Below are 72,089 nucleotides of genomic sequence, written 5' to 3'. Positions count from 1 at the left end.
TTGTCTTACCTAATGATAGCCTTGTATCTTATCAAGTATTTGAATTTTAATTTGGCTTGATACCCTTTCTTGTATACATCACACAGCTATCATTTACTTGCTGGTATGCATTTGTTTCAACTAAGTTATTATCTGTACAGTAAAATCTGAAAGACAGAATTGAATTCTGGATACTTTTTTCATTTGAATTCAGTACTACATTCTTGTAAATGGTAATAGTTGTGGGAAATTGAGCAAATGCGAGTCCCTTCACCTCTTTGACATTTCTGCTTTCTTATGTTGATCAGCATAAATTGTCTTCTGAAATCAATAGCTGAGAATTGTAAGAATTCATTTGTTTGTGTATTCTCTCTAGAAAAAGTTTTCATATTTGCAAGAAACATTTCTTTCTAAAGTTTTATGACTTTTTTTTTTGCAAATACCTTTCTTGTTCTCTAAATTTCACTGCAATCTTCATGGGATAAATGACTCCATTTGTGTAGATCAGATCAGCAAGTACAGTCTATCTCACATAGGGCAACTTTATGGGTGTCCAATCTATGCAGTCACGCAGGGTTCATAATTAGAAGGGCCCTACACTTGGTTTAATGTTTTGCTATCACTGTTGTTATAGTCTTAATTTTTAAACAAAGAGCCCTGCATTTTCATTTTGAAAAGGGCCCCACAAATTATACAGCTGTTTCTGGTTTCAGAACTTGATCATTTCTGACGCAATGATTCTTGGTGAAAATGGAGAAGGTCTGATGTCAACAAAAAAATTAAAATCCCTTATTAAAAAAAAGAGAGAATATAATCAGTGGGGGAATATGCTGTGTTCTTCTACTGGAAGACTGAACAATGAGTATGTGTCTATTTTCCTCTTCCAATATATTTTTGGATTTAATGCAATTCTAAGCAAAATCCTAGTAGTCCTTGCGTGTGTGCATGTGTGTGTGTAAATAGAAGAGCTGATTCTGAAAATTATGTGGAAATATAGAGCTAAAGAATAGTAAGGCAGTATTGAAAAAATAATTATTATAATTTGACATCGACAAAAAGATAGACAAATTATACAAATGTAACAGAACTGAGAATACAGAAACATCTAGACAAATCAAAAAGACCCTTAAGTTATCTTCAAAGACTTTACTACATAATAATAGAGAAAGGGAAGATTTTTCAATACATAGTGTTGATTAAAACGAATACACAAGAAGAAATCATATTTTGAGTAACATCTCATATAATATTCACAAGTTTCAGGTTTCCAGGACCTAAAGTCCTTAAGTAAAATGTAAAACAATAAAGCCTTTGAATATTAACACAGGAGCACATCTGAATGAACTGCCAGGTAAATTTCAAAACACACACACACACACACACACACACACAATGTAGTAATCATTAAAAGTACAAATTTCCAGTCACCAAAATACATAATTAAAAGAATAGAAAGGCAAATAGATGTTACACACTTTTTCTGATAATTTTAAAAAGAGTATGGAGGCAAGTCAGAAGGTGGTAAAACCCATAACTGACAAAGACTTAATTAAATAATAAAAGCACCTATAAACATATTGAAAAAGGGCATAAAGCCAATGCCAAAATGGGTAAGGTGTTTTCATTGACAGACAGTTAAAAAATACAAACGGTCAGGAAACATACATTAAGTTGCTCAATTTCAACAACTAGTATGGAAATATGAATTAAATCCATAATGAGATACTATAATATACTGTGAGAATTGCTAAAATTAAAAAGACTGAGAATCTCAAATTTTGGTGACAATTCACAGCAACTGAAATTCTCATATACTTCTAATGGAATTATAAACTAGTACAACCTCTGTGAAAATTGTTTAGCAGTATTTACTAATGTTTAACATATGCCTACTCTATGACTCAGTAATTCATTCCAAGGTATATATACGCAAGTACGTGTGTGTGTGTGTGTGTGTGTGTGTGTGTGTGTGTGTGTGTGTGTGTCTATCTACTATCTATCTACATTTACCAAAAGATAAAAGACCTGGCCAAGAAGGTAATACTGGGCAATATTGAAATGATTAAAATTTTGAAACAATCCAAAGTCTTATCTACTTTAAAATGGATAATTTCTCATATTCATATACTAGACTCTACGGAGTGGTAAAAATAAGTGAACTATTGCTGCACAATATGATATAGGTGAATTTCACAAATAGAATGTCATAAATGAAATGTTCAGCCAAAAAACCCAGAGCCAGAAATATATTTGGTTGGTCAAAGTGTGCATTTCTGGCATGGGAACAGCATGAGCAAACCATAGAGACAATAAAGTACAGGAAACGTGAAATAGTACTGTTCATCTTAATTATAGGTGGTACATAGTGGATTCAAGAAAGATGAGAGTGGAAAAATAGGTAGTGGTTAGCTTAAGAAAAGTCAATACACTCCTATGTGAAAAGCAGTATATATTAACAGTAACTCTTCATTTTGTCAGTTGAGGACACAAATCTCATGGCAAAATTTAAAATGGAAATATAAGAAACTCACTTCTAACTTATACAATATTTTATCAGTTGTTTACATTGTAAATGTAAATTTACATGTACATGAATAGTGAGCTTGCATTTTCTTATGAAACTCTCAGTTAAAAGGAGTTTCTTACATCACTATTTTATTTATGAGTTCGTTATTCTAGATATAGAAGCCACAATGTGACAAAGCCCAACTTTCTGAAAAATAGATGTAAACACACAAAAAATAAAAAGAGCTCTAAAGTTCTGGAATCTTTCAAAGTGAAGCTGTGTGGAGCAATGACCACAGCTATAAGTCCCATCATCTGTAATGCCTTGGCCAATCTTGCCATCTCAAGTTTTCCAGGTTAAAAAAAAGTACTATTGGGAGTAAAAAGGAAATGAATATAAGTGAGATATGGATGTAAATAAAAGCCATTAGGGAGGTTACTCCACAAGATTTTATTAGATGTGCAAGTTGTGGTAGAGAGTAGACTTAAAGATAATTCTGAGATTTTTCAGCCAATAATGAGCACAATTGGTTAATAACCAGAACAATTAGTATTTATAAAGATATACAATATCTTGGGAAATCTTTAAAAGTAGAATTCCATAGTTGACTGAAAAATTTATATTTCTCAGCCATCTTGAAGCTTGTTATGAGTTCAGGATCTTGTGTTCTTATATATGGAAGAAATAGTTGAAACAGTGGAATTAAATGTGATTCTGTGGAAAGAAATGGCTATAGAGACAGAGAGACAGAAAGCGTGTGAAAGGGAGAGAGCTAGAAAGAGAAATACTGAAATCAATATCTTGAAAAATATAGTCCAGAACAAGCCAAAGAAAGAGACTATATCTCACGCACATGTATCTTAGACACTATGTGTCTAAGACACCTGTGAATGGCTTAGTATTGTGCTCTACACAAAACCTCTGCTTAATAGTTACCAAATTTATGGCAATTTAAACAGATTTATTCTGATTCCTCTGTCCATAGCAGGATAACATAATGAATTAGGGAACTATGGAGAGAGACTGCTAGAGGCAGGCTGAAAGAAGTAAAAGCCAATAACAAAAATAACAAGAAACAGAATGAACTATGAAAAGCAACAAAAATATACTTAAAAAGCCAAACATCCTATGATCTTAGGAGGGGGCAAGAAATGGTCATCCCAACAACATAATAGCTCATAAAGAGGTTACTGGGTTTCAATATGGAGCACGGTTGATAGTGGTAGGTATGCCTGGAGATTAAGAAATCAACTCAACCTAAAAGGCCTTTCCCTTTATTTGTATTTTAGTAAAGTCACTCCATAACAGAAATACATTACAAGGACAGAAGTACAGTGAGATAGGAGCTGAGAAAAATAAGACTTATTGTTGCAAGAATTTTTCCTTAGTTCAGCTAAGAGCTGTGCTCTTGTTACACAGCCATGAGAGATTAGGTTCACAGACAATTTAAAGCGTGAGAATAATGGGATTTATTGGGCAAAAAGGCAAAACAAGGAAACAGGGACCCTCTGCAAGGCCAGGGTCCTGCTGGTGCACTTCCCACCTGGCAGATTGAATTCCAGTTTCCACCCAGGAAGAAGAGGGGCCAGGCTCTTTCCTGCTGTGAATGGTGCAAACTTCTGTGGCTCCACCCCAGTGTGTACTCCTCCCAACGTGCAGATTGGTTGGAGTTTCTCTGGAGATCCATTCCCACCTGGCTATCTCATTCCCCTCCTCTAAAAAAGTACATCTAACTGCTGTTAGAATAAGAATGAGGGTCAGGATGAAAACTGATTTTAACTGCTTCCTGCTGACAGGGAGTGCTACATGGGGGAAAATGGCAGTCCTCCCTCAGAAGCCTATTTAAGGGTTCCCAGCATAAGGGGCCATCATCCAAAGCTCCAATTGCATGACTGTTTAGAGTCTGATGGGCTGAAGGCGAGACAAACCAGGCTATAGAAAACATGTATCAAAACAAAACAAGGGGAGGGGTAAGGACACCTCAAATGTCCTGAAGCTTTCTACCAGTTTGCACAGGGAGAGGGAGGCCAAAAGCATGACTGGTTAAAAAACAAAACAAAACAACAATAAAACAGCCTTTTGCCAACATGTTGGGTTTCTGCATTCCCTTCCCTGAGCCAATTATAAGCCAATCAGTTTAAGGTTTGGTAAATTAACTTTTCCCAGTTTGGAGGATGCATCTGAGGAGAGTGTCCTGCAGTATGGAGACAAAATTACCTATCAGTGAAGAGAGGACAGAGGAAGAGAACAGAAAAGAAGGCATTTATCAAAAGAGTCCCAGGGTTCAGGATGCCTTCAAAAGGGGTACAGACTGAAGATGAACGGCTACCCATCTAGAAAGTGGGGAACAGGCATCCCTGGTTTCCTTCTCTTTCTAGCAGACACCTTGGGTACAACAGGGAGAGAAGGAAGAACATCCTCTTTTCCTCTTCCATCTTTGCATCCCTGAGTGTTGGTAACCTTGGCAGGTGCTGCCATGGATGCCAAAGCAGCTTGCACCCATAGAGTGAGGGGCATATGGGGTGGTGGGAATTATCCACTCTACCTATGTACACCCTATTTCCCCTGCTATCAGTAGCTGTGAACTTCCTAGGCCTCATTTATTAATTGAGTTTGGGTCAAAAATGTGTCTTGAGGGGTGTTGCTTGAACTCCTTATTATAAGCCGAATGCTAAGGTGAAGCGTGGGAATTGAGTCCTTCTCCAACAAGGGAGAGAAAAGGATGTCTTGTGACACATCCATATAGCTGATGGCTATAATGATGCTTGCTAGGATTTCGGTGCGTGGTGCTTGGCCTTGGTTAGCTCCCTTGGAATTACTTTCCCAAAAGGAAACCTCCTAGTGATGGGCATGCTATTTATTGCTTTCACCTGTTGCAGGTTATATGTAATCCTTGCTAAGTGTTTGCTAAGGATTTGCAGGATAATTGCTCAGAATTAGCATATTGATCCTGATTTCTACATTACCCATCCCTTTTGTTCTTTCTGAACTGTAGCTAGAGATTTCTCATAGGTTCACAGGAGCAAGCAGGGTTGGTCTAAAAATGTGGCAAAAACTTAAAAGCAACTAATGAGTTTAGAATTTAATGACAAATGTATGATGTTGTAAAACATGATTTCTCTCTCTCCAGTACTCATTTTAGTTAAAAAAATAAATCATGATAGGATTGAGTTGTTTGCAAAATGGGCTTTAGGCTTATACTTGGCCTAATTATTGGCATAAAGTGCAGCAAGAATAACTATTTCTACATTGGCCTTTTAGATTGGCTTTCAAGGAACTCTGTTCCACAACAAATCTCAGATAAGACCTTTTAAAGTCAAGCCCAGTCATGGGTTTCTATCCTCAAATACCAGTGAGTTCGGTGATCCTTTTCTTTTAAGGTCCCACAATAAACTTGGAGTTCCTGGACCTATGAGAAAGTGACATTCTTTATTGATCACAGGTCAGGAAACTTGTATAGGGACTGTGTAGGTAAGGGTATGAGGCCAGTCTCTTTATCAGCCCTGCAAGACCAGTTTCTGCAATTGTGTCTTGCTGAAAAAAAAGATTCTTATCACACTGATGCAGACATCTATATTTTGCCATAAGTTGAGAATACTCACAGATAGCTTCAAATTCTAGAGGAACTAGGCAAAGAGAAACAAACATTCTCCAAACTTTGTTCACAGAATAACTTACTCAATTATTAAAGGCCATAAATAGTTCAAAATAAGTTTCCTTGACTCTGAAAAACAAGGATCAGCAATATTCCAAGCAAAAGTTAAAAAGGTTGCTTCAGATTTCTAAGTTCAGCCCATTTAGTTATCGCTTTGACTGTTGGGAACAGGCCCCCAAAACTGGCCATAAACAAAATCTCTGCAGCACTGTGACATGTTCGTGATGGCCATGACGCTCACGCTGAAGGTTGTGGGTTTACCGGAATAAGAGCAAGGAACACCTGGCCCACCCAGGGTGGAAAACCGCGTAAGGCGTTCCTAAGCCACAAACAATAGCAGGAGCGATCTGTGCCTTATGGACATGTTCCTGCTGCAGATAACTAGCCAGAGCCCACTCCTTTGTTGCAGCCCATCCCTTTGTTTCTCATAAGGAATGCTTTTAGTTAATCTATAATCTATAGAAACAATGCTTATCACAGGCTTGCTGTCAATAAATATGTGGGTAAAACTCTGTGGCTCTCAGCACAGAAGGATGTCAGCCCCAATTTCCCATCCCACACCCTATATATCTGTGTGTGTGTCTTTAATTCCTCTAGAGCCGCTGGGTTAGGGTCTCCACAACCAAGCAGGTCTCGGCACTTGATATTTGTGAACATTTTAGCTCTTCATGAGTCTTTCACATTTTTCTTTGTCATTTTCAAATGTCCCAATCTCCAAAGTTATCAGAAACCTGTATTTGAGAGCACCTGTTGTGATTCTATAGATTATAAATCATCTTTTGAAAAAGATTAAAACAAGATAACAATAGACTGAATAGCAAAATGTCCAGGGTAGTTACAGTTAGAAACACAATTGACCAAGAAGTTTGATTATCTCCATGGTTTACAATAACATAACAACCTTAATTATGATTGATAGCACATACTTAGACATCAGTTTTAGAAATCCCATACAATTTTGGAACATATTTTAGTATTACTCACAAAAAATATAACCTAAAAAGACTGAATATCATTTTGGCAATCCCACATACCTAAACATGTCAAATAATACTGTTTATCCCTTTTTCTGGATGTCTCAGGGGTCCTCTGATCTATCAAAGAAGCCAGGCATCAGGAAGGACAATTTTGAAACTAAAGTTAGATCTGGGGAAGGCTGTTTGATATGTTCGAAGTTTAAAACACTTGATATTATGAAATAGAATTCCATGTTACCATAAATATTAATTTGTCCAAAATAATGACTCAGAAATTTTAAATAAGCAAACACCTTTTATAACCCTTTACAAATTTTGCCTAAGAGCAGATTAGCAGGTTAAGAATACCTTGTTGTGCTTTACATTTTAATGCTTAATTTACAGAAAACCCACATAATACCTTTGTGAGTTCAGTTAATACGTTCACACCGAGAATCTCTTCTGTAAGACTAATTTCCACAATCCTTCCACCACTTGTTTAAACCTTCAACTTTATCCTATCTAATTTAAAACAATGCTTTAACCTTGGGCAAAAATTACATTTCTGAGCATTCTTATAACCTTTTACAAAAAAACCCCCACATTTTACTGTTCTTACACAACTTGCATGTAAGTCTATTTCCAGTAGTCTCAATTACATGTTATAATGGCAATTCCTAGTAATTATTAACTTTAATGTAAAACCTGGTAAATTGTTTTAATTGTGTGGTAGGTGCAGCCATGGTTTGACTCCCAGCATAATTAAGGGCATGTTAGTTCCATATGTACCCTGGCCTTACCAATTGTGAATCTGACAAGTTAAATACTTCTCAAAATCCAAAAAGCAGTTTATAACCTCAAAACACTTAGCAAACCTTACATATAATCTGCATAATTTAGTTCACTTATTACAGTTTGATGACATCTGCCTTTTACCAATAATGTTTAAGGCTGTTTTTACTTCTCAAAAATTAAAGTCACATGAACTGAAGGGTACAACAACTTTTATCTTCCCTTTAAAAAATATTTGATCCAAGTGCTTGTCTTTCTTTAGGCCAAATTAATTAGAGTTATTTTTACAGACATCACACACACACATATAACTATACAGACAGGCAGGAGAAAATCCATTCCCCTGGTGGTGCGCTTTAAGATACAGGGCTAGGAAAACATGCAGATACCAAGTCAGAAAGGAATGCATTCCCTAAGGCAGGATTGTTAAGCAAAGCCTTGCCATAGAGTTACAGGCCATGCTCCCAGGATGCAAAATAAGATGGAGGCCTTCAGAGAAGTTTGCTATGAACCATACAGACATGCAAAGCACACTAGATTGGCTACAGCTTAAGACCAGCCTCACAAATCCTTTTTCACAATTAAAACTTTACAGAGAATATAAACAGTGATCCTTATCACTTCTAGCCTAGTAAAACACCTCCCAAATGGAAAAGAAACTAAGTTACCTGCTGATGAGGTAGGGAAAAGGATGCCCGGGGAAACAATCTTATTCTTATGCAACTGGTTCCTTCACCAGGGAGAAAAGCTTAATTACTGTCCAATGAAGTTGAACACCTTGGCTCGGGAAGGGCATGGACACGTGGTATTCCCCACTCCCAGCTGGGAGTGGAGGGGGAGTGAGGAGAAGTCACTCACCCATCTGGCCTGAAACAAGAAAAAGGCCATGGAAAAGCCCCTGATCTTGGGAGTGACAGGGATGGAGGCATGGTTTCCCCTACCCTCAGAAGTCCGAGGATTGAAAGGCTTAGAATTGACAGTGAAAGATTTTGAGTTCCCATTTCACTCACCCCTTCTAAGCCCCATGTTGAGTGCCAAAGATATTGCAGGACTTTTTCCTTAGTTAAGAGTTGGGTTCTTGTCAAATGCCATGAGAGATTAGGCTCACAGACAATTTGAAGGGTGAGAATAATGGAATTTATTGGGGAAGAGAAGAGAAGAGAAGAGAGGAGAGAGAAGAGAGAAGAGGGAACCAGGGACCCTCTGTAAATCCAAGGTCCTGCTAGTGTGCTTCTCACCTGGCAGTTTGAATTCCAGGTTCTACCCAGGAAGAGGAGGGACCATGTTCCTCCCCAACTGCAAATGGCATGAACTTCTGTGGCTCCACCCCAGTGTGCACTCCTCTCAGTACACAAGCTAGTTGGAGTTTCTCTGGAGACCCCTTCCCACTAGGCCGTCTCATTATCAGAATTATATATGCATATATAATTATAGTTATTAGTTGTAATGCCTTCTTTTATAAAAGCTTTTACCATTCTTAGAAAGAGGGTTCAGGTAACTAGCAGTAGGGATGGGTCCTGGGAATAATTTTTCTTTATAGGCTTGTTTTTTTCTGACTCTCAATTTTCCATCAGGGGCAGCACTGAAGGCTTTAGAGCAATGCAAGAATATGTGTATTTAAAAAATTCCCCACATACCATGCTCATGAATAGGAAGAATCAATATTGTGAAAATGGCCATACTGCCCAAGGTAATGTAGAGATTCAATGCCATCCCCATTAAGCTACCAATGACTTTCTTCACAGAATTGGAAAAAACTGCTCTAAAGTTCATATGGAACCAAAAAAGACCCCACATTGCCAAGACAATCCTAAGCCAAAAGAACAAAGCTGGAGGCATCATGCTTTGTGGAACAGAACAGAGCCCTCAGAAATAATGCCACACATCTACAGCCATCTGATCTTTGACAAACCTGACAAAACCAAGAAATGGGGAAAGGATTCCCTATTTAATAAATGGTGCTGGGAAAACTGGCTAGCCATAAGTAGAAAGCTGAAACTGGATCCTTTCCTTACTCCTTATATGAAAATTAATTCAAGATGGATTAGAGACTTAAATGTTAGATCTAAAACCATAAAAACCCTAGAAGAAAACCTAGGGAATACCATTCAGGACATAGGCATGGGCAAGGACTTCATGTCTAACACACCAAAAGTAAAGGCAACAAAAGCCAAAATCGACAAATGGGATCTAATTAAACTAAAGAGCTTCTGCACAAAAGAAAGAAACTACCATCAGAGTGAACAGGCAACCTACAGAATGGGAGAAAATTTTTGCAATCTACTCATCTGACAAAGGGCTAATATCCAGAACCTATAAAGAACTCAATCAAATTTACAAGAAAAAACAACCCCATCAAAAAAGTAGGCAAAGGATATGAATAGACATTTCTCAAAAGAAGACATTCATACAGTCAACAGACACATGAAAAAATGCTCATCATCACTCGCCATCAGAGAAATGCAAATCAAAACCACAATGAGATACCATCTCACACCAGTTAGAATGGCAATCATTAAAGCATCAGGAAACAACAGGTGCTGGAGAGGATGTGGAGAAATAGGAACATTTTACACTGTTGGTGGGACTGTAAACTAGTTCAACCATTGTGGGAGACAGTGTGGCAATTCCTCAGGGATCTAGAACTAGAAATACCATTTGACCCAGCCATCCCACTACTGGGTATATACCCAAAGGATTATAAGTCATGCTGCTATAAAGACACATGCACACGTATGTTTATTGCGGCACTATTCACAATAGCAAAGACTTGGAATCAACTCAAATGTCCATCAGTGACAGACTGGATTAAGAAAATGTGGCACATATACACAATGGAATACTATGCAGCCATAAAAAAGGATGAGTTCGTGTTCTTTGTAGGAACATGGATGCAGCTGGAAACCATTCTTCACAGCAAACTATCACAAGAACAGAAAACCAAATACCGCATGTTCTCACTCATAGGTGGGAATTGAACAATGAGATCACTTGGACACAGGAAGGGGAGCATCACACACCAGGTCCTATTGTGGGGAGTGGGTAGGGGGGAGGGACAGCATTAGGAGATATACCTAATGTAAATGATGAGTTAATGGGTGCAGCACACCAACATGGCACATGTGTATATATGTAACAAACCTGCACGTTGTGCACATGTACCCTAGAACTTAAAGTATAATAAAAAAATTTAAAAAATAAAAATAATAATTAAAAAATTCCCAGTGAATACTCTCTCTCTCTCTCACACACACACACACACACACACACACACACTTTGGCACTCAGTTATCCAAACTTCAACTTTAAAATTTAGTGATAAAGAATACTGTGTTTAGCAACAGTAGTAGATAAATGAGGTCTTAGCTCTTCAAATAGTATTAACTACTGACATATGATCACCAACTTTGTACTTAAAATGGCATGATCTTTTTTATAGGCCAAAACTACAGTTAAAAATATTTTCTCTTATTGAAGTATTGTAGGTGATATTGTATGATATGTATAATTACATATAGTATGTATATACAATGTTACGTATTATATTGTGAAATGCTTGCAAATGGCTAAAATATGACTAACTCCTCCTTTTCCTTATTTTGCTTTTTGATCACTATCAATTACTCTCAGGACCTGAGTTATAAATTTCACAAGAATTTGAACTTTATTTTTCTGCAGAGGGTCACATGATTCATAAGTATGAATCTTATCTATCATTTCATATTATTTAATTTGTTTTACCCTTAGCATTTACCAAAAGCTATAATTTACATCCCTCTATTATCCTATCATCTTTCTACATACCATCTTCTTCATTTAAAAAAGACAAACTTGTTTGAAGTTATTAAAGTAAATCATGATCATGGAAAAACTCTGAGGTCATAAGGGATAACTTCTCTGAGAAACATATGTTTGACCTAGATTGAAAGTTTGCTCTATAAAAAAGTGCCTCTATTCTTATGCTCTGTTAACATTGCATTACTATAAAAAGTTACACTAACAAAATCCCAGCAGAATATGTACATTGCAGCGGTTACTAAGGTAACCCCTTTAAAGTCCTCTACATAGAAAAAATTAAAAATATATTATTTGAGGGCAGATAAGTTAAGTCTGTCCCAAGGCTTTCTAAGAGTATTTTTGTGGCAGCAATAAATGACTGTAAGAAAAATATCCTGGATCTAAACTGAGTCTAAGTCACAGGTACATAATTGACTGATATAAATGAAAATAAAACAGCATAGGATAAAATCCTTCTGAAGTCCCTTTTAGGTGCCCACAAGGAAGAGTGGCATCAAGGAGGACTAAAAATGAGGAAATTAAACTATACTGTCATATTCATCCCTTAGGGTAAATTCACTACTGAGATAGAAAGAGGCTGGGAATAATTTGCTCACTATACAACTCTTTCTACTCAAACTTTATCTTCCTCTTGGGTGAACTTTGAAACTATAGATTTACTATATAACGACCTGAAATGAACATAAGGAAAATTTCAGAAAAACATTAAATTACCATTTATTTGAGCAGTATAAAGTATCCAAATATATATTATTTAAAGAGACAGCCACTGGATGTCATTGTAATGCGATGAAAATACAAGTTTCACAAATATTACTTTTATTCTTTACATTTGATAGCATTAAACACAGTTCAGTCGACATTATTGAAAACATCATCGAATATATGCTTTCAAGGTTTTGTTTGTTGATGACAGTGACAAGATATTCACTAATGGATTTAGATACCTTATTTAATTTGCACGTTTTTCTGTTTTATTAGTCAAATAAGTAGAGCGAAATACTTTGACTTATCTATTACTATACTTTGAGTATTTTAGGTAAAATTTGTTTTAATAACGTATGAATGAGCATTTTCTGAACTAAGACATGATGATTCAGTAGAATCAGATAAATAATGAAGACTTGGGGTCTTGGCCCATGGGTTGCTTTAGTTTTTCTTGGGGCTACAAGAGATAAATGATTTATGGGGTCTTCAGGCATGCTGGGCACTCACCGAGGCATTGAGATACTGCATTAGCCAATAACATTGGTCCCCTATACTACGTACGGCACCTCATTCAAAGTAGCATTTGTTTGGAAAAGCACCTGACAGGTTTCCACAGTTTAAGCCAAATTTAATAACTCAAATGGAATCGGTCTCTTTTCTATCCAGTTCTAAAGTTGGTCTCTGACAAAAATACTAATGAAAGGAAGGTTTGGATGAGGTCATCCTTATTCTATCTGAGGTCAGACCAAAAAGCTTAGGAATTTAGGAAGGTAACTTACCCTATATGTCTGGCATCTCTTTTTCAAGAATCCATAACAACTCTATTATTTATCTAAACAGATTTATAAAAATAAATTCAACGAAATCAGGGTTCTGCCAAGATTTTGTGTAAAGGGGCCTCATGGTCAAAATTTAAAAATCAAGTATACCCTATGAATTTTTTTGGAACTTTATAAAGAGCTTTATAATATTAACAGCCCTGAGAGGGCCTGTAGTAAAGAACTCTATCTACGTGTGTTTAATGTATATTTATTGCATTTTAATTTCTATCATAATTCATCAGATCTAACATGTCATCTATCATGATGTGTCTTTATTGCTAGATTTTGTAAAGAAACAAACTCCACATTAAATGCACATGCACAATTATCAACAACCATAATATTTAACTATTCCTAGACTTAAACAGCACTTTTTTCTTCAACAGAAATATCTAAGTTTTAGTCTAGACCTTTTTCACATTCTGAATCAAAGACTCATTTGTAAGGTTTTTCCTACAACATGGTATCATTTTATCAAGTTCAGTTCTGTGCACCTTATGAAAGATTGATGTTTTGGGGGTTACTTTGAGTCATTTTTTCTACCAAATTCTCATTCTGCAAGCTTTGGTGAATACTTGTCCTATTAATCTTACCATAAGCACCAGAAGAAAAACATGAAGATCACTATAGGTTTCATAATGTTTCCTTAGATAACTAGCTCTTAAAACTCAGCATGCATTAAGATAGACCTAGAGGACTTGTTGAAATACAGATTTCTGAACCCCACCTCCAGAGTCTGATTCAGAAGACCTAGGGGGAGGACCTCAAGAATTTGTATTTCTATCAGGTTCCCAGGTGATGGTAATGCTGTGTCTTAGGGACCATGTTTTGAATACTATTGACTTAGATCTTCTCTAAATGATGTGTTTAAGCATCAAGGGCTTCAATGTGGCTAGCTATGCTATCATGAATAACAGTTATGTAACAGAACTTTCTGCTAAACTTATTTTTTGTTGATAAAATAATTGATTTTCCCTGAAACGCATTACAAATTTATGGATTGTGTTGAATAGAGGTATTTTGTATGACTATTTGAGAAAAAATTTATTGTGCAAAAATCTTACATTCACTTTTTATGAAAATGTAATTATATATTAGAGAAAGGTATTTCATAATTCTATGTAATATTGGTTTTAAATTGATACAATGTGGCAGAAGCACCAAGGCACCAAGTAAAGCACTTCATTGCAAACCAGTGCTTTTTAATTAATTTAATTAGTTACCTTTAACAGCATTAAAATTGGCAGTATAATTTTGAGACATATGAGTCACACTTTATCTATTATTTGATTAGATTTGTTTCATTTTTTCCTCATTGAATCATCACTGAAAGTCATACAGCATCTCCAAAAAGTTAATCTTTAAAAGATGGAAATTTTTCACCTGATACTTATTCAAGATGCACAAAATGGATCACAATTTCTTTTAGCTTTGAGAATTCCATGATTTAGTTATAAAGATTTGGCAATGTCTACTGTTTTTAATTGCATTGCCTAGTATGTGACAAGCAAATATTTTGGATATGTCTGAACAAAAAAAATGAAACAGAACTTTATTTATTCATATCTTGCATCGTGAAGTTCTGAAAATCTCTTGGTTATTTCTTCGCAAGAAAACACAAGAAATGTAGTCTTTTCTCCAGTGATTGGTGTTTAAATCTTATAGCTGTTATTTCAATGTTACTTTTTGTTTTATAATTTAATTGTAGTGACAACTTAATATGACATTTTAAATGACTTTGGAGAATACAAATGGAAACAAACTGCGTAAGATTCTATCAACGCTGAAATTGTTTCTATAAACTTTATAAAATCAACTAGAGAAGAAGGGAGGGGGAGACATGAAAATAAGCCAAGCTTGCAGGACATTCAGCATTCATCATTAGGCCAGCTTGCTCTCTGGCCTGCTTTATCAAATCGTTTTCTGCCTATTGCCTCCAAATCACATGCAACCTGTCATAAGATTATACTTCCTGTTAACTGCTCTACAGATAACATCTTAAGCATTGTGAAATGTTAACTTTTCCACTTAAGATATTCTTTCAAGGTCCTGCATGCCAGTAAAACTACTTATGCCAATTGGTCCAAAGAACTCCATGAAGATCTGACTCACTCAAGAATGCAGTTTCCACATCCTGATGATTTCATCCCCCTTATCCCAAGCAGTCAATAACTTCTAGTTTCCAGCCTCTTGTCCTCCATGATCCCCTTAAAAACTCCAGCTCAAAACTCCTCAGGGAGATTCCTCCTGTTTGCTCACTCAGTCACTCTGCAATCATTAAGCTCTTTCTCTGCTGCAAACCTTGCTGTTGCAATGTATTTGTCTGTTACTGCATAACAGGCATGTGAACCTGCTGGTCCTGTAACAATGCTAGTAACTCAATGTAGGTGACAATCTAGTCATATTCCTTTTATGCACATCTCACACTGTATAGGCATAAGTAGAGACAATAACACACCTTTCCCATCTGTCAAGAGATTGGCTGAAAAGATGTGAGAAAATGTATATGCATGTATCTCGTATCAAGAAAATATGGTATTTGAAGAACACAGAAACAATGATTAAGCTGGTGGAAGTCATTCTTAAAATTTCAGGAATTATTAAGTAGTTTTTGTGTACTCTATCACCTTTTTGCTTCATGTCTTTATAGAACAGAAATTATGATGTAGTTTCTATTGGTGCCGGGACTATTCAGCTTGGAGCTTCTCTATGAATATAAACTGCCTCCATTTCTTTATCTAACCTGAGTTTAAAATTATCCCAAAGAATTTGTTTTAGGAAATAAAAAATGATGATAAAACATTTCAGAGCCTAAGTGACATGACATAGGAGATATGAATTGTAATGCTTTTCTACTCCTTAGTTTCCATACAGACAAGTAAGCGGTATACAGGTTGTACCTATATAAAAAGGTAAAATATATGTATAATATAGGCAGTATTCTATATTAAAAGGTTAAAAGAAAATTGAAGAATCACTGCATAGAAGACACAATGAACAAAAATATGTAAATAAACTTGAAACTTAGTAACAGAAAGGACTGTAGAAATCATAGAAACTAAACTCTTTTACAGAGGAGAAATTTCAAATCCAGAGAGGTTACCAAAAGATGGTTAGTGGTCATGGATGATGAATATCATAAAGATAGTGACAAAAACAGGATTAGAACAAAAAGGGCCAGCTGTGGGGGCTCACGTCTGTAATCCCAGCACTTTGGGAGGCTGAGATGGGCGGATCACGAGTTCAGGAGATCGAGACCATCCTGGCTAACATGGCGAAACCCCGTCTCTACTAAAAATACAAAAAAATTAGCCTGGTGTAGTGGCGGGCGCCTGTAGTCCCAGCTACTTGGGAGGCTGAGGCAGGAGAATGGCGTGAACCCAGGAGGCGGAGCTTGCAGTGAGCTGAGATGGCACCACTGCACTCCAGCCTGGGCAACCCAGTGAGACTCCATCTCCAAAAAAAAAAAAAAAAAAAAAGACTTTTCTACTAAACGTTCTAAAGGAATGTTTAAGATAAGATGATATGCAAGTCTCAATAACAGTTTCTATTCATAGTTGATCATGGACTTGAAATACAGTCTCTCCCTAAGCCTTTCTCTATCATTTCTTTTCCTTCTATTGCCTTCTGCATACCACCCATTCCCCGAGTTAATCTACTTTTTTTCCTCTGGAGCGCCTGCATTCCTCATGAAGAGGAGACAATTCCCCAGGCAAGAAAATTGGTGGTCAGGTGGGAAGCAGAACTGCTTATGAAATGAATAAAGAAGAAGATAGGAGTTTGGGGGAGTGGGCATAGGAGGGAACTCACAGGAGTGTAATTTGACAATGCTGGACTCAAATGTTCAAGCTTCTCCCTAAAGAGTCAACAGTCACCCAGTTTCCAAAGGAGGTATCTTAAAAATCCTTTGCACTTTAACATCTTATTCATCTCATACACATACATATGTGTGTATGAGTGTGGGTGCTTTGTTTCGTCCCTCAACTTGCAAAATTATAAATTCCCTAGAGTTGTAAAGGAACTTGGAATCTTCAGCATGGTATTGGACACATAGCAGAGATTCTATAAATTACTTGATTCGTTATTATGTGCATGTTTAATGTTCTCAGATTTGGAATTATAGATCTATCCTAATTGTCTGAATTAAAAACATTCTATTCACTATTTCACTTATTCATTATTAACTGCTTATTATGTGCCAGGCAAGTGCTGTGCTAAAACCTTGAAGCTGCAAATATTTTACCGCCTCTACTATATCCTCCACCAACACAACTAATGAAACTGTTGCTGCTGCTGTTGCTAAGAAAAAATAAAGATGAAGGCAATGATTACTAACATTTGTTGAGTGCTTACTTTCAGGCATTGTGCTAAGTGCTTTACTCACATAATCCTTAGAGCAAATATAGGAAGTAGCTATACCATTACTATTTTTGTTCTGTTGTTGAGAAAACTGAAGCTTATTATCCAGCATCACATTGCTCACAGCTGACACATCTAGGGTTAGGTATCACATCTGGGGTTAAGCAAGTCATCTGGGTGGACTGCAAGCAGTCTAGCTCCAGAGCCACTTACACTAGAGGGAGCATCTCTACCTTCTAGGAGCTCACAATATGGAGCCAGAGAACACATGATTGAATGCGATGTGTCAATTACAATTTTTAAATTAAGTGCAGTGAATGCACAAAGACTGACATGCTGAGTGGTCTTTTAGAGAAGTTATGGAGGCTTCATAGAGCAGGTAAATTATGACATAGGTCTAATAGGAGTTCTTAGCTTATTTTTTATATAGTACCTTTTGTAGCCAGATAAACTTTTCAGACAATAGTTTTAAATGCATGAAATAAAATACACAGAAAAACTAACGACATGGAAACATTTATAAAACTAAAATTTTTATGTAGAAATAATTGTTTCTTCATTAATGCACTAAGCAACAAGGTCTCATGATGATTCTGATAATTATCCTAACTCAAAAAAGTAATGAACCTAAATGTTTTTTATATATCTACAAAAATTGTGACCTATTATGAAAATACGTAATTTCTCTGGGTGACAAAGTCATAGGTTCTGCTAATAATACAGAGGCTTGAAGCCTACAGATAATTTTTAAATATACCTTTAATTTCAGTTAGAGGGTAGCAAAAGTAAACATTTTTCCCTTCCACATTCAAAAACATATCGAATTACATTCATGGTCTATCTGAGGTCCATGGGCCTCAGGTTAAGAACCCATGGAAAAATGAGGAGGCATTTATGACATGGAAAAAGAAGGTATAATCTGCCATGCTGACGTGGAAAATGCCATGTTAAAGGTTATCTTGAGTTTAATCACAAAGTCAACACTCAACACATAAGCAACAGATTATTACTTTCACACCATGAACTATAAGAATGGCCTGCTGAGAAGCACCATTAATTAAGACTGAACATTAAGCAGGTTTGCTCTACAAATTTTGTTCTTTCACTACATCCAACTTAGAATTTACATGATCTTTCCAGCACGATCCTGCTGATTTCAATGTCTTAGTAGTTTTATTTTTAAGGTAAACATTTGGTTCAATGAAAACACAATTTCTACTTAAGTAGCATCCATAGTAGAGGTAAGCAAACCCAACATGTACTCATCAAAGTGGTCCCCAATCACACCAGGACCAGCATTTTGGCAGATGACTGAGTGGGAGGATTCAGTGAATGTCCAGTTTGGGGCCTAGGAAACATATCGGAAGTGCTGATAGAAGATAAGAATGAAGAAAGGAAGGGGTTCTTGGTCACTCTTTGAAGGCAGGGTGGCCATTGGAATGTACTGGACCATCACTGAAACTGAACGTTCACATACTTGCTTTCCCTTCAGCCCCCTGCTGCCATGCTTCAGTGTGTGCTGGGAAGTTTCTCATAGCACATGCAAAGGCTCCAAGTAGTTCATTAAAGCTTCTCACCTCTTCCTTGCTCACCCTCATCTTTGGAGGTGTAAATTAGAGAGGCAGATGTACAATCTGGGAAGTTTTCCAGCTATATATTTAGAACGTGGAATGTTCAGCACTGTGGGCGTTGAGCAGAGTTTTTCAGTCTGTCACACACCCAGACTCAGTGCCAAGGAAACCCCCCAAATGGCCCCTGAGTGCTTGGTTCTAGAACAAAATAGCAACCCCTTAAAGGACAGGCCACATTTTGCATATTATTTTTATTGTATAATAAATAACTATAGAATATATTGGGGGAAAAGAGGTTTCCTACTGAAGTCTGGGAAGCTCTGAGTAATCTGGCTAGATGATATCTATTAGGAGAAATATTAAAGGGTTCCTTTATTGTAATTGGTAGAAAATTGCCCCAAGAAAAATATTGGATGCCAGAAGGCTGAAATGGCATAAGAGTATACTTACTTACAGTTGAAAAGTACTTTCCAGTTTGAAGTGTGCTTTAATATATTTTATTTCATATTATCCTTACAAAATTTGGTAGAAAATCAGAATCAGATTCAGCAGGTCAATGTTATGAAGATATGTCATGGTAAACTTAGGCCTCAAGCTCTTCATTCAAGAAACTACTCAATAACTACCATTTGTTAAGAGAATACACAGGGGAAAAAATAGAACTCTGTAATCACCAAATTTTCTCCACTATTTACCAAATAAAGGAATCATCTGAGAAATAGAAATAGTCAAGTATGAATGGAGATTAAGGGAAGCCTCATCAAGAAAAATTGTTCCTATGGGTGGTTTTAATGCATAGAGATCTGCATAATTGAGTTGCTTTAGTCTTTGCTACTCTAAAATTATCTGGTCTTCTTTTACTCTAAAATGTAGAGTCAGGCTCCACTGATAGAAAAAAAAAAAAAAAAAGCTCTCTTTTCTTAATTAGACAATTCTGAGATGATTTCTGTGTGGCTTTTCAGAAGCTCACAAAAGGAATGAGGGCCAATTGCTTCCTGTGGTGACCATTACAAGAATCCACCCTTTTAATTACCTTCCTTTCTTTCCATTTTCACTTTCTCATCTCTTACTTCTCTTCTCTGGGGTCAGTTCCAAAATAAGCCATTTGTCTACAGGCTTTTGTTTCGAGCTCTGCTTTTTAGGGAAAGCCTAGGTTAAAAACACAGAGAACTGTAGGTCTTTGCTTTATGTAACCTAAATTTCTCTGTTGGCTCTATGTTTTTTAAAAAATTAAGTTACTTCATACTATAAACTCCAAACATTAATGGTTGAACCACTATATCTTCAGGAAAAAAGTGAACGCCATATGCTTCCAACTTTGAATGAAGCTGGAGTCAATGTAGCCTGTTTCAATTGCTCACAATCCATACCACAAAGTTTCAAGATGATATTCAAGTGTTATGTTCTGCCCATCTCCCACAATTAGAGCTCTAAGCAGAAAAAAAAGAAAACACCTTCTGCCCTGCAAGTTTTCCCAGCACAGATTCAGCCTCAAGGCAGATTTCCTTTCAATTTTGTAGGCCCCCAACTGAGGACTCTACTAATATGCCCTATTCTATTTTTATCAAAAAATTCGGCCTGCCTTTCTTAGCATGATCCATTCCAAGTGAATGTGCTTGGAATTCCTGGTTTCTTTTGACTTTTCTCTGGAAGCAGAACACACATAACCATTGTTCCCAACAGCCACATTGCTACAGGCACCTCCTTACCTCACATTCTGCATTCATCAAGAAGAAATACCTTTTGCCTACTTTGCTGGTCCATTCTGCATTGACTTTGGGAATGATGGCCACAGTGCTTCCAATGAACTGAACACTTCTGACTTAATCTAAGAAAAAAGTAAATTTCCAAACCCTTCATTCTGTATTTAAATAATGACCAATTAACTGACATTTTTCAAAAATATAGTAAAAAGTCATATGATTGACTTGCATTGTGACATTATTCACAAAAAAAATGGGGAGACGGACATTTAGCTGCTGCCTCCATTCATGTGCTACTGAGGAAATAAGTTTGGCAAAGTTTTGATTTTAAACATGATACCAATCTGTGGGAAGCGCACAAAAGCATTGGCTGTTGTATTTTGTTGTCTACTGTTAAGCCTCATTTAAACTGTTTAACTTCAGCATGAGGACACTATTTTAATGCCATGGTTGAACTCAAGAACACAAATATCTGGCAAACATGGTGCGCTACTACAAAGTCCCAATATTTGATATATTTTAAAAATTAGACAAGCATGAAATAATTATGATTAGGTGATCATTTTTTAGGTGTTTCCACATGTCAGAAGTAAATAAAATCACTCTTCACCTTATTTTTTAATGACGTGAAATGACAGGTTTTGTGGATTATATTTAGGTCAGGTATAACCATATATACTATTTCCAGTTAAACACAAATTATTTTGAAAAAATTTTGCTATTTTTTAAAGTGACCACTAGATGGTATGCAAATACTCTTTCTTCAATTTGGTTCTACTGTTTTTAGATTTTTAGAACATGAGATGTACCTTGTATATGTGATGTTCTGATTTAACTTTGTTCTTGTCCTTGCAATGGGGAATAGGAGGAGGAAACATTGCTTAGATTAGGTATTTTTAATTAAGTATAGTCAACACTACAGAATCAATTTTATTTCCCTACATGTTGAAGATGATATTTTGACTTTTTAAATTTTACATTTTTCATACCATTTTCCCAGTATACTCAAGAATCAGTTATTAAACAATAACATTTAAAACAGCTTCAATTAGCTAATGTATTAGCTACTTAGAAGTTCTCTTGACTTGAATAACTAAAAATATTTTACATGAGGGGTTTTAAAAATTGTTTAGCAGTTTAAAAAACTACATGATTATCAAATATAAATGCCACCTCTACTCTGCAAAAAAATAAATAAAAGTTTTGTATGTAAATTAGCTAATACTTTTAATAGCTAAAAGTAATTCCCAAGTTTGCCTATTTAAATACATGTATCTTAATATATGTGAAAATGCTCAATGTCTAACTGAAATTTTGATTTTCTTTTTTTTTTTTTTTTGAGATGGAGTCTCACTCTGTCACCCAGACTAGAGTGCAGTGGCACCATCTCAGCTCACTGCAACCTCTGCCTCCCTGGTTCAAGTGATTCTCCTGCCTCAGCCTCCTGAGTAGCTGGGATTACAGGCACCTGCCACCATGCCCAGCTTATTTTTGTATTTTCAGTAGAGACGGAGTTTCATCATGTTGACCAGGTTGGTCTCAAGCTCTTGATCTCAAATGATCCACCCATCTTAGCCTCCCAAAGTGTTGGGATTACAGTTGTGAGCCAGGCTGAAATTTTAGTTTCTTTTCCCCAAACTAATGAATGAAATTAATGGGCTATGTCTTAATTCATTTAGTGCTGCTATAATGGAATACAAGACATTGGGTAATTTACAATGAATAGAAATTGATTTGACTCATGATTACCAAGGATTATAAGTCCAAGATTGAATGTCTGACATCTGGTGAGGTCTTTCTTGCTGTGACATAACATGGTAGAAGGTATCACATGTATGAGAGGGAGTGTGAAAGAGGGTCAAACTCACTTTTATAATGAACCCAACTCCTTGGAGAATGACATTAATCCATTCATGAGAGCAGGGCTCTCAGGACCTAATGATCTCTTAAAGGTTCTACTTCTCAACACTGCTGCTCTGGAAATTAAATTTCCAACATGTGAATTTTGGGGACACATTCAAAACATAGCAAATTACTATTTCCCATGAGGTAATGCTATCCATTGTGGTACAGTAATCTCCCCATCCATAGGGAATATGTTCCAAGAGCCCCCAGGGATACCTGAAACCATGAACAGTACCAAACTCTATATATTCTATGATTTTTCAATCTGATTATCTGTAGCCACTAAGTGACTAACAGGTGGGTAGCATATACAGTATAGATAGGCTGGGCAAAGGGATGATTCACATCTTGGATGGGATGGAGTGGGTTGGTGTGGGGATTTCATCACACTACTCAGAACAGTGCACAATTGAAAACATTAATTATTTCCGGATTTTTTTTACCTATTATTTTAGGACCACAGTTAACTGCAGTTAACTGACAGCATGAAAAGTGAAACTGTGGCTGAAGAGAGACTACTGTATAGCAAATCGATGGTGAGCCCAAGTCACTCCAAAACCAACTACTATCTGAAGTATCATGCAACATTACCCTCCCATAATTAGACAGTTTATATCCGTCATTCCTGCTTTGTTATTCCTCCTGTAAAGCAGGATAAGTTGTGGGCAGCAGTCACCTGACTATGGTCCCAGTCTATGACCTCCAGTTGGTAGCAGTCATGCTCCTGTCATTCTTCTGCATGAGGGTTAATAAAATACCAGCAAAGCATAGCGGAGAAAGTGAAGATGACATGGATGGTCACAGGTATTCCTGACTCAAGTGCGTATGCATTAAATGAACAATCTCCTTGAATATGCAACATAGCTATATGTATTAGTGCAGTTTCAGAGACAGAAACACCATATTTAGTTACATTATTTAGCTATTTATATAAGCACATATGCCTATACAGCTATACACAACTATATACGTATGCACACCATAAACGTAAAAAGTAACTTACATTCATAACCAAATAGTAAGGAAACTCCTTAAATCCTAAATTACCTAAATTCTCCCGATTACCCATTCTTAGGTAATTGAGACTTCATCATCAGTCTGAACTTCATGTTCATCTACGTGATTCTTCCTTTTACCACATTTTTTTCTAAATCCTTGGCCTTATAATTTCATACTTGCTTTCTCTGTTCTTGTTATGGGTCACAAAGCAATCTCAGAAGGAGATAGACAGATGTGGATTTCTCGCCTTACAGAGACCAACTCAACGGCAACCCTCCTGCTTGCGAATTTATTGCTGAATCCCCCTAAGTAATTCTATCCACTGCCTAATTTCCAGCTTCTCTTATTCCACACACATACACTATTTATGAGCTCACTTTTGGCTTCATTGAAAAGATGGAACCTCTTGGATCTGATGTATTCTTCTTAACCTGATATTTTATTTTCTGAAAAATAATTGCAAGGGAAGGTGTGCTGATCTTTATAATCCATAATCAAGTAACCTTTCATCCCATCATTTCCTGACACCTGAGAACTTTACTCTGTATTGTTTATGTTGAGACACTCCTACTTTAATACATAGTTTGTTTTTTTTTTTTTTATCTTGATAGACAAAAACCAGAAAAACTCTAAGGAATCCTTCCTTTGCTCCACTAGACTTGCCCCCCGGTTATCAACTTTTATCTTTTATTTCACTGAAAACTGAAAATTCCAGCATTTTCCTTCCCATTTTTATCAACTATGACTTCTGCAATTTTACTGACACCTCTCTTCTAAAAAATGCTCGTTTTAAATTTCCAACACTCCCCTTTATAGCCACCTCTCCTGGCACTTTGACTGGTCCTGTGGACTCTTAGTTTGTTGACCAAGCTCTCCTTTGTGAACCTCTTTTGTGGTGTGGACTGTATGGACCACTAACTTGATGTTCCTCCAATCATTTTGATACCATGTTTATTTTAGGTCTCTTGCACTTCCATTTTCTTCCTAATTATAGATATTTCTCAAGTCTCATTGCATTACTAAACCGTTGCTGTTCCATTTATTTTCCACTTATTTACTTATTCATTCACCCATTCCTTTATACAGCTATCAGTTTATCCATACTACCACTAAATATGCCATATTTTATTGGGATATGGCTCTACAGGGTAAAGATCTCTATAGAAGAGCTGACTGGCAAGTGTTTAAAGAATGCTAACATTGGGAAATAACCATTTGACAACAACATACAATAGTACATATAAACCATATAATCATTACAAAGATGAGTTCAGGCAAGAATCATCAATGGACATTAACTCTAGAAGGAAGTTTTGGTGAGGTACAAGATATTTGCATTGTCCTAAAATGTCTCCTAACACATTGGTTAATAGTTGCAAAGGAAATTATAGGGATCATTGAATAGAGAAATTAATCATTACTTTGGGTGATAAAATCAACATCAGTAAATCAGACATTGTCTCCCTGTAGGCGTTATGCCCTGATAAAATATCACTTAAGCATCTGGACTTGTTTTCTTATCAATGAATTGAAGATGTGACTTGTGAATTCAAGAACACAGCTTGGTGCCTGAATTATAGAAAACATTCAATAAACGTTAATTGTTTCGTTTAAAGTCTTCTCTAATATGACTTTATACATTTTGTACATTTAATCCCATTATTCCTCAGTATGTTTTCTTCGCCCAAATGCCATGTGTATTTCTTTTCGTTAACTAAATTAGCAGCTAGTATTTAGCATTGTGTCTTGCATAAAATAGATGCTGATGCATATTTTTTATTGCCATTGGTTTTTGATTACTTTGTGCCATGTTTTGTCTGGCCAAGTGGAGGAGAAAGGATTCTTCTAATTTAAACTAAATCCGTTGCTATAGATACCACATTTTCCGCTAGGTTTTCATCTTCTTACTTCTCTCTATGATACCAGCAAATTACTTTCATCACATCTCTTTTTACCTTGATTTAGCCAACCACACCATCACAAGCATGAAATGTAATAGAAAAACAATCTAAAGCTTAAAAACAATTGCCCTTATAATAAAGTTTACCATCCAAAACTAATATTGGAAGACATATTCATAGATTATGCTTTGAAGCATAATGTAACAATACGTTTTAAAGTAGAGGTTTTATCCAATTGTGGCTAAAGAAATGAATTGTTAAGACTACGCAATGCAATTTAAGTAGTTTTAAATCTCATCTGTTACATTAATATTGTATTGGCAAATATGTTTATTGATTACACAGAGAAATAAGGTAACTATAGATTTTAAACTACAATTATTTTCCATTGTGTCTAAGAAATAATTAAGCTATTAAGCTTGAGTGCATGATTCATTTTAATTATGCTTCCTCGGAACTTATTTACATTAAAATTCATTTGTCAAATTTAGATTTTTGATTCAGAGAACAAAAATATGGTTTTTATTTGTTATTTGTTTAGCATACAGTTTATGCTTATTACAGCATATTGTAATTTGTCTATATTATCGTATGAAATGAGGAAAATGAATACTGATTCAATACAAATAAAGTCAATGAGAGTCAATTTAATATTTTGAGTGATTTTCACAATCACTGCTTAGTAATTTAGTAATCTTTCATGGTGATTTAATTGCGTAGCTCAGATTAAAATTTTTAAGTTTTCTTTTTAGACAAACTTAGTAAATGTATTAAGGTAATAAATGTTTCATAAATTAACTACTTGTTCTTCAGTTTGAGAAACTGAATGCTTGCAATAGAACCTTAATTCTTTGCATATAGAATGTCAAAGCAATATTTTCATTTGGTTTAAAAAATTAGAAAAAGAAATTAGCTTTATGGCATCATAATCCATGGCGCTTTTGTAGCTTGTTAAATGCAGGGTAGTGTTGAATTCTTGAGATAAAAAGCAATGACTAACAAATAGTTCAACTTTATTTAGTCCTTCTTTCATAGTATTTAAAGCCACAGTGCCATAAGACAACACCTAGAGATATAACACCAATCTTCATTTAACTTATTTCTAAGTAATTTTCAATATCTATTAAATAATGAATAAAAAGTGAGAATAAAGGAAGTATTTTGTTCTAAAATCTATATAATATTAATAACCTCCATTTGTCAAATTTTACTAGATGAACAGCGTCTTGTATACACTAATTTTCATCTTAACTCTATGAACTACATTTGACAAATTAAAAAATAGTCCCATATTAACTTGTTAAAAGAAAAACTTTGGAAAAATTAAATATGGCAAAGTTTGTTTGAGCAAAGTATGATTTATGAATTGGGCAGCAATTACAACCAACAGAAGTTCAGAATGCTCTACCCAGCATTGTGGACAGGCAGTGTTTATAGACAGAAAAAGAAAGTTATACAGAAACAGCTTAACTGGTTACAGTGTAGAATTTGCGTTATGTGGACTTCTAATCAGTTGGCAGCCTATGAATGACTGACGCTCAGCTGCTGGGATTGGTTGACACTCAGCTACTTGTTACAAAAATATACTAAGTGGGGTTCAGTTTGCTTATATACTAAGTTAGGTTGGAGTTCACGATGTAAGAATTCAAAGTACTGAGGGAGTTCTAGGCTAAATTTAATTTTATTTAACAACTTCCAACGTCCAAAGGTTAAATAACTAGGCCAAGGTTATGAGGCAAGTGCAGGCAGAACTAGAATTTAAAAATAGGTCAGTCGGGGTTTACAGTCTGTGCTTCTAGCCACAGTGCATACTGCCTTCATGGGCATGATCATATTGAAGTGTAAAGGCCAACCAAGTTTTAGTCTCTACTTTTTTCCTTTGATCATGGCTATATTCTACATTCATCTCACCAGAAACCTAATCAAGAAATGTAACTTTTCAAATCATGTATTATCTTTTAACATTTCATTTTATAGAAATAAATACAAGTTTTAAAATACCTGAAATCATTTTAACCTGATTTTCATTTTTCTGATGCAGACTGGAAAATGTTTAAAGTGGGAACAGAAATATCTATCATCAAAGATTATTGTAAGGATTTAAGTGAGGTAAGACATCACAGAAGTTATGTGTAAAAAATTACAAAGTGTGCTTTATGAATGTAAGCAATATTTTTACTTTTCTCCGTGTTTTATGAGTGTTCATAATGACACAGTTACGACTAGAAAAAGGAGATTCAACTTTTGACTAACTAGTACCACAAATAAGTTCCTAAGTATGGTGCACTAAAAAAATCTGTTTTCCCCCTTGAGTATGGGGGAGATATGAGTTAAGGAATTTCAACTGGTACTCTGATACGCTAGCTGGTTTAGTTCCTCTGTGGCAACAATATTTTATGTTTTTTAACAATATTTTAAATTTTTAACAATATTGGGTAGAACCTAAGGTTTTTTTTTGTAGGTGTGTGCATGTCCCTTGTTTTGAAAGATACATATATATTTTTATTTATATATATATATATATAAAATGTGTGGTTGCGTGTATATTAGATGAATTGGGTACTTGCCCACCTGCCATAATAAATAAAAACTTGAGAGGTAACTGGATCATACTTTTTCCTGAGAGAGATATATATGTACACACACACACACACACACACGTCAGAATATATATGTAATATATGTATTTATATACTGCCATGCTGTTGACATGGAATGGCCTCTTGAGACAAGAATATAAGTCATACTTTAACATTTTTTCAACAGGTACTTTTCCACCACCTGCACATCTGGTATCTAAAGCATACAAATCTCCCTCTAATTACATGGAATATTAGCACTTCAGATGTGTACAGAATTCAATCATGAATTAATTGTAACTTAATACTTGCCAGATGTTCACTTGAGAGAGCTAATGTTTAAGAGGTGGCATAGAGATTCATTAAGTGCTCATTCCTCCGAGTTCTCTAACTTCTCTCGTTTCTCCATCCTGAGTTAGGCCACAAGGAAGCAATATTGATTTTCCTTACCTTCTCATAAAACACTTCAAAGTCAGGAAATGAGACCACATCTCATGTATAGCCACTTCCAGATGATCACTTCTATTCTGTTGTAAAAACAGTTTTCCACCCTGACATGTAAACAGCTTGACAGTCATCACTCCCATCCTTACAACAAGGAAAAACTGAAAATGAACAACTCTTCTTGGATCCCTCAGGTAATTAGGATTCCAGGAAAACCATTGCCCCAAAACAGGAGAGACAGGCAAAGAAGTACAGTTCACCAGAAGGCAGAAGCTGGTGTAGACAGTGATTGGTAGGAATAATTAACAGAATTGACAAAAATGCTACAGGTGAACTAGCATCAGAGTTAAAACCCTTGGGAGACCCCACACTTTTATTATTTTTACCCCCAGGAACACTACCCAGGTTTTCATGGTGAAGATAAGAGAAAAAGCCTACTGTATGTTACGCACTGGGAGGGGAAACATAACCATTTTAAAATACACCTAGAGCATTCTGTTCTCTTTAACAAAGGTTGGTCTCAACTGAAACTACTTTACTAGAGGCTCATCTGACCTGGGAGAAGGGCAACAAGCCAGCTCCCGGCCCATGGCCTTCCTGTCTCACATAAGTGGAGAAATGAAAAGGCTATGAGACTCTTCTGATGGTCACAACCCAGGGGCTGTGTTCCCCTAAACCCTCAGAGATTTAATTATAGGATTATAGAATGCTTTCCCTCCCCAGCACTTCACACACTGTCAGGGCTGTAGGATTATATAATAGCAGTAGATTACATCTTAAAGTCTTGTAAGGCACACTCTTTTTAAGAAGTGGTTTCTAGGGAAACTGAATTACAACAGGGTAAACAAAAGAATAAGAATACTAGAAGAAATGGAAACCTCTAATGCAGCAACAGTAAACACCACACAGTTTAACCCCTAGCCAGATAAACTAAAAGCCTATTTACTTTAGTTCCTATTACCCAGTATATCATGTCCAACATTCAGCAAAATTTACAAGGCAAGGACAAGTAGAGTCTGAAGAAACAAAGCAAACATCAGAATCAGACCCAGATATGGCAGAGACTTGGCCATTACCAGAATAGAAATTTTAAATAAGTATGATTAATATACTAAGAACTTCAATGGAAAAAAATGACACACAAGCAAAATTGTAACACTTCTGGTCTCTACCTGCTACAGAGTCCTTAGCATTGTCTAGCAATCTTTCTGTTTCCCTACTTTGCTACCTTTTTTTTGCATTTTTCGGAGATGCCATTTTACTATTCTCAAATATCAGGCACTGCATCTTTCTTTCGTTTATAGCATTAACATCATAATTTAATAAAGAAAACGGAAGCTATTGCACAATCACTTGACTTCCTATTGGGAAACTATTCAGAATATGGACTCCAGAGTCAGACCTATGTTCAAATCCTAGCCCTACTAAGCATATGGCCTTGGGGAGGTAACTTAAACTTTCTGAATGAGTTTTAGCTTCTGTATAATAACGATAAAATTTTTTTCTTCATTGAATTATTTTGAGGATTAAATAATGCATTTTAAATATTCAAAATAGTGCTTAGTACATAGTTCTTCATTAAAGAGTATAAATTAAAATTGTGATTGTCACTGTTGTTTATGCCACCCATTTCTACAAGCCTGACTTCTTTAGTATTTACTCCCTTCTATTTTAAAGGAAAAGGGATCCTTCTTGGTACATGAAAAGCTCATCCTTTCACCTATATTTTGAATTCTATTCCCCTCTGCCTTTCAGGTGCTCATTTCTAGTTTCAATTCCTTTTAAATCCCATTATCCTGTATCTTTCCTACTTTTTTCTTCCTACCTCTTTCTCATCACATTTAAGTGTGCTTAATTCTGTCCACCTTAAAGGCAAAGGAAATGAATTCCATTTTCACTACTGGCTTATATCCAACAAACTCTCCTAGAGACAACAATTATAAACTGTAGAAACATACAAAAATAACTGTGTGGTGGCCCTAAAAATGACAAACATCAGAAAAAACTGGAAAAGATTCAATCCTTGAAAGAAGAAAAACAGACTGGGTGAGATTTACATTTACAGGGCTTTTCCCCTGAAGGCACTCCAGAATCCCAGTGTCATGAGTGGCTAGGACTTAAGTAGAAAGCTGAAGTCATGTGCTTGAGAAGTAGAAGGGTAGAAGGCAGTGGCTACGAGGGTGGTTGGAAATCGAGAGTGGAAATTTTCAAAAGGACAGATCCACCAAATGGGAAGCCCCAACGGGTATATAAGCTCCCCTGAAATACAAATTCTTCCAGAGCTGCAAAACTCCCAAGTGAAAAAAATTCAAAAACAAACAGCTACAAGGCTAAAAGAGTTAAATAGAGATTTCACCTGTTGCGCATTTCAGGGAAGAAAAGTTGGAATCCCGACAAAGCAGAAGCACTTTGATAAACAACTTTGTATTGAAACTCTAGGAAAGCTACTTTAGGAGTAAAGACTACACCCTGGACTAAAATAGTCTCCCTAGGACAGAAGAAAAACAGAAAAACAAACAAACAAACAAAATAGACCCGCTCTTGCAAAGCTTACAATCAAGTCTGCAGGTTTCCTGTCTGGCAATTACTAAGTAGATTCTATTGAATCAACTCTTCCAAAGATAACAACGTCTATATAAAACTCCAAATCAAACAGATAGAAAACCTACCTGAAGGCACTGAGTTTCTAAAAACAGGCAGAAAACTGCAGGAGTGGAGGCCCTTGGAAGAAGGGATCACACAGCTTTATGGAAAATAGGTTAGACTTACCACAGGGGCAGCTAAGCAAAGAGAAAAAATCTTTAGTCTTACTTGCTCAAAGAAAGAAAGTAAAGGTATGGACAGTCACAACAACTGAAGTGAGACAGTGACAGCCCCAAGTTGTATCTGACCTCTGAAAGGATCTCTGGCTGGTCACCGAATGACACACTGATAGGACAGGCTGCAAGCGACCCAGCTGTAACAAAAAGAGCTACACATGGATTTCAGCTATCACCCACGTTAGAGAAAACAGAGCTTGTAGTTTTAGGCTGGCCAATTTCTACTAACAATTTCTGGTACGTTAAGCAAATCAGATTGTGAGCAGTTTAAAACTAGTTCTGTCCCTGCATAAATAGGATGTAGATTATCCTACAGCAAAAGAAGTAGTTAATAATAAACATAAATTACAGTTTATACGTCTGCTTATGAGCCATTATGGTTAATTATTAAATAAAAAATTAATACCCTGAAGGGAATAGAGAAGAATCCAAAATCTGTACAATATATAATTTTTTATGCTCAGCATACAATCCAAAATTACCAGGCATATTAATAAATATAAAAACATGATCCATAATCAAGAGAAAAGGCAATCAGTAGAGACCAAACTCAAGATAATCTAACTGTTGTAATTAGCAAATAAGGATTTGAATTACTTACTATAACTGACCTCAAGGAAATAAAAATAAATCAACTGGAAATCTCATCAGAGAAACAGAAATTATAAAAAAAAAAATTACAACTCAATAACATAATAAATATCTCAGTAAAAATATAGCAAAAGCTTTAAATAAGAAGTTTATGCAAGAGGTTCTATAATGGGCAAAAATCATATTAAAAGATGTTCATTATTACTAGTTATCTTCAATGCAAATTTAAACTACATTGAGATACCACTTCACACCCATGGGAATAGCTAAAGTAAAGCCTGAGTATACCAACTATTGAAGAAGATTTGAAGCAAGTAGAACTAGCCTATACTGTAAAATGTTAATCGGTTTGAAAGTTTAGCATTGTCTTGTAACTTTAAACATATGCCTAACCTTTGACCTGGTAACTACCTAGGTATTTACCCAAGAGAAAAGATGGGCACTTATTTTTCTTCAGTGAATCTAAATATCCAGCAATAAGAGAACGAATAAACCAATGTGATAAATGAAACTCCACCCAGCATGAAAAAGTACAGACTATGGTATCTCAGTAATATGGGTAATTCTCAGAAACATTTAGCTAAGTGAAGAAAACAGATCTAAAGGACTACATAATATATAATTCCATTTATATGAAGTTCAAGAATAAACAAAACTAAACCATGGTGTAGTCAGAAGACTAGTTATCTTTAGTGTCACAAGTAGTGAGTAGCTGGGTCAGTGTCACAGGCAGTAAAGGAATTTACCATGACAGTTGTATGTAAAGAAAGGCAGATATATTAAAGAAAGTATGAAAATATGTTGTAAGGGTGCAACGGGCTGATCAGCAAGAGAGGAGCCGACTGCAAGGAGACAAAGTCTTGCTGGGGATTTTATAGGATGGTGCTTGTGCTGGAGAGAGCTACGTGCAGTACTGATAATGCCAAGGTTGCAGCGAGCTAACCTGCATTTTTCTATCAGGGTCTTCTGATAAGCTGGGCTCAGGAAGATTGCAAGTCATTTGCGCAGGAGGGCTATGTGTCCTGGACCATGAAAAAAGGCAGAGTTACAGAAAGCAGATATGCTTTCTCTTTTTGCTTTCCCCTCCTTGCCAAGACTGACTCCTTATCCCTTTAAGACTCCACATTTAGGAGACAGGATTTGACTAGAAATGGACATTAAGAAATTTAGGATGATGTAAATATTCAGTATCTCAGTTGTGGTGGTGGATATATGGATGTGTACCTTTGTACAACTCAATGCTCAAAATTTATTATTTAAGCAAAAAAATTACTCAATTTTAAAAACTTTGAAAAAAAATTCATTCTTACATAAATACTGGCTGGCAGGCTATCTGCAATCCATTTCCCCGACATTGCCACATCCAATGCACAACTTCTGGAAATCTTCTGTGCTCTTTCTCTGCTGTCAGAACATATTAATATTCAGGCTCTCGTTTTCTCTCATATGGCTTATTGAATTAGCTTTTAATTAAGATCTCCGCAATCTTTTTAAAATGCAAAATTGATAACATCACATTATTACTTAACAATTGATCTTAAGCTAAATCCCAAACTCCTTTCTGGGTTTTATGAGTGTCTTTATGTTCGGTCTGTGTCCCACCTCCATCTTACTTTTTACAATTTACCCACTAGAATATTTAGTCCCAGACATTAGAAATGTTTTCTGTTCAATTTCAAACCTTTCTCTAGCTTCAAGTTCCTCATCTATGCTTATCCTTTGACATGAAGCAATCCTATTTTTCTCTATCTGATGAATTCCTACTCAATCATCTGGTCTCAACTTAATTAACCTTTTGTTCTAGGAAGCTGTTCCCAACAATGTATTCTGTTCAGGGCATAAATGTTCTCAAAATACCTATGCCTTTCAAACTATATTTAGTTACTCATTTATTTGTCTATTTTTCTTACTAACTCCAAATATGTGATTTAAAGGATTATCTCTCTCATGTTAGGATTACATTTACAATACCTACAACGATTTCTGGTCCATGGAGGGACTTCAATAAATATATAATTATTACTCAGTGATTGAATAATTAAATAAATGATGAATGAAATAAAAAATCAGTGAGTATAAAATTCTTGGCCTTCTTTAAAAGAACTACATAAAGTAGGCATTTAGAGAACAGTCAAATATCATCTACAAAAATATAGTCACAAGTTTCATTCATAAACGTCTCATTGCTGCTTAAATTTGCCACCTTTTTGTTGGCTGTTTTTAGACACCTCTGACTGATAAGCAACATAGTCTCAACAATTTCTAACCATTTCTGGTATATTGAACAAATAAGATTGTGGGTAAGTTAAAACTAGTTTCTGTTCTTGCATAAATAGGATATAAGTTCTGCTATAACAAACTGCTAAGTAGTTAAATGGTTAAACATAAAAACAAGAATAAAAGCTAACAGTTTGTAAGTAGACTTTCCAGAGAAAACTCAGGGAAAGCGACACAGTTATTAGAAGAAAATTTCCAGCAGGAAATTTGGGATTTAATCCATGGCAACTCTCAAGCATCACAAGAATGCATAAAAATCTGATAACTAGGCAAATTATTTCTCCTAATTTTATTGCTCTGTTACAATCTGTCTATATTTGTTAAATCCTCATTCTTTTCCCAGGTTAATACCTGGCAAACCCATCAGATATGAAAACATTTGAGTGAATAAAACTTTTAAATAATAAAATAATGAATTGCTTTCATTTTTTGTTTATTTTCTTTAGTACTAGGTGATAATGCTATTAGCTAGCATTTACCAAGTGGTTACCGCTTATCAGATAATGTTCAGTTACTGATCACTGACAGAATTTGTTCCACCTAATTGAAAAATAAGTGAGAAAAATGAATGGATATTTATAACATATCATGAAAAATAGCAGATGACAAAAAACTTAGTACAATTCTGAAAATTTTAAATTGTAAGTGTACTCTATGTGTGTGTGTGTATGTGTGTGTGTGCATGTAAAAAAAGCTAGGAAAATTACTCACCAAAATGATGACAATGATTATATTTGTATGGTGAGATTTAGGGTGACTCTTATTTTAAAACTTTATTTACTGTGTTTTAAGTGGGAATTTAATGATGAGCACACATTATTTCAAGTATCAGTAACAGTTTCTCCCTTCTCACATACATTTTCACTTTGGAAAAATTAGAGAAATATTATACATTTAGTCTTATTTATTAATCTTATATATATTTCTATGTCCATAAACAAAAACTTGTTACTTCAAGCTTTATAATTTTAGGGTATTTTTCTGTATGTTCTGTGCTTGAGCCATATTTTACCAGAATCAGAGTGAGTGGGAATGGCTCACTGAAAGACAAATGAATAATGTTAAAGGGAATAAATTGTAGTTGTGTCTTAGCTTCTGTTTTTTTCTACTTAGTATATAGCTAAACAAATTAGTTTAGTTTTTAAATATATGAGCCCCACCAGAGTTAAGAACATAAACACTAAATACGTTTATTTACTCTTACAAGTTGAAATGTACTTGAGAAGTTATTGAAAAATAATTTCTCATGAACGTTATGAAAACCCGAGTATTAGGGACAAGAATTTCCCACTGTTCAGACAATATAAAATTATTCCATCCCAATTCCACTCGATGTTTTTGTTTTTGTTTTTGTTTTTTTGAGAGACACGGTGTCACTCTGTCACCCAGGCTGGAGTGCGAGGGGTGATCTTGGCTCACTTCAACCTTGACCTCCTGGGGTCAAATGACCCTCCCACCTCAGCCTCCCAAATAGCTGGAACTATACGTTTCACTTGATAATTTATGAAGTGCCAACTTGAGACTACAGTTTGCAGCTAACATACTTTAGTAGGCTCAATAAAATCTGTGAACCTGAATTCAAAATCAGACATTCCGTTAAAAGCATCTAGTGATTTTCTTATTGTTTATACTTACATTTTAGAGGTTTTAAGTTCCTGTCTCCAGTCTTTGGAGCAGGTTTAGAGAATATTTTGAGAAAATATTTGGAACTGATTCCTACAGTTCATCTTTCCATAAGAGTATATTGGCACCATACTTGCAATAATGCAATTACTTAATAGCATGTTATCTACAGCAAGGGGGTTTCTTGTTCAACCACTTGTGTAATTTCTGCCCTTTAGACATTGATGAGAGCTTCATCCTATATTAACTCTTTTAATTCTTACCAAATATTTGAAACAAAGTTGTCCTTGAGAAAGAATGTCCAGAAAACATGCTATCTATCTTATCAGTAAATAGCTGGGCTTGCTTTGTCATGAAAAGACCCCTTCTATAAATAAGTCACCTAGAAGTAATATCCTTCTTAGGATATGGAAGCTTAGTGATTATGGGCTCATGAGGAACTTGTCCCAATTTCCAGTGACAAGAGCAAAGGAAAAAATGTAAAACCCATCATGGTTATTTTCTTGAGTTTTTGAGACCTGGTTCTACTCTTTAACCCTGTGCTTTGATTAGCAACTGATGCTGAGGACTAAGAGTTATCATATCTCATCTTCTATCTATACTCAGTGTATCCTGCCTTGAAACTAAGGTTGGAAAGAGAATATCATGCATTAAAACTATGAATGGGATATAAGGGAAATGGTGATGTGGTACGACTATTTTTTCTTATACCACTACAACAATTAGCACTTTAAAAAATTTCTTGGTGTATTAGGCTGTTCTTGCACTGCTATGAAGAAATACCTGAGATGGGGTAATTTATCAAGAAAAGAGGTTTAATTAGCTCACCATTCTGCAGGCTATACAAGAAGCACAATGGCTTCTGGGAAGGCCCCAGGAAACCTTCAATTATGGCAAAAGGCAAAGGGGAAGCAGGCACATCTTATATGGCCAGAGCAGAAGGAAGAGAAAGAGGTGGAGATGCCACACACTTTAAACAACTGGATCTCTTAAGAACTCTAGCACCAAAGGAAGATATCCACCTCCATGATTCAATTGTTCCCCATCAGGCCCCACCTCCAACATTAGGGATTACAATTCTACTTGAGATTTGGGTGGTGACACAAATCCAAACCATATCACTTGGAATTAATTATCTTGACATTGGTAATTCACTATTTCATATAATTTTTCCAGAATAATGGATCAAGAAGGTTATGATAAGTGTTTTCTTCCACCGTTTATTCTTTGGATTAAATGTCTAATGACAAGAAGGAAAGTTTTATTTGACATTTATCAAGAATCAACTGAAAAACTTTTCTGATTTTTCCACCACATATAAATACTTAATGCCTCCTAAATTGTTATTCTTAAAAGGAATGATAAGGGGAAACTATAAATTTGATTTACAATTTGGGGTAAGAAAATGTTTACCCTTGACAATCTTTCTCCAAATTGGTCTAAGGATTACAATTTGCATCCTTTACTAATCACAGTATACCATGAATTAAAATTAAACCACTGCATACTTAAGAGCCTTATTACAGTACAATTTATCTCTTTCCTATTCTTTGTACTATTTTGTCACAAGTTTTACTTCTACATGTTTCAAATACCACATTTTTTATAATTAAGCAATCAACTTAAATTTAAGAAATAAGATTATATGTATCTGCATATTTACCATTCTAAATGCTCATCATTTCTTCCTATATAAAATAATTTCCATCTGGAGTCATTTACTTTGTGCCTGAAGAACTTTCTTTAGCAATGTTTTTGTGTATGTCTGCTGGAACAAATTTTATCAACTTGTTTACCTGAAAATGTCTTTTGCCTTAAATCTTTAAAGACACATTTCCTGGATATAGATTCTTTCTTTCAGAATTTTTAGAGTATTATTCCATTATTCCATTGTCTTTTGATTTATGTTGTTTCTTAAGAGTGATCAGTAATAAATTTTTGCAGTTCCACTACCTATAATTTTTTTTTGAATGCTCTGGTTGCTTTCATAATTCTTTTTCTATTTATCAGTAGAGTTTGACTATGATTTTCCTATGTGCATTTTCTTCTTTATTTAAGCTGTTCAGGGTTCACCAAGTATCCTGCATCTGTAGGTTGCCCTTTTTAAAATCAAATTTGGAAAAAATGTTAGCCAATATTTCTTCAAAATTGTTTTCCTGCACCTTTTTCTTTATTCTCCTTTGGGGACTCTAATTACATGTATGTTATACTACTTGATATTGCCATAATGGACATGGAGGTTTTATTCTATTTTTTCAGTCGGCTTTCTGTTTCTACTTTAGTTTGGAAAATTTCTGATGACTTATTTTCGAGTTTACAAATGCCTTCCATTTTGTGCAATCTGCTATTAATTATATGCAATGAATTTTTCAGAGATTGTGTTTTTCAGTTTATGGTTTCCATTTGTTCCTTTATAGTTTCATGGTTCTTTTGAAATTCTCCATTGCTTCTCTAATTTTCCCATCTTTTTCTATAGTATCTTTAACATATTTATCATAATTATGTTCAAGTTCTTACTGGTAATTTCAACATTTGGGTCATAAATGAGTTTGTCGCTAGTGAACTATAATCACATATCTGATTTTTAAGTAGTTTACATTGTGCATTGTAGGGACTCAGGAATCTTATCTTCTGAAGAGTGCTGCATTTTTATAGGAAATCAGCTAAGTTACTGGCAGTTTACTTGATATTTCAAAAGATTATTTTTAGGCTTTCTTAGAATGGAGAATTTTGTTTTTTCTTTGAGTCTTATGGCAACATTTTTTTGTCTTTGTATGCAACCTTTACTCCTAAGATGTAACCCTTATATTGTTTCAATGGAGATCTTGAGATATTTACCAATTTCCTCAAAATGTTGAAATTCTCACTGCATTCCTGTTTCTCCAGCACTTGGCAGTTGCTAATACTCAGTAGAACTCTTCTAGAGTTTTAGATGTTTTCCCCAAATGGGCTTACTGATGTCTTGTTGTGTGCATGTACAGTTTAGGGGGTCATCCAACTATTTGAGAGGGGTTAATATGCAGGCTCTGTGGTACTCTTCTGAGATGTTATCCTCAAATCCCATTGTCTGCCTCCTTAGACTAATAAGTTAGTGGCTTTCTTCTTGAGTTCTATCAAAGGTATGTCAATATAAACTGGGTGTTTCCTCAGGAGAAAACCATATCAATAGGGATCTTACCCAGAATGAGATAAAAATCCCTCCATTTTGTGTTTGTTTTTATTACTCTTAAATTTTTAAAATATTTGTATTCAATATTTTGTCCACAGTATATAATTGTTATCAGCAGGTGGGTTATTCATTTATAAGCTAAAAGCTTCCTTCACTTTTATTTGCTTGATTTGCAAATTAGTGAACTGGAAATCTTTGAAATATTTTACTAAAATTAAATTCATTTAAATGTAAAGTACCTCTTAATTATGTGCATTTTGGCACAAGTGAATAAGAGCTTCAGGAATTAGGTATGTCATTAAAGTATATCAGTCATTATGCAATGAGCACACTAATGTTCACACAGATTACTGAAAGATGACAATCAAGAATCTCAAGTCATCTTGATCCAAGTATTTGCTGAAGTTGCGAACATGTTTTCTAATGTTTATTAGTATTACTCTTGCATTTTACTCCATATAATTTAAACTGTTTACATTGATTTGCTTGTTTAAGGCAATACTATGTGTCCTGGTAAAGACCTATATTCAACATAAATAATGAACTTTAAGAACATCTCACATTCACAAAATAATCCATAGTTTGCAAACAAAACAAAATTCACACATTTTTACGGAATTTAATTTTCTTAACCACTGCCCGAGGCCATGGGAGCCCACCTTTTGCATCAGTGTGACCTAGATGTGAGACGTGGAGTCAAAGGAGATCATTTCAGAGCTTTAGGATTTGGCTACCCCACTGAATTTTGGACTTGTATGGGGCCTGTAGCCCCTTCATTTTGACCAATTGCTCTCATTTGGAATAGTTGTATTTACCTAATGCCGGTACTCGCATTGTTATCTAGGAAGTAACGAACTTGCTTTTGATTTTACAGGCTCATAGGCAAAAGAGACTTGCCTTGTCTCATATGAGACTTTGGACTTCTACTTTTAGGTTAATGTTGGAATGAGTTAAGGCTTTGGGTTACAGTTGGAAGGCATGATTGGTTTTGAAATATGAGGACATGAGATTTAGTAGGGTCCAGGGGCAGAATGATATGGTTTGGTTCTGTGTCCCCATCCAAATTTCATCTTGAATTGTAATAATCCCTACGTGTAGTGGGAGAGACCCAGTGGGAGGTAATTGAATCATGGGGATGGGTTTTTCCCATGCTGTTCTCTTAACAGTGAACAAGTCACATGAGATCTGATGGTTTGATAAAGGGGTGTTCCCCTGCACAAGCTCTTTCTTGCCTGACGCCAAGTAAGACATCTCTTTGCTCTTCCTTCATTTTCCTCCATGATTGTGAGGCCTCTCCAGCCATGTGGAACTGTGAGTCAATTAAGCCTCTTTCCTTTATAAATTACCCAATCTCAGGTATCTCTTTATTAGCAGCATGAGAATGAACTAATACAACCACTCTGTGAGAGCATATCAGACTCTTTCCATCTTATAGATTAAAAATTAGAATCTTAAATAAGTTATGGTGACTTTCCAGATAAAACACAGATACAGATAGTAGGTGATGGAACCAGACCCTAGACACAGATATTCTACTCCTGGTAAAATTTTCTTTCCACTAATTCATAGTAATCTCAACATTTGGGTCCCATCTCATTCTGCTTTGGATCTAAACGTTTTTCTTGGTGCAAGTCAAATACCTTGTATTACCTTTGATATAACAGAGTAACACAGGATATTTGATGGTACCTTAGAGTTGGAGTTTGGTTCCCTTGAAGATAACAGATGAGAAAATACAATTTATAAATTATTAAGAGACACATAGACTGACACAGCTTGAACTATAATTTGGGTGTCTTAAGTCTACTAAATATTACACTGCATCATTCTTGGCATAGTGGGACGAAATAAGTTCTGGTTCATTGTTTTTTATATTTTACATTTTAATTAACTTAAAGCTTAATAAAATAATTCATTTCCACTTTTGTAGGACAAATTTATAGGAAAAAAAGCAAAAGCAAATAAAGGCATTTTTTAAAGTAAATGGTAGACTCAAGTCTGTCTCTCTTAGCCTCCAATGTTTTATATAAGGCCTGAAGACAAATTTTAAAAACGTATTTGCCAGCAGCCTTTTATCGCCACAACCTAGAACTAGATAGACTGCTATGTATTCTCTGGGGCTATGGGTGGGGGTGGGGTGGGAGAACAGGAGATAAACATCATTCAGTCTTATCTGCAGAGCTCATTTGCTTAATCCCACTTTGAAATTAAACTATTCTTTTTAAACATGTAGCTCTGAAAATAAGATACCAGCCTCTTAATAAAATATGGTATGTTGCATAGGTATTAATTATATATAATATTATTATGGGGGTATCCTTCCATGTGATTTTTTTTAAGTTGAATTGCATCTAAAGAAATTGCTGCCTGAATATCTATTTGGCTTCTCCCTCCTTTATACAATTGTACCATTACTTTGATTGTTAGATGTCCTATGCAGAAATTGAAGCTGCTTCTGAAAAGCTCTTGCCTTGCTAATCAAGCTGAAGGCATACGATTGTAGAGACAGTTCCTTAAAGAACTTATATGTGATTCTTGTTACTAGGAAACTACATTCCTAGATTGAAAATCTCTTTCATACAGCCACAGCTCAATATAGACACAGATAGATATGTTATATATACATATGCATGTGCATATCCAAAACTTTGCACATACATAAAACCAAGTTAAAATAGGAAATAGCTTTAGAGATACAATTTCTACAAATATAGTTAAATCAAAGAGTTGTATAGTTGCATCAAAAGTGATATGTCACACAGGCATATAATTAATCCTGAATATTTTATTATTGACTTTAGAAATATACAAAATGGAAATTTAAAAGATAAAACCAGCTAAATTGAAATCTTCCCAGTTTTAAGCTATTCTGTATCAGAAATATGTGTGGAGGGTAATGAAGGGAGGCATCTGGTTAAATTGTCAGAGCCGAATTTAGACATATTACAGGATTTATAAATATGCTTTCTCCTAAGAGAGTAAGAAAGACATATGTATATCAATGTCATCAGTTTCTTCGGACTTAAAGAGCATTAGAGACCATGCAGTTAAATTATCTTTATTCCTGCATTTTGTTTTCTTTTTACCTAAGCAGAATTACCTTGTAATATTCTTGTATTTCTGATAAAATTACAAAAAGCTGCCCTTCGCAAATTGATATAGTGGTAAAGTATATCCATCAAGTATTATTTTCCAAAAATTTGTATTGGTAGGCTCTTCTTGAAGATTAAGGCTGAATACAGAGTAATACAAAAAGGAGGATCATTTTGACCCAGTGGCCAGACGGACTACAAAGCTTCTTGGGATACTAGAAAAGCTTTAGGAATGGGAACTTACAGAGCAGAATGGCTGCCAGCTTTACTGCATTTAAAGGAAGTATACTAGACTGGAAGCAGTGTTTAATTTTGCCAGATTTAGTATGTCAGATCGCACACGCTCTTTAAGTACTGAAGGTGATTGAGAGACTTCATCATAGTATCTTTTTAAGTCAAGAGGGTTCCAAATGGTATTCTATACATATATGTGGTTCCTGTCCCCAGCACACTATACAACAAAAAGCATAGACAGATCTCAAGCAATTTAGAGGTTTATTTTGCCAAGGTTAAGGATATGTCCAGAAAAAAGAAACCAATCCACGGGAACAACCTGTGGTCTGTGGCTTTTTTCAAAGATGATTTTGACAGCTTCAATATTTAAAGGGGTAAAGCAGGTTGGAGAGGAAGGAGGGAGAGTATGATCACGTTACTGAATCCACACGTTCCAAGAGAAGAGGAGCAAGTAAGGAAATAGTCAATTATGTATTCGTTAATTGGCACTTTAGATAAGGTAAAGTGAACATAGAGTAGCTACCTCTGTTGATATCTAGCCTTTTATATGTAGTGACCTGCTTAGGAGCAAAATAAAAGGCAGTTTATTGCACGACCCAGCTTTCAGCTTACTTTTTTTGTCTCCTGGCATAGCAAATTGGGGTCCTGAGATTTTATTTGCCTTTCACAACACATACTTTTTTTTTTTTTTTTTTGAGACGGAGTCTCACGCTGTTGCCCAGGCTGGAGTGCAGTGGCGCGATCTCGGCTCGCTGCAAGCTCCGCCTCCCGGGTTCCCGCCATTCTCCTGCCTCAGCCTCCTGAGTAGCTGGGACTACAGGCGCCCGCCACCGCGCCCGGCTAATTTTTTGTATTTTTAGTAGAGACGGGGTTTCACTGTGGTCTCGATCTCCTGACCTTGTGATCCGCCCGCCTCAGCCTCCCAAAGTGCTGGGATTACAGGCTTGAGCCACCGCGCCCGGCCCACAACACATACTCTTAAACAGAAATGACAAATATTCGGTAGCTGACCTAGAAGTTAGTTTTATAAAAGTCAGTATGTAGTTGCTATGGCCTGAATGTTTATGTTGCCCTAAAATTCATATGTTGAAATCTTAACCTCCAAGATGGTGGTATTAGGAGGTGAGGCCTTTGGGAAGGTGATTAGGTCATGAAGGCAGAACCCCCAGGAAAGAAGCTCCAGAGAACTGCCTTGATCATTTCGGCATGTGAAGATGCATTAAGAAAGGCACCATCTATGACAAAATGGGACCTAAGTAGACACTGAATCTGTTGGTGCCTTGATCTTGGACTTGCCAGCCTCCAGAGCTGTAAGATACAAATTTCTGATGCTGAGAATCTACTCAGTGTATAGCACTCTGTAAGAGCCCCTTGAATGGACTAAGACAGCATTTGATACAGGATGGGGAGCAAAATACAAACTGTTGTGGAATATGAAAATTTGGGTCCCTTACTAAAGTATTTCTGTACCCTCGTGAGGATGACAAAAGTTTTAAGTGAGGACGTGAATTGGAATGATGAATTCAGGAAGTATGGGTAGTTGAAGCAGGTCCGATAGTGTCAAGAAAAGAAATATAAGGAAAGGAGTTGCTAAAGGAGTGCTAAAAATCACAAAATCCTGAAGTTTCCAATGTAGATTATATTTAATCAATCATAACTCTCACATTTTACAGATCTGCATATTGTAAACCAGAAATTGATCACTCAACCTCCTAAGATGTAATTTTGACAGAACTACATCTTTATTCTCTTGATTCTCATTCCAGATTTTTTCTAATATACTGTAATGAACTCATACTGTGTTCCCATCGACTCTTACACAATTTCATTATTATTTCTCTCATTGCTGGGCAGCAAAATAACTATTTAATCTAGGTTCTAGACATAAATAGAAGTGCCCAGGTCCAGAGAAAAAGGATTTTCTTCAAGAGAATGTCTGGACTTTAGATGGATCCTGGAAACAATCTCTGGCCATAAAATTATGAGGTTAAACACATCTACAAAATTATATAATTCTGGCTGAAAATGAAAAACTAATTCAACATTTGAAAAAATATTAACTCATTTAATATAACTCACTTGTTCATTTTTTTTCCTTTTAGGGTAAAGAAGTAAATTAAAAGAATTGAGACACTGACAAAATAACAAGCAAATTTATATATCAACTTCTAAGGCTAATACATCTTTTACATCTCTAAAAAGTTCTTACACAGAAATGATCTGATTGGACTAAATCACCCACTGAAAAAAGAAACCTGCATGGAGGATATACATATTTATAAAATCAGGCAGGAAATGTAGTTATATTTAGATTGTAGTTGACTTCAACGCTGCTTCTGGATTCACCACGGGTGACTAGTGGACATTGAGAAGGATATCCCTTTTAGGAAAACAATCTGCCTTTGCCAAATATTAACCAGGAATAGATGTCTATGACTTAAATGACCACTTTGGCACTTTGAAATTTGAAAAATAGCACTTCTAGTAAGAAAAATTATATGGGGTTTTCACTTTTTAAAACATTTTATTCTTTTGATAATTGAGAAGCATGAAGATGGATAACTTCAACTAAATAAAAATCATGTCACGTAAAATCAATATAACACAATTAAAAGGCAGATTTTCAAAATATGAGCTAACACTTGCATTATGCACTACAAATTCATGTATCACATCCCTAAACAGCCGGATGTGGTGGTTCATGCCTGTAATCCCAGCATTTTGGGAGGCTGAGGTGGATGGATCACAAGGTCAGGAGTTCGAGATCAGCCTGGCCCATGTGGTGAAACACCATCTCTACTAAAAAATACAAAAATTAGCCAGGTGTGGTCACGGGCACCTATAGTCCCAGCTACTCGGGAGGCTGAGGCAGAAGAATCACTTGAACCCGGGAGGAGGAGGTTGCAGTGAGTCGAGATCACGCCACTGCACTCCAGCCTGGTTGACAGACTGACACACCATCCAAAAAAAAAAAAATTTAGAAAACTGAGCAATTATCATGAATTTTAAAGATTTCCCACAGAAATTATACAAATGGCCTTTGCTCTCATAAAAAGATGCTCAATTTTACTCATTATAAGAGAAACATAAAATAAAATTACCTGCTTGATATTATTTATCATCTATCAGATTGGCAAACTTTCAAGTGTGACAAGACTCTTTTGCTGAGGTGGTACAGCACCAGGCTCTCTCATATATTGCTGATGGAATACAAAAATATAACAGCATTGTGAAGAAATTCCCAATAGCTAAACAACAACAAAAAAACCTGGATATGAAATTACTCTCACTCAGTAATCCCACCTCTAAAGATTTACTCTTAAAATACATCTCCAGGAAAATCAAACAAAGCAAAAATTCACTGAGATAATTATTGCAGCAATATTTCTAATAGCAAAATACATGAAAAAAATTCTCCTTTATAGGATATTGGTTGAATAAACTAGGCTAAACACACATGAATTGACAACTACATAACTATGTAATAAATGAGCATAATCTTCATGAATTAATATTGCATAATCTCTAGGATGTATCGTGAAGTGAAAAAACAAAGTGGGAAAATGTACTTAATACAAAATCTGTGTTTAAGCGTGAATGGGTATAAAATATATACTTATATATATTTTTTTAAGATCTTATTTTTTACAGAAAGAAATAGAGAAAGTGTCAATCAGATACTAAAGAAAATGGTTACACAGAGAGAGTGATGGGCAATGAGTGGAATAAAAAGTTGAGAGTGGGACTCTTCTAATGTTTTTACTTTGAAACTATGTAACTAACTTACCTATTTAAAAAATAAAGCAAAAGGAATACAAATGAAGCAAGTGTCAACATGAAAAACAAATAGAAACAAAGGAATATATTTCACTGTAGCACTGATAGCATAATTATACTGAAGAATTAGTTCCCTTATTATAAAGTAGAATTTGTTCACTTTTGAACAGAGTGCTCTGAGGGGACATCCTCGATGGGATATACTCTAAAGAAAAGACAAAAAAACAAGAGAAAATGTGGAAAAATTCTAAGTTACATAGTAGGTTTGATGTTGATAGTGATAGGCATGTAGTGATTTCAAAACTATTTGTATGCAGTGCAGAATTGAACAAAGAAAGGAACATATTGATGCTATTGGGAAGTAGGTTATTATTATGGGAGAAGTGAGATGCAAATATGAAATAGCAATGGAGATAAAGAGCCTGGTGATGGCCAGGCATGGTGGCTCACGCCTGTAACCCCAGCACTTTGGGAGGCTGTGGTGGGCGGATCACAAGGTCAGGAGTTCGAGACCAGCCTGGCTAATATGGTGAAACCCCGTCTCTACTAAAAATACAAAAAAAAAAAAAAAAATTAGCCAGGTGTGGTGGCACACGCCTGTAATCCCAGCTACTCGGGAGGCTGAGGCAGGAGAATTGCTTGAACCTGGGAGGTGGAGGTTGCAGTCAGCGAAGATCATACCACTGTACTACAGCCTGGGTGACAGACTCTGCCTCAAAAAAAAAAAAAAAAGCCTTGTGATGTAGGAGAGTATTAGAAGTATCAGTACAGTCATCCTTCAGTATCCCCACAGGAGATTGCTTCCAGGACACTGCAGACACCAAAACCCATAGATGCTCAAGTCCCTTATATAAAATGGCATAGTATTTGCATATTACCTATACAAATCCTCCCATATACTTTAATATCTCAATTATTTTGAATACCCAATAAAACATAATTGTTATATAAATAGTTATACTGTATTTTTATTTTTACATAATAAAAATTTAAAAAATTGTTACTTTGTGTTGCATGTTTTAGAAAATATTTTCCTTCTGTGATTGGTTGCATCCATAGATGCAGAACCTGAGGTATGAAGGACCAACTGTATAGCCTCTGGATTTAAAAAAAAGTCTCTCCTTTCTCTATCTAGGCATTTCTTAACAATGTCCACTGACAGAACCTAGAATTCCAGTAGCTATAAAGTATTCAGATAAAAATATATTTGATTCCCCACTAAAAATCACCAAGCCTTCTTAAAGAAATGACTACAGGTGGGGCAGGAAAAAGTACAAGTTGAGAGCATGCCAGAAAGAAGATAAAAGGACTCCAAAACACAAGGAGATGTGAAAAGAACACAGGAGCCAACTTAAAAGAGCATGCACTGGCCAAATTTGGCACAACTTGAGTATCAAAATGAACAAAAACCATGAATGGTTTTATAACTCATTCAATAAAAGAAGAATCCATGAGTTTATCTATTTTTAAAAGTTAAGAAAGTAGAAAAAGGGATGTTATACTTTACAGAATGCCAATCTGTATAGGATTGATAGAAATATAGGATTGATAAAAATATGGTATCACCATAGTATTAATTCAGCAACAATCACCAATGGATGGTAAAACTACTGCACGAAAGATTTTTGTGGAACAGGATTCACACAGTCCCAAGTGTTTTTCCACAGACTACTTGGGAATTTCAAAGAAAACATCCTTTAATAGTTCAACCATTATGGAAGATAGTGTGGCAATTCCTCAAGGATCTAGAACCAAAAATACCATTTGACTCAGCAATCCCATTACTGGGTATATATCCAAAGGATTATAAATCATTCTACTATAAACATAACATACACATGTATGTTTATTGCAGTACTATTTACAACAGCAAAGACTTGGAACCAACACGCCCATCAATGATAGAATGGGTAAAGAAAATGTGGCACATATACACCATGGAATACTATGCAGCCATAAAAAATGAGTTTATGTCCTTTGCAGGGCCATGAAGCTGGAAACTATCATCCTCAGCAAACTAACACAGGACGAGAAAACGAAACACTGCATGTTCTCACTCGTAAGTGGGAGCTGAACAATGAGAACACATGGACACAGGGAGGGGAACATCACACACCAGTGCCTGTTGAAGAGTTGGGGGAAAGGGGGATGGAGAGCATTAGGACAAACGCCTAATGCATACAAAGCTTAAAATCTAGATGACGGATTGATAGGTACAGCAAACCACCATGGCACATGTATACCTATGTAACAAACCTGCACGTTCAGCACAGGTATCCCAGAACTTAAGGTAAAATAAAATTTAAAAAGAATAATGAAATCTGGGAGATGCCACACTGACCAAGGAATCAAGTTTGGTATTGCCAAAAATTTGGCACACTGACTTATGAGCCTCCTAGTGTGATGTATTGGGAAGGAGGCAATATTCCTTGTATCGTTTTCCTGCCAAAAATGTTAATATGAATCTAATCAAGAAAAAGTAACCAAAAATTAGAAAATTAAAATCAAAATATTTTTGTAAAAACAATTGTGACAGAATGTTAGAAGTATCAATGTTATGAAAGATTACAAAAGAGAGGAGAAATGGTCTAGATTATACATAACTAAAGAGCCGTAACAACTAAATGCAATGTGTGATCCTTAAACTGGATCATGGAATCAACAAAAAATTTAAAAATAAAGCATTATTGGGACAATCAGGAAATTCTGAATATAAACTTCTTTTCAACTTCAGCCAAATGAAGCTTCTATAGATTGAAATTAATTTAAATGAACTATCTAAGAACTTGCATTACTCAAGAAGGATGTTCTACTTTGGCATTACTAACAACAGAACATATTTATGTAAAACTCATGAAAACATAACTAGATTTTGCCGAATTGAAAGTAAAAAAATATATATTTAATATATGTGATAACATAAACACTCACTTTGAAGAGTACAAAAGAATTCAAAGAAAAAAAAACAGTGCATCAATCTCTTTCCCAGAAAAATTCTTTGTATTTCATTGTGCTTGTTTCAATTTTTTCTAAACTTATTTTTATACATAATTTGGCTTTTCTTTTCTGTACACTATTTAGCACAATACCATTTCCAAATATCTTAAAATATTATGCTATAGCCCCATTTTTACAGGCACAATAGTATCTTATGATATGAATCTAAATCTATATGGCTTTAATTATTTTCTAGATTGGTTTAGCAAGAAAGTTCTAAGCTTAAGTTCATTTTTTCAGGAGATACAATGTCTTCTCCTAGGTTCTGGTGCATGTATCTGTAAATGAAAGGGGGCTGTAGTTAGACAAAATAATTTAAAACCCAGGAAATGTCTTTTTATGAAGTAAATACAGTCAGCAGACATATCACACTAACAATCTTACATTTGACTTGATTGCTTTTCTATGCAAAATATTTAGAGCCTGGATCTCGTTAAAGACATAGAACATCAAACGAAAATGTGACTTGAAATGATACGTATGTAAGTGCTTGACTTTGTGGCTTCTGAACTTTTGCTAGAAAACATAAGGAAAGTTCTCAATATGGGTAATTGGAGACATAGCTTAGGGAATGCAAAAGAACAGGGGTAACTAGCAAAGACAGTCTCTTAGACTCAACTTGGGACTGGGCTCTTGCACAAAAGATCCCCAACACCTCAGACATGGCTATGACAGATCCCTCTCTCACCTCTGATACACCTTTGTATCATAGATCGTTTTCTGGCTTCTGAAATGAGACTGTCTCCTTACACCTCATGTACATAGAGCTCATGTACTTTCACACTTCATAATGAACCACTTCATACTGAAGAGGAGTTTTTATTTCTCTAGTAACTAGATAAGTATCTTTTTTTGATATCATGTATACAAACTTATACATGAATCAATCTCACTTCAGATCTATAATTGCCAAAGTCCCAAAAGCAAAAAAAAAACCTTTTAAAAATACTCAATAAATGACTCGAAATAACTAAGAGCTTACCTTGTTATATACTCAACACATTGACTTTGAAAATATTTGGACGTTAAAACCCATATTTTTCTGTGTATGGGTGTAAACAACATGCTCTTCTTGTATATTATAGGAAACTCAGAGCAGAGCTCTATATTTGTATCCAGGCAGCCAGCAAGACAGAATTCAAGCATTAATATATGTATACATTTTTAATTTTAACTTAATTAACTATAAAATAAGCCAAAAGTAACTATTTTCCCTGTATTTTTCTCAGGCGTATGCCCCACATCCCTCTAACATAGGGATAAACAGTTCTGCCCAATAGTTGGCCTCATTAGTTACTGCTGCATCACTTTCAGCTGCACAGTGATGGCTGGATGGCTGGCTGCCTGCCAAAGGGCAATATTCCTTCTCCGCAGTCTCTCTCATTCTCTCATTAGCTGCATGCGAAATTGTCACATTTCTATAAGACGACTTTTTCTGTGAGAACCTAATTCATTTGGTATTATATCTAGCCTGAAATTCTGCCCATCACATGCTTCTATGTGTTTCAAGAAACTTTATTTTTAGCTTGCCCCTTTTTGTGCCCTTTCAGCATTTATGGTTTGCCTTTCTCTGTAGAAAGGCAGTTAGGAAAAGCTAATGGCTAAAAAGAAAGAGCCCATTCAGAGATAAGACCCTCAATGAATTACTGGGATGACTATTTCTCCTGCTTTGTCAAATATTTATATAGCAGCTTGTAAATGAGCATTGTTCCGTTGGTGTTATTTCCATTGGCACCAAAGGTCAATATTTCCTTTAATAGATTCTATTTAAATATATGTTTATACTCACAGTGCTCTGATTTTGATTTGTCTATTCATCTCAAATGGTGCAACAACAATGTAGTTTTGATAATCTGTAAAAAGTCCTATTAGACTCTAATCATAATTCAGTCCATGTAAGTGACAGACTCTCCTGAGTCACACTCTACCCATCTTACTCCTTGAAAACAGTTTGCCAAATTGAGCTACACGCCAAGGAAATATAAATTACATTTAGACTTTCTTAGGGTGGGATGATGCAAAGGATTTACCAAATTCTGTGAAAAATTGTATTGTCACTACATTTTGAAATGTATTTGATTTGAGCCTATTTCTTACGTTTTTAGGAAGAAGCCAGATTCTCACACTCCATTTTTCCATGTCTTCCTTAGTCTAAAGGACAAACCCTGAAGTCACAGATTAGTAACTTTGAGATAATATTTGAGATATTCACTATCACTGCTCTTTGGTGAAAATAAGAGGAAATGGGTAAATATGCCCATTGGCATCATAACTCCAGTCAACCACCAATCACAGCAAGGGACCAAATGGTTAAGTCAAATAATTTGCAGAATTTTTATTCTGACTATACCCTATGTGAAGACAAACTCCTTTGTCTTTAATTGGCACTGAAAATATGTGAGGACAGACAAATTCCCTTGTCTTTAATTGCCACTGCAAATATTTTTTTCTAGTACATCCTCTATTGAAGTAACCCATGGAGGTTCTCAGTTTCACGCAAATACCTCATTCCACTTTTCATAACTTGAACTTATCACACCAAAAGAATCCAGAGTAGCTACACACTCTCTACCCTATTGTCTACAGCTATACTCTACAAGTAGTGAAGTTGTACTACTTAAAATAATATGCTGTGGAATTCTGAAAACAGTAAGTTCCAAAGCTGGAATAATTTTTACTCTGGTGGCTGTTGAAATGGCCAACAGGGAAAGTTCTGGGGCCCACCACCTGCAGTCAGTAAAGACGGGAGCAGATTATTTCCTTCAGCACACAGTACATAATCAAAATGCTGATCTCACACCAAGTCAACATAAAAAGGTGTGAATAAAGAAACCTTTGTTATAAAACTCAGCAATCATAAATCTCCTAGTGCTCAGAGTTCGGGTGAGCTCATTTCCATTATGCTTTCTCTTTCCAGTCATCTCTGATGAAATTACATATTCCTTCTATTCTTTTTGCAGTTATCCTTAGGGTTTTAGCGGTATGTTGAACTAAATTTAATTATTATTTCTACTTGACTCACTCAACAATACAAGAAACACTGAATTATTTAACCTGGAAAATACCTTCTGTTTTAATATGGCACATTTCTGATTTTTTTCTATTTTTTAATCACCAAAAATAAATCACTTATTTTTATTGAGTCAATGTAGATTTACCTACATGTTTGCAAAATTTTTGCATACTTGTCTGTCTGACATCTCAAATTTCAGTCTCAAAATTTTTTTTTCTTGAAGTATATGTTTTAGAATTTCCTTTAATGTGGTTCTATTGAAGGTAAACTCCCAATTTTGTTAGGTTGGGGCAAAAGTAATTGTGGTTTTGTCACTAAAAGTAATGTCCTTAACTATGTCCTTATTTTTACCTTTATTTTATTTTGTGTTTACAGTCCTATGTTATTTTCTTTTAGCAGACTGAAGAGGTTCTACTACCATCTGGCTTCTATAGTTGAGGATTTGTTTGCAAGTATAAATGCTGATTGCAAGCTCTCTCTTTTCTCTTTAATAACTTAAGATACTCTTTGCCTTTGAAATGATACAATGTCACCATGACCTGTCCAGTGCATTTTTTTTTCCTACTTGGATTTTGTTGAGAATCCTGAATCTAAAAGTCCATGTCTTTAGTTATCAAAAATGTTCAGCTATTATTTCTTCGAGTATTTTCTTTCAAGCATTCTATTTTGTCCTTCTAGAATTCTGCAAGTGAGATGCATTCAATGCTCTAATTTAATCACTTAAAATTTTTCTATTTTGATTCTCTAGACTTCCATGTATTTACTGTACTAATTATCTTCAGTGTATTTATACCTGATGTCTGTGTGATCCACCAATTTTATTGTTTGCCTATTATAGATATATTTGCGTTTTTATTTGGTTTTTAATAGCTATCTCCTTTTTAAAAGTCATTCATTGCTCACTTAAGTCCCATTCAATTTTCAACATGTTACTTATAGTCTCCATCTTTCTATAATTGGAAATATTTGTAGAGCTAATCCCTGTTGATGATTTCTGCTGACTCTTACCCCAGTGACTGATTTGTGTGTTGGATTATTTCGGATTATGAGCTCATATTCAGGTATCCTTTTTTGAACTAAGAGTGACTTGAGGGGCCGGGTGCAATGGCTCACGTCTGTAATCCTAGCACTTTGGGAGGCTGGGGTGGATTACCTGAGGTTAGGAGTTCGAGACCAGCCTGGCCAACATGGTGAAACCTCGTCTCTACTAAAAATACAAAAATTAGCTGGGAGTGGTGGCAGGTGCCTGTAATCCCAGCTACTCGGAAAGCTGAGGCCGGAGAATCATTTGAACCTGGGAGGCGGAGGTTGCAGTGAGCCCAGATGGAGCCACTGCACCACTTCAGCCTGGGTGAAAAGGCAAGATTCTGTCTCAAAAAAAGTGAATTGAGGTACGTCCTTCTAAAATATGATCTGTCTTTGATACTGCCAGATACCTAAAACCACTTGGTTGTCCTGGGACTCACAAGTAGTGTAAATTCAGGTATAAAACTGAAGAAACCACTGGCTATGAATTCTGAGGGCAGAATTTTTCTTCTGCCTGTAATCTATGTGAAGACAAATTCTCTTGACATCTTTAATTGCCACTGGGAATATTTTTTCTAGTACATCCTCTAATGAAGTAACCCATGGAGATTCTCAGTTTCATGCAAATATCTCATTCCATTTAATCGTATTCTATGGCCCAGGCCTGTTTTCTTTCTATCGTGAGAGCAGTTACTGCTTCAATTTTAGTTTTCCAAAACTTTCAGATTCTTTTCCTTTTTCACATTTTCTCTATATTTGGATTTTTTTTATTTTTCAAAAGTTCAACTAGTTATTGTAAAGGATGTTTGTATTATTTTATTAAGAATTTGTTTTTATTTTAACCAAAAAATTTTCAGGTTTTGTAATTCATCCTTATAGCCAGAAATTGGTTACTTTTTTCCCAATGTGATCCAAAGGACTAATGAAGTTAAACATTAAAAATATCGATTATGATCTTAAATCCATCACTGGTACTCTGAATTTTCATGTTTATGAGCAATTAGCAACACGTCTGAAGTTATTTTCCTATTTAAATGAATGTAATTTTACTGTCTTAATCCAGATTCTGAGGAAATTTAATATGCCAAAAAATATTCAAGTCTGACCACTACTATGAATTATTTGAGGTATATTTTGGTATGAGGTATAAATAATATACACGCGTTGTTGACATAGTAATGAGAGATGACAACGTGCTAGTAGCCCTAGCTCGCTCTCGGTGCTTCCTCAGCCTCGGCGGCTGCCGGGTCTGCGCTCCAGGACTGCGCTCCAGTACCCCTTCAGCAGTACCCGCTGCGCTGTGGGGGCCCCTCTCTGGGGCTGGCGGAGGCTGGAGCCGGCTCCCTCTGCTCGCGGGGAGGTCGCGGGAAGGTGTGGAGGGAGAGGCGCCGGAGGGAGCCAGGGCTGCGGCACTCACCAGCCGCGCCGTGGGTTCTGTATTAGTCTGTTTTCATGCTGCTGAAAAAGACATAACCCGAAACTGGGAACCAAAAGAGGTTTAATTGGACTTACACAGTTCCACACGACTGGGGAGGCATCAGAATCATGTCGGGAGGTGAAAGGCACTTTTCACATGGTAGCAGCAAAAGAAAAATGAGAAGGAAGCAAAAACGGAAACCTCTGATAAACCCATCAGATCTCGTGAGACTTATTCACTATCACGAGAATTGCATGGGGAAGACCAGCCCCCATGATTCAACTACCTCTCCCTGGGTCCCTCCCACAACATGTGGGAATTCTGAGAGATCCAATTCCAGTTGAGATTTGGGTGGGGACACAGCCAAACCGTATCTCATTACTTGCGAACCTTTTTTCTTTAACAAGAAAGTAAATCCAACTTAAAGCCTATGTAGTAGACAGCAATAACTACCTATAGATTTAAAAGCATTATTTCTGTGTTATTACATGTATTTAAAAGTTGTCTTTTACTTATGACAATTTTACCATTTTGTTTTTACAGCAGTGCAAACATTTATGTATTTGAGTTTAGAAAGTCAATTTAAAGAGATTATTAATATATGTGAGTTGTTGACATAGTAAAAAACTTTAAAAGTAGTGTTCAGAAAATAGGAATGATGAGTCCACAATTAAGTATACTCTCTGAGGTATTAATCAGTAACCATGGATTTGTCCTGATCTTTACAAACTCCTTAGTTTGCTTTTTATGTTATAAGCAAATTGTTTTATGAGGCTGGAGGTAGAAAATTGGAAGAGTATATGCTTACAGAATAGGGTTCAAAGTACAACCTAGGTCTTGATAGTATGATGATCAGCCTAGTCAAGGTAAACAAATTTGATTATAATTAGTAATCTATCTTAATAAAGTACAAAAAACAAACTACCTCTAAAGGCTTAAAAATCAAGTTAGAATTCAGCAAGGGAGCAAATTTTTAAAATTACATTATCTGGACAAGTGACTGCTAAACCATCACATCAGAACACCTGAGGAATGCATTGATTGACTAGTTCACAACCACTGACTGACAGTTTGACTATTCAGTAGTCAATAGCTCACAACTATTGACTGATAGTCAAAGAATTGACTTCTTGATTCTAACTGCCTATGGCCCACTCTGAATACTGAATTAGAATTTTTAGTGGTGGGTCCTCTTAAAAATGGATTGAAAGCAACTTACTGTAGTCTAATACCTAAGAAATATTGCCAGGAATATATTGTTAATCTAATAAATTTGACTATGTATAGATAGTATATATGACTTATTCCATAGCAAAAAGCATATTATATTTATACTTTAACAGGAAAGAAAAGAGCAAAGAAATAGGCAATTCAGACTATAATTTTAGATATATTTCATTACATATGCATTATATTTCTTCTCTTGGTTAATGTTATTAAAATGTGCTATGATAGATCTATTTGATTTTGCTCTCTTTGTTATGTTACTGTCTAGACATTGACTAAGTTCTCTGAGAAACCTACTTGAAACTATCTTCTCATGTTTTTCAAAGGCCAATTTTCTCACATTTCCCTGTTATTAATGGCTCATTATGCTTCCATCAACTACAACTAAGTTATTCTTTCTGGGTCTCAGTTTCAAAATCTATAAATAAAATGGAGATAATATTTATATCATTGTTATAAATAATAGATAATATTAGGTCGGTGCAAAAGTAATTGTGGGTTTTGTCATTAAAATTAATGACCTAATATTATACTGCTGATTCATATAGTAAGAGACCTCTCACTTTTGGAAGATGTCTTTAGATTGATATGAAACTTTTTTAGTACTAGTGGAAATATGTTAGTTTCATTTTGCTCAGAAACAAGTGTTTTAAATTTCAAAACTATAAGAAAGTTGTTCCCCTTGCTTGAAAATGACAAAATTGTTACCATCTACTAAAAATCTGATATCTTATGTAAGTTTCTTTTAAGCAGCAACTTGAGGATATGTTAGTAAAACATAGCTGAGTTTTTACCAGGTTAATATTTTGAAATAACATTGCAAGACCATTAAAATTTCCTTGTCAGATATTCTGAGCTGATTTTAATCTATAATGACTGAATATTCCATACTAGTATTATTTACAATTGGTTATTTGAATATAATTTATTGGTGATCAATGGCATCATCAATAAAAAGAAAAATCCCTTCAAATATAAACACAGGACAATGAGAATTTTGAAATGAAAATATATTGAGATGGCATTGAAAAAAGGGATGACTAATTGAAAAAGTATATATCATGCAGTGACGAGAATATCATAAAATTACACATAATAATTTCTCAAATGTAATGAACTCCAATGTTGTTAGCTCTAATACTTATCAATAATTATAAACTGCTTTTAGATGTCAAAGTTACTCTTACATATCATTTGCTTTGAACTTCTTTAGAAGATACTTATTTTTAAATAATACATTAAGAATTTCATAAATTTCTTTTAAGTCAATTAGAAAAAAAATCCATATACACCACCACCAACAAAAATAATAAATCTGAATACTACACTTTGTTAATTTTAAGAATTTGAAAACCCTACAGTTGTAATTTTGTGAAGACTAAGCTGTGAGAAAAGTTTTCCTACTGTTAATTCTTGTACTATTTCTGATCCTAAATTACTTCCAAATATTCTTGAACAAATATTGTTAAGGAGGCATGACAAAAGTGTGTGTAATAGTGATGAGTTATGCTTTCACACTGACAGAATATTTATACATAATAACAGGAACAAAATATGTTCTAGGAAATCCTAGTGCATTAGACTCTTGGATTAAAAATTTAACATATTAGAAGCAGGTGTATTTTGTCATGACTGCAAAAGCAAAGAAGATGTGATATAAGACAGTAGAATCAATGGACAGAAGATCAGTGAGAATCTTCCTGCTTCATTAATGGAAAATAAAACTAAATTGCAGTTTTGAATAGGTCATCTTTGACAAGCACTAGGAAATCATGAACAGCCTGGGGGAGAAAAGAGCTTGCCAAGACTGTGCTGCTGGCCACCGCTTGAGATTTGGGGACAACTCATTACTGCTTTGAAACCTATCAGATCTAGGAATGAAGAGGACCTGGAACATCAGCTTTACCATGGAATCCCAGTGAAAAATTTGTCCAAGCAAGATAAAATAGTTCTCTCACTCTTTCACCATTAAGTACATGTATGTGTATTTACGTATATGCTATGTATATATGCCTAAAATATTTTTAATCACAATTTAAACACCAAAAAGGGAAGACTGTACAGAATCAACATAAATTTAAAAGTGAATAGAACAGGGCCAGGAGCAGTGGCTCATGCCTGCAATCCCAGCACTTTCAGAAGCTGAGGCAGGCAGATCACTTGAGGTCAGCAATTCGAGACCAGCCTGGCCAACATGGTGAAAACCCATCTCTACTAAAAATACAAAAATTAGTCCGGTGTCGTGGTGTGCACCTGTACTCCCAGCTATTTGGGAGGCTGAGGCAGGAGAACCCCTCAAACCGGGGAGGTGGAGGTTGCAGTGAGCTGTGATCATGATACTGCACTCGAGTTTGGGTGAAAGAGCGAGACTCCCTCTCCAAAAAGTAAATAGGACATAGGAATTGCTCAGAAATTGGGTTGGTTGACTATGAAAAGAAAATTGTGACTTTACTATTACTAGTGCTTTCTACATCTACTAAAAGATGAGAACATGGCTTTACACAATATATAATCTCATGGTATGGAAGCCTTGCACTTGACCTAATGTTTTTGTCTAACTCGTATCTTATAAGACAGAAAATTAAAAGACCAAGAGAAGAAATTAATTATTCACATCTACTCAATTAGACCTTATGTCAACTTTTGAATATATTCCAGAGTTGCATATACTTTCAAGATTATGATTATAAAATAGATTGTAATAGTCATTCCACCACAAAGCAATCATGTGAACACTTCTGGTGATATTTTAAACCCCTGCCTTTATAAAAAATAATGAAGTAGGTCTACATAACATGAAAAGTAAACCTTCTTACTATTGATTTTTCTTATTTGTATTTTGTTCTTAGGTGCAACAAGGCAAGTTTTAAAAAGGCAGTGATTACTTGTGCTGCCATTAAACTAGGGAAGCAATGAAAACTGGAAATTCTCTGAAACTGGTTGAGTACAACAATAACTACATTTTTAAAGCCCTACCTGAAGGCATACACTCTGAAAATAGATCTCAGCAGTGTTTCCAGACAACACCTTTAGGATCTAAGATCTTGCCTTCATATTTCGGATTAAAAAGTAAAAAAAAAAAAAAAAATCAAAATGACTTTTTGTTGAATTCTGCCAAAGTTGTTTCAACTGTCAAGAGACAAAAATAGAACAAATTTAGATCTAATTGACTTTTATTCATAATTCATGAATCATGCAGCCTCTATTCTACAAAATATTATGACTATAAGGAGTATAATACCAAGAGTTTGAAGTGTGCTTCTCAGCCGGAGTCCTCAGGAATCAAATCAACTAAAATTAAGTAGACTAAAAGCCAGATTAGGATTCTACCTGCTTTAACCAAGTAGCTTGTTAATTTTTGCAGCTATGTCACTACAATACTTGATGTATTCATCCACGTGCAACAAGAAATATTAGCAGCTGCAAGACTCCTGTACAGCTAGCAGGTAACAAATCTATTATCAAGCATCCCAAGGCTGGGTTAAATTGAAACGGGCAGTGAGAACATGTGGGTCTAGAAGTCTAATGCTATAAAAGAGATCATTCATATAACGTGAAGCAGTTACTTTAAAGATGTTGCTAACATTAGCCACTAGGTTAACTGGAGGATCCCTTAGGTCATAAAAGATTTGGGTTTGATATGAATGATCTAACACTCTGTCAAGTTTCCCACAGAAGCTATTGATTGTGAAATTCTAATTATAGCATCATCTTGCCAAGCGAGAGAGGTAGGCATAAGCAAGAAAAAATTAAGGGACTGAGTCTCATTATGATGTGGAGTCTTGTTCTGATATCTTGGGTACAGCTGTCCACAGAGTGAAGTCATCAACTTCTTATCCTGGTTTGCAGTTTCAGTGTCTCTACTCATGGCACTGGGCATTTTGGTGAAGTCTCTGAGTGGCCCACACAGCTGGCATGAGAATATTCTCTTGAAATTTACATTGAATTTTCAAGCTCTAGCTTATGGAGCTTCTGGAACAGAGAAGTTCTGGCTAGCAATTCCATGGCACAATATTAGTTTGGAGGAGACTAAAAGACTTCAGGATTCAGTCCAGTCTGTAGGTTGATTTCAAAAACCCAAAAACAGTGAACAGGATTTACAATCTAATAATGGAGTTACTGTTTTTCTTCTGAAATACAATTGTTTTCTCTACAATTAGCCCCATTTCTACTAATCAAAGTAAGACTAATTTGTTTGCAAAGTTTAGCCTCATCAGCCTTGGCCTGGTTATTTGCATAAATGCGGCAAGAATAGCAATTGACCACATAGGCTCTTTTAAAGTACATTTGGCTGGAACTTTTGATAAGGAATATCAGATTAGACTTTTTTTTAAAAAAACCCTTAAAGCAAAGATGTCAACGCAAGGCAGACTTCAGGCTTTACCTGCTGTAGCTATAGATTCATTGTAAGGACATACACAAATATGGCATTCCAGTCAATGTCTTGAGAGGATAACCAGTATTTCCGATTCTGTCCTATTATAAAGATACTAGATTCTTATCAAACAAGGCAAATAACCATGTTACCATAAAAATATAATACTCATGAGTGGTTTCTGAATTTTAGAGGGGATCAGGTAGGAAGAAATAAATTCTTGCATTTTTGTTCACAAAAGTGTATTTTACCCAATTGCTGAAAGCTATGGATAGCTTACAAGAAGGAAAAAAAAAAAAAAAAGCTTTCTTTAAATTTGGAAAATAGAACAGTTGAACCAAAAAAATTAACATAAAAAGTCATAAAATCATGACCATTTTCAGATCATCCGGTTCCATGCAATACATTTTTGTTTTGCTTCGTGTAGGTTAGCAGTTTCATGAAGCTATCAGTCTCTTCACCAGAGTTCTAGAAATTCTTACTCAATCCAATGGAATGATATTAAAGCTGTAAGAAATCTGTATTCCAAAGTACTTGTCAAAGTTTTTACCATAAATCTCCTTGAAAAAGATAATTTTGAACTCTAGCTTATTGCAAATGTTTTTAGAGAAGACTCAGTTGTGGAGGACAAAGACAATGTTCATGGTTAAAAATATGAGATTTAATTGTAACCAGCAATTTAGAAGGAAATATTTTTCTGGTATATGGCATTTTAACATAAAAAATTATGATATAACAGCTTTCTGGAAATCAATTTTTAAAAACCCATACCTATAACATACTCATAACTTGAAGGTTTAGCATTGATTATTTGACAATGGTTCCCATATAATTTAACATATTAAGAAAGTGGAATTATTTTAACATTTCTCTTGTGTGAGAAACACATTATCCAAAACTTTCCAGGGACCCAACCTAAAAATTCCAAAGTTAATTCAAGATTAAAAAGACAATTTGGAATTTGATTTTTGGAAGTTCATAACAAATATCAAACATTTAAAAACCTTGATTAAATAGGATCACAGGTCACTGTGAAATAGTAGTGATTAACCAGACTAACAATTACAAGGACAGGCATGGAAGCTCATATCTGTAATATTGCACTTTGGGAAGCCAAGGCAGGAGGATCACTTGAGCCTAGTAGTTTGAGACCAGCCTGGGTCACGTGGTGAGACCTTGACTCTATGAATTTTTTTTTTTAATTAGCCATTCGTGATAGTGCATCCCTGTTGTCCCAGCTATTCGGGAGGCTGAAGCAGGAGGATTTTTTTGAGCACAGGAGGTGAAGTCTACGGTGAATTTAATTCACATCACTGTACTCCAACCTGGGTGACAGAGACCTTGTCTCTAAAATAATAACAATAAAACTACTAACAAGACTTTAAAATGCAGATACAGACAGTTACATAGTTGTAAATAAAACTTTACCTCTTTAATAGAGAGGACCCTATTTTCTTAAGTAATCAAAGACCTACTGAAAAACAACTTGAAGCACAGGGAATCATCTTGATAAAACATAGAATCCATTTTCTAGGAGAATTGCCTATTTCATCTTAAGAGCAGATCAAGAATCCAACAAAACCTTCTTGTTTTAACAGAGGACGAAATTCTAGTTTTGTATCAGTCTCATTTTGGAATTAATGCTTAATTTTTAGAACTTTAATTCTCTTCCAATTTTAGCCAATTTGATCACACAAAAACTTTCTGCCATAAGATGCACCTTTCACAAACCTTCTATAACCTTCTTATAATCCCTTCAGTGTCCTTTAATTTCCCTTTTTCTCATAATGAAATAACCAGTCATTGTACTTTAGGACAAAAATTACTTTTTCTCTTAACAAAACAGAACAACAAACCCACATAATTTCATCATTCATGTAAGGTTTACTTACCAAAAATCTTTCTTTGCATAAGTTGTTTCCTTTATCATTTCTAGTTTTAATTATCATATGTAAACAAGAATTTTTCTGTGTTAGTAAAGTTAAATTCTACTGAGGACCTGGAAGTAGGCAATTTTGAAATGTTTTATGTTAGCATTTTGTAGATTAGAACTATTTCATGATTTTTAGAAACATGTTTTCTCATAACAGTTTTTTTCATGTTTATGAACAGACCTGAATATATTTAGCTTCTTTATGCCATAGAAAAACAAAATCCCAAAATACCTAAGCTTTAAGCCTATATTCAGTATGTTTCAGTATTTTAACTTAGAAATGATTCAGACATTTCACAAATACCTATTACTTAATTTAATATAATATAACTTTAAAAGTCAGGTACAGTAGCCAATGCCTATAATTCCAGCACTTTCATAGACTGAGGTGTGATGACTGCTTAAGGCCAGGAGTTCAAGAGCAGCCTGGCAACATAACAAGACCCTGTCTCCGCACTTACATACACAGATTAGCAAGGTATGTTGGCTACTGCCTGTAGTCCTAGCTAGCTGGAAGCTGAGGTGTGAGGATTGTTTGATCCCAAGAATTCGAGGCTGTGGTGAGCTGTGATTGCACCACTGCACTGCCGCTTGGGCAAGAGTGTAAAACCATGTCTCATTAAATAAGTAAATAAATAATCCACCATAATATAGCTTTTAAGATTTATAGTTACTGAAAAAGAATTTTAAAATGATACAAAAATTTCTTTAGAAACTTTTATTCTATTTACAATCACCTAATTTACTTGATCTTAATTGGGTTGGTATTTACTCATGGAAAACATAGTTGGCCATTATCTTAAGTTATTTTTTGACAAATCAGGGAAGTATCAAAAATATCACGGTGGCAATGAGACTAAAAAAGTTTTTTCCTCTTTACTTCCATGACTGACATGAATCAATTTATTTTCATCATGCATTCTGCTCTTAAGTTGCATTTATAGTTTTATAAGCTTAAACATCTAGGAGATAACAAACTTGTTTGACTAATAAGTCTAGTTTTAAAAAAAAAGCATGTTTGCCTTTGAATTAATGCTGACAATTTTGAAGACATTTCTGTTTGTATTTTATCAATTTTATAACTAGTTTTATTTACCAAAGACTACCAGAGATCACATGAACTAAAAGTCACTTGCATTAGTTTCTATTTGAGAGAAGACTCGATTTATTTAAGCACTCTCTTTTTCTAAGCCAGTTAAATAGAGTCCTTTACAAATTTTGGCAACATCAGCTGAGTTCGAAAAATATCTTATGTACCTAACATACTTACATATGCAGACATACATAAACATACAGACAAAAAACAGTTTTTACGGCTTTCATTAAGATATTTATCAGTTTCCAAAGAGTTTCCTTCCCCCTTTTTAGATTATCAGTCTTTCAATTATCTCTACCATTGTCCTAAGCAATTCTTAGCCAGGGAACCTTAAATTTATACTTCCAAAGGGATAACTCTTAATTGAAAATTTTATACCTAACAGGCATGCAGAAAGAATGCATGTATTTTTCAAGACAGTTTAGGACATGTTACATATTATTAGGAGTCAATTTTAGAGGCTGTAGAATATTGAATCTGAATGTCTAAGTTCATCTGTGGACAGAATTTCTAATTTTTACTAAAATTCGATATGATGCATTTTCCTTTAGTTTGGTCTTGAGGTTTCTGTCTGGAAAGTGGCTATAAACTCTAGCCCTGCCCTGATGGGCCTTATCAGGATAGTCCTTCTCTAGGACAGCCCTCACAGGAAGGAGACTTAGGTTCAGATATGTCAGTTTGATGAGACAAAGCATCGAAATTAAAGTTAAGGCCGGGTGCAGTGGCTCACGCCTGTAATCCCAGCACTTTGGGAGGTCGAGGTGAGGGGATCACGAGGTCAGGAGTTCAATGCCAGTCTGGCCAATATGGTGAAACCCCATCTCTACTAAAAAATACAAAAATTAGCTGGGTGTGGTGGCATTCACCTGTAGTCCCAGCTACTTGGGAGGCTGAGGCAGAAGACTTGCTTGAAACTGGGAGGCAGAGGTTGCAGCAGTGAGCTGAGATTGTGTCATTACATGCCAGCCTGGGTGACACAGCGAGACTGTCTCAAAAAAAAAAAAAAAAAAAAAAAAAAAAAAGCCAGACATAGTGTTATGTTCTTGTAATCCAAGCTATTCCAGAGGCTGAAGTTGGAAGGTTGCTTGAGCTCAGGAGTTTGAGGCCAGTCAGAATAACAGCAAGATTTTTGTCTCAAAAAAAAAAAAAAAAATTATAAAGCAGTCACAGATTTTAGAAGGATGTACTCAATTAGATAGGTAGGTCTTCAATTTAACTTTTGTTAACTGGATTAGCGATTTCTTGGTGGAGCCCATTAACAAATAGAGCTGACAAAGCATTTTCTGTGCCTGAACTCAGCATGGATAGTACCTAAAAAAAAGCAAACCTACTTGGATAAACACTTTTTACGTTCTAGGGGCATAGCAACTAAGTGCAAAGGTTGGTAGATTCAATTTTTGTCTTACCAATTAGTTGCTTAAGCTTTTCAGTTTTCTTTTGCAAAGCATTTAAAAGAGGCAATACAAATTTTTGAAATCTTAGTAGAAGTTTCTGCACGTCAACAGACATCCCTGGATGGGCCCAATTTTAACCCCTCATTTTTAAATGCACTTTTCGAAGTACAGTGTTATTCATTTGGTATGTTCCATATAGTGATCACAATTCTAAGTTACCTTTAAGTAAGACTACCATTTTGGTAAGTATTTGCAGCTTCCAGGGCCTAATACATACACACATTGTGAAATGCAGGCATACTCAGAAGGTCGAGTACTCAGTTCTAGAAATTAAAAATCCCATTTTTATGTTGAATCTTGACTCTGTCGGAGCCCAGAAAAAAAGCGCAAGAGAGAAATGCTACAAAATTGGGTTGTATAAATGCTTTCACAGTGCACCTTCTTGCATGAACATTTTTCTTGATGCTGGCAGTTGCTATCCTGTTCAGTGTTCAGTTTATCTTTTCACAGTAATCTCACTTTTTGGTGGAGGGTTGCTCTAATAGCTTTTAAGGGCCTGAACTGTGTCCGCTAGTCAAGTTGTGACTTTGGCTCCGAGTTCTCTTTAACCAATTTAGCCAATGATTCCCCCTACCTAAGCAAGAAAAAGAAGAGAAGAGGATGGAACCCAAATTCCTGCGAATTGTAAAAGCCAGAGTTCACACCCCCACAGTGATATCCTCTTACTGAAACTGCTGTCAGTTACCTTGAAAACTGCAGCTCTTGCCAGTGACTTGTTAGCCACCACAAACTCAAAGCTTTGTACTCCCTCACAGAACAAACTAACCCTTGGTACTCACCCTAAGGTAATGCTCTCTCTCATAGTAAAAACTACCCCTGGATTTGAAAGCCAAAAACATCCGGGGACTCAATGCAAAAAGGGCAGATTCTGTCCTGAGAGGGACTTACAGTCTTCAGGGCTCTGTGAGGAAGACAGGAGGCCCTCTTCTGCATTTCTCATGGGGTCTTGAGAGTCACCAGCAGTTTTCTTTGGGTCTTTGTCAACAGAACTATCAAATAACAAAATTACAAGGAATGTAGTTACATATTTAGTTGGCTTTTATTCATGATTCATGAATCATGAAGCCTCCGTTCTACAAAACAGGCTGTGAGCTTCCTCTGGGCAATAACAGAACTGTGGGTTTTGTAAGGTGGGAACAAGAAAACAGAACAATTGAAAGATGTCTGACTGGTTAACATCAGGCTACTTCAGGTTACCTTTTTGAAAGGTTAAAGCAGAGGAGACTTCCTTATTTTACTGACTCAGGTAAACCAGAATCTCCTGTTTTCAGAAAACAGGATATTGGTCTGTTTGGGGATCTATCTGCTTCCTTAAAGCTTCAGTTTTGTGGCATTCAGATTGTGTGGCATTTAGCATAAATATCTTCATTTTGATTTGATCTGGTCTGCTGGGCCTAGTGCAAGAGTTTAGCCCCAACCAATGACCTCCCATACGATTCGTGTAACACAACTTTAACATTTTTTGAATTATATAACTTTACATATTAACTTAAATGAGTACTACTGAGTAAAGAGGAAGAAGATTATATTTTATCTTCAACCACCCTTGATAGAAAATGGGTTCAAGATCCTTCTCAGTTATTTCTTATATCTGCTTATTTGAAGGAACATAAAACATTCTAGCTAAATTTAAAGCATTTATATACTAATTGGAGAAAGGAGATTTACACTTTTGTAAATGAAATATTTTTGCCCATTGCCCAGATAGAGCTGATTTATCAAGACAGAGAAATTTCAGTAGAGAAATAGTTTAATACATGGAGAGCTAGCTAAACTAATGACCAGAATTTTATTATTACTCAAATCAGCCTCCCTGGAACTTTGGAGGCTACCATTTTTTCAAGGATAGTTTGGCAGGCAGGGGACTAGGAAATGTGCTGGGACAATCAGACCCAACACCAGGTCGTTGGGGGGTAACAAGGTCTAGTGGAGTCTAAAGGATTGAGAAAAAGACAGTTTGAGAGAGAAAGCTGGGATGAGGGGGCCATCGCAATCGTGGAGGCTGCGAAGGCCGGGAGCTCTGGGAGCCCACGCTATTTATTGGTAATCCAACAAAGAAACAGGTGGTGAGAATGTGGGGGTCAAAAGGGCAGGTGCATGGTTTGCAGCTGTAATGGTTTAAGCATTTGTAAGGAACATGTTCTGCTACTTGGGATAATGGAGAGCAGGTTCTTTTAACTCAAGATACAATCAATCCTGGGAGAGCAAGGAGCAAGGCGCAAGGAGCAAGGCGCAAGGAGCAAGTAAGTCTAGACACATTCCAGAACCACGAGCCCTGGATTCTATACAAACCACGAGGGATTTTATGTCCTGGGCTTAGATTATGGGACGTCAGGGTAGCCTTCCACCCTTTATCACAGAGCTTGGTGTTCCAAAGGCCACAGGGGTTTTAGACCCTGGACCATGGACATGTTCCAAGGCTCTTTTACATTATGTCAGACATGCAAGCCCTGCCTCAGCTTCTCCTGACACTCAGCTTTTCCCAACAGAAATGGGTGCTGCTAACTGGTTGAGAATGTTGTCCTAGGGATGTGGAAATTGGTCTTTGTGCACCGTGTCCACTTCTAAATGGGGGCCATCAGAGGAGTTGCTAGTCTAGGTGGGGTCATCTGGTCATCAGAAATACAAAAGTCTGAAAAGATATCTCCAAAGGCCAGTCTTAGGTTCCACAAAAGTGATGTTATTTGGAGGAATTATAAAGGATGTTGCAAACCTTGTGGCTTCTGAAATAATGGCTGGTGATCATTTAACTACTATTCCTAGCAGAATTCAGGCCCTTCTCCTTCTAGTCTAGTAGCCTTAGTTTTACAAAGGTAGTTTAGTCTTTGGAAGGGCTATTATCATTTAAACTATGAATTTCTCTCATAGTTAGATTGATTCATGTCCCGGAATGACCAAGGGCAGTTTGGAGGTCAAAGGCAAGATCGAGTTTGTTACATCAGGTCTCTCACTGTCATAGTTTTCTCACTATTATAACTTTTGCAAAGACGATTTTAATTCCCCTTTGGGTGTTCACCACACATTATTTTTAAGGTATGAGCTATGGAGATGGGAAAAGGCCAATCAGTGCTCTAACTTCTTCCTGCTGACAGGGAAATATTTGGGATAGGGGTTGTCTCCAGGGTAAGAGGAGTGAAACTGCTTCATAACTGTGTGTATTTATGGGTGCCTGGTTGAGGATTAATAGTCAGACTATAAGACAATGAGTGCTAATATAATGAGTGAAAGACCTAGTTTTAGATGTCCTTGTAGAATTGATCTGAAGCCCTGAGGGATCCTGATGAATAGCCCCAAGAAACCAATCTGACTTGGGGTCACTAGTAGATTGAGATTTGGGCTAGAGGTTGTTTGAAAGAAAAATTGAGATAAACAGGAAATAGTAAGTTTAAATGTTACATCCCATATTTTTTATTCTGTTTTTAGTTCTGAGACTAGATCAGTTCAATTAAACAGTTTTGTCCCATTCCGGGAGGTAGCATTGCAGATGGGCTCTCTATGCAATGAAGGCAAATAGATTTTTAATAAGATTCATTTCTATGGAAATAGAAGAAAAACAATAGTTAATATTGGGCATACTTTTTTCCAGATGATAGACTCAAAGCATCTCTATAGAGGAAGAAGGCAGTGGCAATCTGACACATTTTTTTCACCTGTATTACAAGGACTGAGCTTCATTTTGCAGGGCCTCAGGAAAAACGTAACAGTAATTTCATTAGTCCAAGTCAGCAAAATGAAAGAAAAATTTGAAAGCATTAGTTTGGGAACTTCTAGCCCAGAAAGAATTGAGGATTCAGTCCAAATTCCAGAAAATAATAAATACTCAAAAACAACAGATAAAACTAGAATCTAACAAGTATACTTCCAAACATAATTTTTCTCTCTTCAATCCATGCTTTTACTAAAGACAAACCATAATAGAAAAAAAATTTGCATAGTAAGTTATAGTCTTATTATACTTGGCCTGATTATTTGCATGAAATGAAGCAAGAATAATTATTTGTCATATAGGCTTTTTTTTTTTTTTAATTGGCTTTGCTGGAACTTTTTTTTCATAGGAAATTTTATATTAGACTCTTTAAAGCCTCAAGCCCAGCCATGGTATATTTATGCCAACAATACTTATATGAATTAGATAAATTCCTCTCCTCTGGAGGTCCCAAGATAACTTGGGGTTCCTGGGCCTATCAGAAGGTGACGTTCTTTACTTAGCACAGGTCAGGGTCTCTGTACAGGATCTGCATAGACAAGGTATAAGATCAAGTTCCTAAGGGGCTATTGTCAGCTCTGTAAGTCAACTTTGATTCCTTAAAGCAATCTGCTTGTACTTGAAAGAATGTCATTCCAGTCAAAGTCTTGGTAAAATAACCAAGGCCTCCAGTTCTGTCCTGTTACAAAAGAAAACAGATGCTTACTTTACTTTTGCAAATAAATATCTTGCCATAAGTTAGGAATATTCACAAATGATTTTCAAATTCTTTAGAAATCAGATAGAGATAAATAAATATGCACCAAACTTTCCTCAAATACTTTACTCAATTATTAAAAGTTATAAATAGCTAAAAAGAAAAAAGATTTCTTGACTTTGAAAAACAAAACCAAAATAATTAGTAATGTGTAAGCAACAACTCATAAAGAGTTCAGTCAATGCAATTAACCATTATTTTGCCTGATATTGGGCCAGCAGTCCTTATGAATACATTGGCTTTCTAGAAGAGTCCTGGTGTTGTGTTTTTTTCTCTCTATTTCAATAGCACAATCTCCAAAGTTATTAGATACCTGCATTCAAGAGTTCCTGCCAGAATCCTATAATTGATTACAAACCGCCTTTTGAAATGGATCAAAATAAGACATAATTGACTGTGGACGACCAAAGTCTTGAGACATCCACACGTAAAGATGCAATGAAAAAAGAAATCTTGTAATCTCTGTGGCACATAATCATTTAAGATAGCAATCAAAATTATTACTGATAACATATACTGAGATAGAATTATAGGAATCTTATGTAATTTTGGAACACATACTAATAACATATTAATATGAATATAACTCAAAGAAAGTTAAACATCATTTTTATATTTGACAATGCTTCCTGCATAGTTTTAATATGCTAAATAAGCTGAATATGTCTCCTTTGAACCCCAAGGGACATAATACTTAAAAAATTAGTGAGGTCAAAAAAAGAATTAAGAATTTGATTTTAGAAAGTTTGTCAAATATCAAAGGTTTAAACACTTACTATCACAAAACAGAATCCAGGTCACTATAAGTCCAAAATGATAATTTGAAATTTTTAAAAGGCAAAAAAGCATTACTTGTGGACACAGGGGAGACTCAGCTTTCCAAAAAACAAGACCCAGTAAAGACAGCATGAAACCACTAAATCTGTCTCTTCGTTCTTCTGTAGTGTATTTGAAAAGCAAATTAATAAAAACCTTTTACTATCTTTTAATATTACATGAACATCTTGCTTAAAAGAGAAAGCTTAATTTTACCTTCACATTAGTGTACCATTAGTTAAACTCAATTCTTAATAATATCTTATAAACAAGTCTATTCAATCTCAGTCAGTTTGAACGTAAGGTAAGATTTTCATAAACCTTTTATAAGTCTTTACAATTTCTTGTTAAAGAGCAGATTAATGCTCTTAAAAACCCTGTTATTCAGAAACATAGGTGTAGATTCTTGCCTTGCATCAGTGTGTTCTTATTTTAATGTTCAATTTGTGGAAAAACTAAATAATACACATTTAATTTTAGCCAACTTGCTCACACATATAATTTTTTAAGCCAATTAATTAGAGCTCTTTCATGTATTTTGGTAGTGAAATATCACACATACAACACATATAAATATAGACAGAAGCAGATCTGGTAGGGTGATAAGATTCTTCATTTGCCAGTTTTTAAGTTCCTCTTTCTCATTTTAGACTTTCAATTTCTTTATTACCTTTTCCCTGGCCTAAACAATAGCCAGGCAATTCCAAATTTGCATGTTTAAAGGGATAATTCTTAAGTGAAACAAAATAGAGAATTCACTTTTTATTTTAAAATGACATGAGTAAAAGTTCCCTTCAGATGGCCAGGAAAAGCAGACATATGGATATATTGTTACACGTGGATATATTGTTAAAGATCTGTTTCTTGATTGGATTATTGGTTTTAGGGTGGAACCTTTTAAAGAACAGAGCCAGGAAAGCATGCAATTACCAGGGCTTAATAAGCAGGCACAGCTGGAAGGCAAAACAGATCTCCAAAATCAAGGATCCCATTTATATATCTAATCCTGTGTCCTCAAAAGAGACAGATTCCATGGAGCAAAAGAGTGCAATGCTTCCATAGTGTATTTTATTGTAAGGACATTTCCCTAAGGCTGCTGGGCAAACAAACACCAATTAGACCACTCTATAGTCAGCCCATTCCCCACACCATACATTCTAGGTGTCTAATGGCATGCTTTTTTTCGTTTAAATGCACAAAAAAAGGAGTATCACCCTGTAGTAATAATCACTCACTGTAAGTAATTGCTATTAGCAATTTTAAAAAGTGTATCTCTTATATTACTATTATACATGAAAATTAAATTTTCTCATAATGTAAAATAATTGTTGGTCCCCCCAAATTTCAAAAACATTAGATACAAGAGGAAGGAGGGACAGACAGGGAAACTGAAAAACAGAATTCAGTTGACTGAGAAGTTTTTACAGTGAGAGAATGGGGGCTTTATACCAATATCTTTACACATATGGCTCAAATATCAGCCTTAATTAATTTTATTTTTAAGTAAAGAGCTCCAAAAAAAATCCATTAAGCTACTTTATTATCAGAGTTTAGCTAGGACAAACAGCTGATATTTCTGGTTTTTAACTGTACCAAAGATAAGCTCCCAGGTGAAAACAATGTTAAGCTTTCATTAAGGTTATGACTTAACCAGAGGTATAGGAGATACTTTCAAAGAGATGGCAAGTGGTTTTAACAAGATTTAGAATTGCCCCAAAGGTAGCTCAGAGAAAGGAAAATTCGGGACAGGAAATCAAAAAGCTGTTCATGGGGGAAAATATAATGAATAAATGGCAAAAGTCTCAGAAGTACTGAATCTGAAAGGACTCTGATGTGGTTTGACTGTGTCTCCACCAAAATCTCAACTTGAATTCCCACATATTGTGAGAGGAGCCCTGTGGGAGGTAACTGAATCATGGGGCCAGGTCTTCCCCTCCTGGTAGTCGGTGGGTCTCGTAAGATCTGATGGTATTATAAGGGGGAGTTTCCCTGCACAAGCTTTTTCTTTGTCTTC

At 35.5% G+C, this 72,089-nt stretch overlaps 1 long non-coding RNA gene across 1 annotated transcript; it reads right to left on the bottom strand.

Moving 5' to 3' along the window:
• Positions 1-33,396: 33,396 nt before the first annotated feature.
• Positions 33,397-54,874, bottom strand: LOC139356978 (uncharacterized). Its single transcript, XR_011609569.1, has 2 exons — positions 54,807-54,874; positions 33,397-33,490 (listed from the first exon to the last, which is right to left on the bottom strand). It is a non-coding gene; the product is annotated as an uncharacterized lncRNA (long non-coding RNA).
• Positions 54,875-72,089: the final 17,215 nt, after the last annotated feature.

The sequence above is a fragment of the Macaca nemestrina genome, chromosome 11, assembly GCF_043159975.1.
Source record: "Macaca nemestrina isolate mMacNem1 chromosome 11, mMacNem.hap1, whole genome shotgun sequence".
NCBI classification, from domain to species: Eukaryota; Metazoa; Chordata; class Mammalia; order Primates; family Cercopithecidae; genus Macaca; species Macaca nemestrina.
Note: the sequence above shows the minus strand (reverse complement) of the source record. Positions and strands in the feature narration are given on the sequence as shown.